This window comes from Phascolarctos cinereus, unplaced genomic scaffold, assembly GCF_003287225.1.
Source record: "Phascolarctos cinereus isolate Bilbo 61053 unplaced genomic scaffold, phaCin_HiC Scaffold_4;HRSCAF=312, whole genome shotgun sequence".
Classification (NCBI taxonomy): domain Eukaryota; kingdom Metazoa; phylum Chordata; class Mammalia; order Diprotodontia; family Phascolarctidae; genus Phascolarctos; species Phascolarctos cinereus.
The window spans coordinates 420,696,024-420,768,112 of record NW_027555847.1 but is presented as its reverse complement, the minus strand read 5'-3'; positions in this window follow the sequence as shown (position 1 = coordinate 420,768,112).

Here is a 72,089-nt window from a genome sequence, read left to right as displayed (position 1 = left end):
AACTGCTCATTTATTTTAGCATATAAAGGAGAGTTGCATGCAGCTCTTTGTTATTTTGCTTTTGGGTTTTCTCCTATTCAAAGGACAGTGCAAAAGCAATTGAACAAATCTGTTCTTGAGGTTTGGAGGCAGCATGCAGTTCCTTTCCCCTTAGGAGGAGAAGCACCTAGGAGTTAAATGTGCTCACCAGTAAATCTATTGTTTTTGTCTAAACTATACACCCGGTGTTTTGTTTTTAGAAAATGTTTTGTTGATGCTTTTTTTAAACCATCATATTCAGTTCTAAATATGTCCCTCTTCCCTCCACTATTAACCAAGTCCTTACCTGTAAAATGGTTTTAAACATACTATTCAACGAAAGCATCCCGTGGACTACATTTGATAGTATACTCATCATTCTCTCCATAGACACCCAGCTATCCATAAAAACAAAAACAAAAAACAAAACAAAACAACAGTAACAACAACAACAAAAACCACTAAAGTTGACCATAGTTTCCTGAGTAAAAAATATGGACATAAGCTTGATAATGGACATTCCTACCCAAAAGACTATAGCAGCTGGAGTATTGATAGAGTTGTCAAAGAAGCACAGGGCAGAAGGAGATATGTGCTTTCCTGTATGTTCTGGGATGGTGGTTCATGGACAGTGTTCCTTTACTTCAACTTTTTGTGAAGATGAGGAGAAAAGTCAATCTTCTAGGCATGAACCCAGATGCTAGACTTCTAGCTAGAGAGAGACATTTTCTAGGAATCACCAACCTTGGGAAACAACTTGTAGGTGATCCTGAGTCCTAGAGTTTCCAAATTCCAGCATCAGAAACCTGGACTTTTAAAGAAAGATTTTCTCCTTTTCCTGAACAGCATGGAGTAAGAAGGCAATCACTCATGTGACCCTGGGACCAGAGGAGTCCCAAAGGTGACCCATGACTTGGGGGAGCAATGGAACTGTGCTTTGTCATCCGCTCTCTTCTAGTAAATAATTCAGGTAGTGTAAATCTAATGTGAAGGAATTTTGCTTATTCAGCAATATAATTTCAGTTCAGGAGGAGTTTATGAGTCATTTTGAGTGCTTTATTTGTTTTCAACACCCATTTATAGGATTCTGTGATTTCTTTTCATCTTCTGCATTTTCTTTCTCAGGCATTTGTTACCTTGAGTTCTTGTGTAGGATCTGGGAATTCTTCTTTTTGAAGAAATTTTGAAAGACTTTGTGGGGCATGGGGTCATATTTTACATATTAGAACAGGGAAAGACAAAGAGGAATATTAAAAGGAATTGGGAGTGATTTGTAACTCTTCTTTATATGCTTACCAAAAAGGATGGCTCCTGTCTTGACTCCTATAATTTTCCTTGACAAATATTTCAAGGGTTCTCCTAGTCATTAGAAACCACCAGGTTTTGTCAGTTTTCCTTAAAGCCAGTGTGAAAGTTCATACTCTATAGAATGAAACATTCTTCTGATTACATACTAAGGCTCTAGTTCTGTATGTTCATAGCAGTTATCAGGTGCTCATCAAATTGATTCCCTAATCAAGTTCTTCTCTTATAATTCCCCTGATCACCTCTTCCATTATACTGTTATACGTGCACAAAATGTTAGAGGTTGAATGAAATTTAAGAGTTCAGTAATCCAAACCTCTCATTGTCTAAATAAATAAATATGGAACTACAGAGATGAAAGCTTTGCTCAGGATTACAGAGCTAGTTAGAAGCAGACTCAGGACTAGAACTCAGATCTCCTGGCTGCCTGTTAACTGTTTTTTCCACTAAACTGTAATGATCCATTCTTTCTTCTGAAAATACAATTACAATGCAAAGACTTTTTAAAAATGTGTTTACACCTGGGTAGAGGAGCACATTAACAAATTATTCATTCAACACTCTCTCATCAAAGGGAAATTAAGTGTCTGTTATGAGCAATCTGATAACAGATGGGCAACCTGATTGATAATAGTTTTCCCCTAGGTTCACAAAGAAATTACTAAAGGAAGGCCTCCAGCAGGCTAAGAAGAACCTCTATGGGGGGTTTGTCTAGCTCAAGGTTCAGAATTAGAAAGTATCAATTCATATTTCACCTCTGTTGCTACTTATCTTTGTTCTTAGTCAAGGCAAATCACCTCATTTATAAAAAGAAGGGATGAGGAAAAATATTATCCAATGTCTTTTCCATCTCTAAGAAAAAGTTCCTGATTTGGGGGAAAACATGGACAAAAATTAGATTACCTCTGGGGGAAAATGTTACCCATCTGGCCCAGGATCAAACTTCTGAATTTATATGGACCATGTTTAATGTTGGGCCTTCTCATAGATTATTCTTCTCTGGGTCATATGCTGACCCAGAGTTTTCTCTGGGAGCATCATAATATAGTTTTGTCTAGGCCTCTAGAGAAAAGATAAAATGGCTCTTGGCTTCTGTGTAAACACTCAGGCTAACAGTACATCAAATTCAGTATGGGATTTATTTTACCTGACAGATAATAAAAACATAGGACTTTCAGCCTATAAACAGAGAAGACAATTCTCCTTCTCTCTCCAGGAAGCCTCATTTCCCCCAAGGACCTATATAGTCCTCCAGACTAAGAACACTGCCCTGAGGTTAAAAACCTCCTCCTTCCTCCTCCCTAAAGGTGGAAGAACTGATGGTCTGCAGGGAAGGCACATCCCAGGGAGGCTCTAATCTGACCCCAAAGGTGCATGTGATCAACAATCTAGGGTGCTCAAATCAGGTCACATCAATGGCCAGTCATGGGGCTTATCTCCAATACAACCACATCTAACTCTCATTCCCCAATACTCCCCCATCCCTATCTGCTGAGCAAACTCCCAACGTTTCCCATTCTGAGACAAGTATTGGTTCCTTAGGGTACTTATAATCTAAACTAGTCGCTATGCATAGCAGCTGGGCAGGTGGCATTAGGAAAATTCCAACACATCCTTTACCCCCTTGATCACCACATGACTTTGTGTATAAGAGCCCCACCATTCTCTTTTCATTTTGAGTGGAATAAAAAGAATCACATGAGAGCAGCAGGTTTGGATGGATTATGACCTAGATTACAGATATCATTGCATCATTATATTTCATTCAAAACCCACTCATTTTCCAAATTTCCCCATTACTATTAAGAGCACTCCCCAATCCTTCCAGTTCCCCTGATTCTCATGATTATCTCTGACTCTTCATTTTACCTCATCACAGATCTATATATCTAATTATCTGTCATTTTTTTTTTGTTCTACCCCCTCATCTTTCATCTGCCTTCATCTCTTTTCTCACACTGTCACCGCCCTAGGTCAAAACCTCATCACTTGCCTGGAGAATACCCTGTCAACTGGTCTCACTGCTTTAGGTCTGTCCCAATTCCAACTAATCTTCCATGCAAGTGCCAAATTGAATTTCCTAATGTGTAAAACTAACCATGTTACTCCTATACTCATAAAACACTAATAGCCCTCTGTTTGCTCTAGCATCAATCCTACATCACCTTTATATCATTCTTTTTAAATTTTTTTTGTGTTTTATAATATGCATGTGAATATAATTATTACAGTTGCACATATATAATTTATGAATATATAAATGTACAGTAGAAAGTAAAGGCTCCTTAGTAATAAAACTCATTTTTGCAGACATCTATATACAAAGGCACAGTATATAGTAACAAATAAGCTGAATTAGAAGTTCATAATGTAATGATGCAAATCTGCTCTCACACATATCACTGAGACTTGAAAAAATAAGACCCAAGCCAGATAATATAGCTCTGGAGAGTGTATCTTATTCTTTAAAAGGAATAGAATAGGGGCGGCTAGGTTGCACAGTGGATAGAGCACCGGCCCTGAAGTCAAGAGTACCCGAGTTCAAATGCAGCCTCAGACCAAACACTTGACACTTACTAGCTGTGTGACCCTGGGAAAGTCACTTAACCCCAACTGCCTAAAAAAACAAACAAACAAACAAAAAGGAATAGAATAGATAAATGGGAAGGTTTCTGGTAGTACTGCTTATTAAGAAGATGTTTTCATATGAAAAAATTAAAGAATTAGCAGAAGCACATTTGAGTTAAAATCTGTGGAGGCTGAATCAGAAGAAATGTTGTCATTGGAATGACAACTCCAGTTATAGACTGGGGTATGCTAGAACCAGCTGGAATAGGCTGTTAAGAGTTGTTAAATTTTCAGAGTATGCATTTTCACCTTGGAAATCAGCAAATGCTACAAATCAGTATTTGGTTTATGTTTAGTTATCACCTAGATTTAGGAAAGTTCAATTCAATTCAATAAACATTTATTAAGCACTAACTATATTCCACTGTGCTAAATACTGAGGATACAACTAAGGATAAAAGCTATAGTCCCTGCCCTTAAGGAGTCTACAAACTAATAAGGGAAGACAACACACAAGAGGAAGCTATGAAGAGGGCACAAGAAAGAGTATCAGGGGGCTTATTCCATGAAGTTGAGAGTAAGCAGAGCTACAGATGGAAAGTAGAGTGAGCAAGGGTAGAAAGCAAAGGGGAATGTCAATAGTATAGATTAAACTCAAGTGTTTTGTGCATGTTCCGCGCCCCCCCCCACAGAGAGCTGGTTGTTAAACATTTTTAAAAATTCAATTTTATTGTATTTTCAGTTTCAGATTCTGCCATTTCTCCCACCCCTTTTCCAATTGACTAACAAGGCAAGAAATACAAAACCCATTACAAATATCAAGTCATGATTTCTGCATTAATCATGTTCTGAAAAAGAAAGAAAAAAAGCATATGCTTCAATATGCACTCTGAGTCCATTTGTTTTCTCTCTGGAGGTGGATAACATGTTTCATCATTTGTCTTTTTAAACCGTGTTTGATGATGAGGTTATCAGAGTTATTAAGTCTTTTACAATTGATTATCTTTAAAATATTCCTTACTATATAAATTGTTCTCCTGATTCTGGTCACTTCACTTTGCATCAGTTAATGCAAGTCTAACTAGATTTCTCTAAAATTACAAACTTTGGCATTTCTTATAGCATAATACTATTCATATTCACATATAGTAACTTGCTCATCATTTCCCAATTGATGGGCAGTCCCTTAATTTCCAATTCTTTTCTGCCATAAAAAAGAGTTGTTATGAAGGTTTTTGTACATAGGAGATCTTTTCTTTTTTATTTGATTTCTTTGTGGTATAGACCTAGTAGCAGCATAGCTGGATCAAAGGGTATGTACAGTTTTAGTACCTTCTGAGGCACAGTTCCAAATTGTTTTCCAGAATGGTAAGATTAGTTCACAGCCCTACTGATAATTCATTAGTGTGACAATTTTTTCCCATATCCCCTACAGTTTTTGTCATTTTCCTTTTATGTCATCTTAGCCAATCTGATGGGTGTGAGGTGGTGCCTTGGAGCTATTTCAATTTACATTTGCCTATTTATTAGTGATTTAAAGCATTATTATAAGATGATTGATAGATTTGATTTCCTCTTCTGAAAACTGCCTGTATATAAACCATCACCATCATTTGGGGAATGGTTCTTATCCTTATAAAGTTTGCTCAGTTCCTAATATATTTAAGAAATGAGACTTTTACTAGAGAAATTTGCAGCAAAAACTTTTCCCCAGTTTCCTGCCTTTCTGTTAAGTTTAGCTTCATTGATTTTATTTGACAAAAATTTAAAGTTTATGTAATCAAAATTATCCATTTTCCTCCTTGAATCTTTCTATGTTTAATTTGATCATGAACTCTTCACCTATCTATAGATTTGATAAGTAATTTCTTCTGTGCTTCCATCATTGGATACTGACCTTAATGTCAAAATTGTGTGATATGAGATGATGATCTATGCCTAGTCTCTGCCAGACTATTTTACAGTTTTCCCAGTAGTTTTTTAAAAGTAGTTCTTGTCTCAATAGCTGGGATCTTTGGTTTTATCAAATACTAGGTTTTTGTGCTCATTTGCTTCTGAATCTTGTGTACCTAATCTATCCTGATTCAATTATTCTGAATTAATTATTCTATTTCTTATCCAGTACCAAATGTTTTTGATGATTATAGCTTTGGATTATAGTTTATTTGTTTCTGTTAAGCCCCGATCTTTCCCACTTTCAAAACAAACAAAAAATACATTCTCTTAATATTGTTAATCTTTTGTTCCTCCAGAGGAATTTTATTATTATTGTTTTAGGCAATTAGGGTTAAGTAACTTGCCCAGGGTCACACAGTTAATGTCACGTGTTTGGTCCGAGGCTGGATTTGAGCTCAGGTCTGCCTGATTTCAGGGCCAGTGCTCTATCCACTGTGCCACCTAGCTGCCCCTATTTTTTTTCTAGCTCTATAAAACAATTCTTTGATAGTTTGATTGTTTTGACATTGAATAAATAAATAAATTTTGAAAGTATTGTGATTTTTGTTACATTGACTGTGTCTACCCCATGAGCAATTAATATTCCTCCAATTATTTAGATTTCTATTTCATATTGAATGTTTTGTGATTGTGTTCATATAGTGCCTGTAAGTTTCCTGTCAGGTAGATTCACAAGTATTTTGTACTATCTTTCATTATTTCAAATAGAATTTTTCTTTCTATATCTTGCTATTAGGTTTTGTTGATAATATATAGAAATGCTGATGATTTAAGTATCTATTTAACATACTGCAACTTTCCTGAATTTGTTAATTGATTTTGACTATTTTTTAGTTTGACTCTCTAAGGTTCTCACTCTAGTACAACATTTAATAATATTGTTGTTAATGGACATCCTTGTTTCACACTTGATTTTATTGGAAAGACTTCTAGTTTATCTTCATCACAGATCATTTTATTCTTGGTTTTTAATAAATAGTTCTTTACGAAAAGTTCCATTTATTCCTCTGCTTTTTAGTGTTTTTTTTTAAATAGGAATAGGTGCTGTATTTTCTCAAAAGCATTGTCTGCATCTATTGAAAGGACTGTCATTGTTTTTTGTCATTGATATGGTAAATTAGGCTTCTTGTTTTCCTGATATTGAATGAGTTTTTCATCCCTGGCAAAAATATAGCCTGGTCATAATGTCTGATCTTTGTTAAATCTTCATAGTATTTCATCTAAAATGTTTGCATTAATATTCATTAGTAAAATTGGTCTAATTTTTTATTTCCCTTTTTTGACTCCTCCTGGTTTAGATAGTGAGGCAATATTTGTGTCAAAGAAGAAATCGAATAGTCTTACTCTTTTTGTTGCTGTTTAGTCATTTCAGTCATGTTTGACTGTGACTCTATGATTCTGCTAGGAAATAGAGTTAAGTGATTTGCCCACAGTCATACAACTAGTAATTATCTGAGATCAAATTTGAATTCAGGTCTTCCTGTCTTCAGGCCTGGTATTCTATCCACTGTGCCATCTAGCTACCCCACTTCTTCTTTATCTATTTTAAAAATAATTTATGTAGTAAAGAAAATAATTGTTCTTTAAATGTTTGATAGGCTTTGCTTCTAAATTCATTTGGTCATTTTTTAGTATGAGTTCATTTGTAGCTTTTTCAGTTTCTTTTACTAAAATTAGATTAAGTTTTTTCTACTTTTTTTGTTAATCTGGACAATTTACATATTTATAAGTACCAATTTCATTTAGATTGTCAGTTTTATATGCACATAGTTGGCCAAAATAGCTCCTGATAATTGATTTTATTTCATCTTTAATTGTGGTGAAGTTATGCTTTTTTAAAAATTATTGATATGAGTATTTTGGTTTTCTTCTTTCTTTTTTAAAATCAGATTATCAACTGCTTCATGTATTTTTTTGTTTTTCCATGTCTCCTAGTTTTATGTATTATTTTAATGATTATTTTACTTCCAATTTTGTTACTCTCTCATTTGATTTTTAGGATTTCTATTTTTGGGGTTTAAACGAGGGTTTTCAATTTGTTTTCTAGATTTTTTGGAAGTGCATGCACAATTCATTGATGTATTCATCTGATATGATAAGTAGTGAGATATAAAAATTTTTTCCTAAGTAATATTTTGTCTGCATCTCACAAATTTTGGCATATTGCCCTTTTGTTATCATTATATTTAATTAAATTATTGTTTCTTTGTTTTTTTCTTTGATCTACAGATTTTTAAGGATTAGACTGGTCTCTAATTTCTAATCAATACTTCAAATATTTTTTGAATTTAAATTTTATTACACTATAGTGAGAAGAAATACATTTTACATTTCTGTTTTTTTCCGTTTTTGAGAGGATTTTTTTTAATACCCTAAAACATGGTCATATTTGTGAAGGCACCATACACCACTGAGATATAGGTATATTCCTTTCTATTGTCAGTCAATATTCTCTAGAGGCCTATTCTAACTTTTCTAAAATTCTATTCATTTCCTTAAATTTTTTCTTGCTTATTTTATTGTTATATTTGTCTAGATTTGAAAGGAGTAAATTGAGATTTCTCCTACTATTATAGTTTTATTCTCTATTTCCTCTTGTAAATCATTTAATTTTTTCCTTCATGAACCTAGGTGCTATGCTATTTGCTGCATATACATTTAGTATTGATATTAGTTCATTGTTCTCTTTTAGCAGAATAATTTCCCTGGTTATTAACTTGAACTAGATTCTTTCTTTCTTTCTTTCTTTCTTTCTTGCTTGCTTGCTTGCTTGCTTGCTTGCTTGCTTGCTTGCTTTATCTTTCTCTAAGATCATGATTGCTTTCACTGACTTTTTTTTTTACTACAGCTGAAGCATGAAAAATTCTTTTCCAGCCCCTTATTTTAACTTTTTGTGCGTCTTTTTGCTTTAAGTATGTTGGTTTCTAATTCTCATTTCTAATTTATTTTACTATCCTCTTGCATTGTGTAGGTGAGTTCATATCATTCACATTCATACTTATTACTAACTGTATCTTTCCCTTCACCCTATTTTCTAATATTTGTCCTTTATTTTTACTCTGTGCCACCCTCAAGAGTTTCTTTTGCTTCTGGCTACTGTCTCACAATTTCTCTTCCCTCCTACCTCTTCTTCTCTTTCTCTTGACTGCTTTCCCTTCTACATCTCTGTTGAGTAAGGTGAATTTTTCTACTCAAACGTGTGTATGCATATTCTTTCCTCCTTGAACCTGTTCAGATAAAAGTGAAATTCAAAACTTTCCCCCATTGTCCCCTCCCTTGTAAAAGTTCTTCCTTGCATGCCTCATGTACATGAGACTATTTTCCCTATTCTTTACCTCCCTTCCCCTTTCTCCCAAAATATCTCACTTGCCATTGTTCTTTTGAGAACATTCTAACATGATAGAATCACATCCATCCCCTCTGGCTAAATATACTCCTTCTAACAGCCTTAGTGGTAATGTTTGGGAGGGTTACATGTAACATCTTTCCATATAGGAATGTGAATGGTTTAATCTCGTTTACTCTCTTGTAATTTCTCACGTTTACCTTTTATTCTTTTCTTGGGTCTTGTGTTTGAATGACAAATTTTCTATTCAGGACTCTTTTTTTCCTTAACAGGAATATTTGAAGGTCCTCTAATTAATTATCCTCTTTTCCATCTCTATTTTTGTTGAACAAATGTTTCTTGGTTCTAATTCTAGCTCCTTTGCTTTTGGAATATCATATTCCAATACCTCTGTTCCTTTGTGCACCTAAATCTTGCTTGATCTGGATTATAGCTTCACAATGTTTGAATCATTTCTTTCTAGCTTATTACAGTATTTTCTCCTTCATCTGGGAATTCTGGATTTTGGCTATAATAATCCTGTGATGATTAAATCACATAAAGAACACTAAAATAAAACAAAATACTATATAATTGTGCTGAGCTATCTTTGGCCTAGAAATGAGGAAATGTACCACCTTCCTTTCATTGGAGAATTGGGTTATTCCATATGATGGATATGGAATAGTACATACATTGTCAGATGTGGTTGCTATGTTGTAAGTTTTTACTTAACTGTTTGTTACAAGTGAAAGGTCATTGGTGGTAGTGTGAAGTTGGGCAGTGTATCTGCAAACAACTGAGGTATAACTAAAATTCAGGAAAGAAAATCAACATGTATTAAACAATTAGAGAAATAGTGGCCTTGCAGAATCAGGACTATTAGATATAGAGTAAGAAGGAATTGGACCTTTTAGATTATCTAGTTGAATCCTCCTACTTTTTATGACAGAAAGAATCATCCAAGCAGTTTTCTGATCAACTTGAAGGGCTTACTGGGAGGTCATTTTTTCTTTAGAAATTTGATTGTCCATACCTCTTTCCCAAAGAGTATGTAGACATTCCATTTTGGTACTTTGTTAAGATTACAAAAGAAAACTCTTCAGTAAACTTTAGCGATTGGGGCTGTACCATAGTGCACTGCTTGGTTAGCAGACATCTTTTGGTGTTTCCTAAAGAAAGAGGTTCAGTGATTTGAACTGCCCTGCTTGAAAGATGAATGAGTTAGCTTAGAATCTTGGGAGAACTGACCCTTTCGGGAGCAAGCAACATTTCTGATGTCCTATAAAAATGAGTTTACAGCCCTTTTGATTTCCTTTCAACTTTTCTCTCTGGTCCTTCTTTCTGAGTACATCAGGAGTCATTAATGGCTCAACTGGGGGCAGAAGCACTACTTGTACATTACTGTGTAATTGGAGTGGAGGGTTTCCGTCTTTTATCTTCTTTCTTTTCTAAGCACAGAGGTCTGAGAATGGACTGAAGAGAATCTCAGAATGCCCAACAGAGCTGAGTCAATAGTGAAGAATCCCACAGAAGTATCACATAGCCCCTCAGAGGAGGGGATTAATATCCTGTGTTAATCCTGAACCCTTGTTTCCTATTTAAGGGAGATGATTGCAGTACGATCCTAGAATCTAGCATTCTAGCAAGAGAAGGGAAAATTTCTGATCATCAGAATTAGGGGATGCCTTATGAGTGAGCTGCAGTTTGACAGTTCAGAATCTGTGCTTCTAATGAGAAAAGAGCAGTTTTTAAGCAGTGTGCATCTGGAGAGAAAAGAGGCTTCCCCAAAAGACCTTTGCAGTTGAAGAATAAAGATGAAACAAAAGACCTTCTCTTCTTCATTTACTTTCTCTATATCTTGGATGATTGTTATTAACATGTTATCTTCCCAATTAGACTTGTGATCTTCTTGAGGGCAGAGACATGTTTTTGCCTTTCTTTGTATGCTTAGTACTTAGCATAGTCCCTGGTACTTAGTAAATACTTAATGAAAGTTGGTTGACTGATTGACTAACTTTACTCCCCACTATTATTGGGAGTTATACATACAGGATATACATCAGCAGGAGTGAATAAAGGGGTTACCTTTTGTGGAGGTTGTCTTAGGACCAGTGACCTGCTCAGATTTAATTTGGGGATGAAGTGAGACACTCACAAGTCACTGAAACCACCAAAAGGAGGTTTCATTTGTCCTAATGTATCAAGGATAAGCAATAAAAATACAGTGGCACTTAGCTTCTTAGTCCTTGGTTTCCATGTGAAACTCACTCAGAAAAGCAAAATGTGTTAGCTCAAGCGGTCTTTAGACATTCACCTATTTCAAGGTGCACTGACACTATGCAAATAGGACTTTTTGTGCTCCAGGTGACCAGGGAACTAAGTCAAGGGAAGCAAAAGCCTATCATGTCGCAGGGTCATGTTTTATGGAAAACTAATGCCTATTGCATCTCTATTGCCATAGAAGGGGGAGAGCTTGGTAGATTTTGGTCCTATCATACTTGCTGTTGGAGCACCGAAGGATATGTACTTTCTGGAGGGTTCCAAACCAGAGTGTCTCCCTTTCATCTTGAGGGGATTTGGAATGATCTGGTAAGAAAGAAAAATTCTCTGGAATATCAGGCAATTTCCCTACAACCAAGACCAGGTCCATACAATTGAATGGTGCCATCATAAAAATTTTAGCATCATTTCAGGGGGAAAATAGTTTCACTGGAGAGGGAGATTTGTTTGTGGACTATTGTAAATCCCCTTACTTTTTCCCCTACATTTGCTTATGGGCTCCTTTGAATTGTTTTTTATCTTCTGTTGGACAAAATAAATGCTATCTTGTCCTTAGCATGAATCTCTTACCTTGTGCTTTTTTGTTTGTTTGTTTGTTTATGGAAGTTACGGACCTTATTACTGACATTTGTACAAAACTAGACATGAGTTTTACATAAACTTTATCCAGCAGAATCCTGGATAAATTCTGCTGGGGGTATAATGAGCCAAAGACTGATACTGATCTTTTGGGGAAGCCCCCAGGATTGAATCTACTTTGTGTGAGTGTAGGGATTATGGGATCCTGGACATTGGGTTACATAAAGATATTGGTAGAATAGATGGAGGAAAGAACAGCATTAACTGCAACCAACTGAAGAGAGATAATGAGTATTCTATATGCACAAGTTTGGGTCTGAATAGGGTCACATGAATTCATATAATATTTCTCTTTCCCCTGAAAGGAGGCAAAATGAGGTTTAAGCAGGGAATCAGAGGTAAAAGCAAAAAAAAAAAAAATCTGTCTCAGGCCAGGCTTTAGACTGTCCAGCCTTTAGGGCAGGGGGAAAACTGTAACCTGCAAAATGGTAACCTTCCCATTAGTCTGGGGGCTGTATGTCTATATTTTGTAACTGTGAATATACCAGGGTGAATTACTACTTAACCGAATGCCAAGAAACAAGAATTACAGTGATCCAACAGAAATGATTCACAGAATCTGACTATGAAAAGAATAAAAATTCAGGTCATTATATTTTGGAACTATTAATCATTTCTAGCTCAGCCACTGGCATTGGGGTGAGATCAGAGCTCACAAATCTCTCAGCTGTTAATGCTATTACTTCAGCACATGGATAGGCCAAATGTCCCTTTAATGGGGTGCTTAGCCACATGGCACAATCTGTATTTAAATGTACAGAGCAACTAACTACCTTGAAAATTCTAAGGAGGTCACGAAAGAGGGTATTGGCAGGAGGATAAAGAAGTCAGAAGTATGTAGTCAGTGATTTATTATGTGATCAGGGAGTAGCCATTTTAAAGATCTTTTTTTAAATTTTTTTTGCAGCTTTTTAAAATTTAAGCTTCAACTTGCCAACACTATGTACCATTTATTCACACAACAAAACTCTTACTTCATTTATGTATTTTTCACCATTAGCAAGAGGTCATGCAAATAGCAGCTGCAACTGTCTACTATAAAATCATCTTCTTAAGTGTGTAATGTGCACACAGTTTGGTTCTATGTGTCTTATTATTTATACCTTCATTCCCAAGTTGGCTTCTGGATCCCAATTTCTTTTTTTTTTTTGTCTCTAACTCAAGACCCCTGGCTTCCCAGGTCTTCTTGTTCTACTTCCATGGAGCTTCCTTCCAATTAAGGATTTCAGTCACAGATTAAGCATCTTCTACATACAAAAAATTGTTCCCAGCACTGGGGATAGTCAACAAACATTTGTTTAGTGCCTACTATGTGGCAGACACTGTGCTTAGTGCTGGGGATAGAAAAAGAGACAAAAGATAGTTCTTGCCCTCAAAAAAATTCACAATCTAAGCCAAAAAGGATGCAACAAGGAAAAAAAGTATGTACAAACAAGCTATAAAAAGGATAAATAGGAAATAATTAAGAGAGGGACAGTACTAGAATTAGAGATACTGAAAAATGCTTCTTGTAGAAGATTGGATTTTAGTGGAGACTTAAAGGAGGCCAGAGACAACATCAGACAGAGATGAGGAAAGAGAACATTTCAAGAATGGGGAACAGTGAGAGAAAATGCTTGTTCTAAGAGATAAAACGAAGTAAGAAGTGACACAACCCATGACCTGTAGGAGAGAGGAATAGTGGTAAGAAATGTATAAAAATACAAGGATCCTTCAGACCTTTCCCCTAAGGGGAGCTTGACTTGGCATTGTCTTTCCATTGTATAGCCAGAAAGGTGTGTGCAAACAGAAGTGATAAAAAGCAGAAGTCAAAGGAAGGGGCTGAGGACAAGGTCAAGAACAGAGTGTGATGTAATCATTTCCTACCAGAAGACTGTATGAAAGGACAAATGGTCAGAGATACCAGGGTAGAATGATGGCGATAGATCTCTCCTGGCCAGGAGGGTGTTCTTGAGTCCCCCATATCTCATACATAATTAGGTATAGTAAGAAGCCATCCAGGGTCCCAGCCAGTGACAGGAGACCAAACTTACAGCAGTATTTGTAAGAAAGAGAAGTTGAAATTTAGAACAAGAACTCCTGAGTCTTTGTCTAATGATTGGCTCCACTAAGAACTTGAGTGAAACATCAATGTGGAATTGCATTAGATTTTCTTCACTTCTTTGCTTTCTTGCAGGAGGAGTGACCCTAGGACTGGCTATTGCTAAAAAAAGAAACCTTGCTTCTCCTAGCATCCCAAGGTTAGGGGAGGCTTATGTACTCTCTGAGGCTGCCTGAAGCTATAAAAAATACTGGGGTGACACAGGCTGATAGTGAACATTTTACTATATACTTTGTTGTTGTGGCTTTTATTTTTCCTATGCTAAGAGTAAAGCACTGTTATAGTTAAAAAATATTTTTTCTGTTCTTATGAAAAGTTAATCCCACTATACCAAGGGGATGCTCCCATGGGTCAGTGAAATATAGTAAATATAGGGAATAGGTAGAACAAGGAAAGTAGAATGGGCCTCAGAAATGATCAAATTTAGTCATATATGATTAAGCCACACACCAAAGATTGAAGGGATGATTGAAGGGATAGATATGCAAAGACAGTTAGGTCCTCTGAGAACCATGAGAGCTTGACACTTTCTACTATACTTCCATTCAGAAGGTGAGAGCATACAAATGTAGAACCAAAAATGTGAGCATTAGACTGGTTAGTTACTGAGTTTTCTTGTTGAAGAGGATCAGGCTAATGGGTAGCAACACCACCTGGTGGTCAGACAAGGTAGGGTATGAAAGGAGTGAAGGAAAGATTGCTCTACAGGTAAAAAAAAGGAGAGAGACAACATTTTCACCAAATGGATCAAAGAAGGTAGCAGACAAGAGGAGACAAGACTTTAAGGAAGACATGGAGTTATAGATTTGAAAAGCACAGATAAGGAAGGAGTATATTCTGGGCAAAGATGAATTCATTGATATGGGAGATAGGACATCCAATTCAGAGAATGAGTAGTAGTCCTATTTGGTTAGAAGCTTGGGCTGTGGGATATGCAGGCAGGGGATCAATGAGAAATAGATAGGAATGTTAAATTAGAAATCATGGTTATTATTAAATGCCAGACAAAATAATTTGAATTTTGTGCTAGAGGTAATTGGTAGCCACTGAAGGTTTTTTATGAGCGGAGTAACATGATTAGAAGTATTCTATTGGAAAATTCTTTTGACAGCTAGGTGAATAATGGATTGGAAAAGGAAGAAAAGAGTTAAATTAGTAGGCTATTGCAATAGGAAAGGGGAGATGTAATAGGGACTTACCCTAGGTGGTGCCAGAGTGACTGGTGAAAGGTGTTGTGTTAGTAGAACTTGGCAATGATGTTATCTCAGCAATGAAACTGCTGTTAGGATGATGGAGATGGAAAAGTCAAAGATCTTTGTGAAAATGAAAGCAGGTTTCTACTCCTTCACTGCTGCCACTAAAACAAAAATAGCCTTTTTTTCCCTAAGAGTTTTATCTTTTGAATAGGTCCTTTGGAAGAAGTACAGGGTTATAATCTTGACCTTAGAGGCTAAGTCCGCACTGGTAATGTCATAGATCCATTGAAGCATTCAAGTGTTTATACAGGAAAATGGACAAAGATGCGAAAGAGGAGAGTCACAAGGTTATAAGAAGTTTTAAAAGACTTACTAGGTATGCCTAGTTTTCCTTGAAAGCCTCCCCTCCTTCACTTTCTCGTCTCTTACTTCTGGCTTTGGCATTAAGATAATAGTTTCTATTCCTTCTTTATTCTGGGAACTAGTGTTCCTGGATTCCTCCAATCCTTTTGGACAAGAACCAGAAGGAAGTCTCCTTGGTTTACTTACTTACCCTTTAATAAGGTCACCAAGTGTGCTTACAAAGAATCAAACAAGACTCATTTATATCTCTGAGGAAACTGGATTTATGTCTCTATCTTAGGGTCTCCCTGTTTTAGGCAGGAAGGTCAGAGATCACTTTCTCACATTCCTGTACAAACATCATAAAAAACCATTTATATTATTATCCACTGTCAGAAACAATACTGCTCATGTGAATGACAGTAAAGTTATGTTATGATTGAACATTAAAGTTTTCTAACATATTCAATTAGTAGGTGCTTACTTATTTCCAATGTGCTATATGGTTGGATAATCAGTCATGGAGAAAGTTTAGAACTGTCTTCTTAGACAAAGAGTCAAACTAATCCAATCCTCAACTGATGCCCATTTTCTGGTTACCTCATTAAACTCAAAGGTGGCAGATAGTCAAATAGATTCTTGACCTAAGATCTTTCATTTTCAGAGACATGTAGATATAATATATTGTTCCTGGAAGCCAAACTTCAATGGGTGTGTTTTGTGACCACACTGATACACATGAATAGACAGGAAGTAACAGATCTGTAACATGGGTACAGAGATCCCTGGTATTTATGGTCTCTAATGCTTTCATATTAGAAAACCCATAGTGCCCTAATATTTTTAAACACTTCACTAAAATGGAAACATCATATGAATGAGCTATTGTTACTGTTGTTGTCACCATCCTAACCATCATCATAACTATCATCATCATTTCCACCATCATCAATAACACAATAAAATGTAAATGAGACTCATGAGAAGCAGTATGGTATAGAATTTAGAGTCAGGAAGACCTTGGTTCAGAGCCTTCCTCTGATAGCTGCCAACTGTATGATCATAAAGTAGTCATTTAACCTTTTTAAGGCTCACTCTCCTCATACACTAAACTGAGATAGAATGCCTCACAGGATCTTTTTGAGAATCAAAAGATATCGTATATGTAAAGTGCTTGGCAACTGTTATAGTACTATATAAATGTCAATTATTATTTGACTATTAGTATAATTATAAGAACTGTGCTGTATGACCAAATCAGATCATTATGCATAAGCCTCAGCTGAGAGCATGCTTTTTATGTAGTCTGAGAACTGAGGAAAGGATCCCTAGCTGCATACCTCTTATTATTTCTTTTATTTCTAATTATACCTTTAAATATTCAATGTTCCCTCAGTAATGGAAGTATACATGTAGGTGCAAGTTCCTCTTACAAATAAAAATATGATCATCAGAGAAGAACAAAGAATGAATCCATGAATTAAACTATTTATTTGTCCAGAGGCATTGTGTTATATTGGATAGAGAGTCAGTCTCAGCCTTATGAATATGTGTATTCAAATACGCCCTCTGATACATACTGTCTTTGTGCTCCTGAACAAATAGCTTAACCTTTGAATGCCTGAAACAAGAGAAGTTCTTGGTTTGGATTAGGGGAGGGATGGGGGGGGGACTTCCTCCATTATTGCTTTCTGCACCAATACTATTAAATCATTCCAAAGAATGAATCTAGCTCTCCAGCTCTCTATCCATCCAACTTTCCATCAAATCTCCTTCTCTAGCTAACATACTGGGCATTGATGAAAGGCCTGCTGTGAACAGTATCAAATGTATTCATACCACATCTAGAACACCATATTTTAGGAAGGACATTGGCAGTCCTGAACATGTCCAAAGAAGGGGGACAGGGATAGTAAGTGAAGGAGAGTATCCTATAGGAGGAGAAAATGGAGAAATCCAGGTGATTTCACCTGGAAAGGAGTAGATTTAGAAGGAATATAATTGCTACCTTTAAGGATCTGAAGGATTGTGCTATACAATAATATGCTTTATAATATATAATATACAATACAATAATGTGTTGTACAACAATAGCTAGTTTATATAAGCTTTATAAGTGGCTTTAAAGTTTGCAAAGCATTTTACATATATTAAATCATTTGATCATCATAACAACCCTACAGGGTAAGTTCTATTAATATCTCTTTTTTCTAGATGAGGAAACAGAGATACAGTGAGCTAAATGGCTTACCCAGGTCCATAGCTAGCAAGTATCTGAGGCCAAATTCAAACCCAGTCCTCCTGACTCCAAGTCTAGGAAGAAATGCACTGTGCCACCTTGCTAAGCTGTTCAGATAAAGGTTGTACTAGGGATTGTTTCTAGTCCTGAGATTCTAGGAAATTATTCTTGAATCAGAAGTAGGTTAAGGATTCATGTATTGTATTGCATACTGAGGAGCCAGTTGATAACATTTGAGGAAGTGTACTCACTGCTGATATAAGGAAGGCTGTCCTCAAATGCACTGCAGCAAGAGTTCAAAATGAATAGCCAGTTTCACTAATACCTGAGAACATGATGATGGGCACTCAATAAGATACTGATTATTAGAAGTGGATAGGATTATATTCTCTAAAATATCACTTAGCTCAACTCACTTATGTCTCAGTTAAATTAAGATCCACAGAAATTTTACCTATTCTTACCTTACCTAGCTTACTACAGCTATGTACTGACCAATGTGGGACCATACCTTCTTTCCACTATACCACAAACTCTTCATCAGATCCCATGACTATTTCCCTAAAGCAGTGTAGATACTTGGTTTCAAAGTAGGAGACCTTGACTTGTCTTTCACCTCAGGTTATGATGCACCAGGTATGGGAAACCCTTTGTTGAGGGTTGATGCATAGACTAATTATGCCCAGTGATTATGTGCAGGGATGGATCAGTCTTGCCTCATGAGAGATAAAATAGGAAGACATTTCTTTAATTAATCCATTAGTCAGAAAACATTTATTGAGTAGCTATTATGAGCCAAGAAGTGCTAGATGCATCAGGAAAGGTCAATTGATCTGACTGGCAGGAATGAAAAAAAAAATATTGGCCATAAACTTGGGCACCAAAATCTCCCCTCCTCTGTGGGTACCTATAGCCAACCTCCAAAAGGAAGATTATTAGGATTCTGGGGCAATGCTTATCAATTTGCCTTCACACTGTATATTTGTTTATCTTGTGAGAAGGGAGAACCAGAGAACTAGGTGAGAGCTCTTTGTGGTAGAGCTCTCTTCAAAGTATCCATCACTTACCTGAAAGAATAATCTTTTTAAGGAATATGTATAACCCTACCACTACCCTTCCCACAATTTTCAATGGCTATCTATTGTCCTTAAGAAAAATAATGCATTTACTTCAGTTTAGTATTTGAAGTCCTCTACAATTTGTCTCATTTAGCTATATTTCCAGATCTATTCCCCATCACTCTGACTCATACACTGATTTCTGTCTGTTTCATTCCAAAGTCTCCAGATATTTGGGATGCCTGGAGTAGAGGACAGCAAATGAATGGATATTTTACATTTTGAAAGGAGCAAGCTTTTCTTGGTGAATTCCACTGTCTTCCCCTCTGTCCTTGCTCATGCACCAACTGAATACAGAGTACTAATGAAAATGAGAACTGAGATTTCTATAGCATTTTGCACTTGGCAAAGCATTATACATACACCCTTATTTGATTCTTGCTATAACTCTGTGAGACAAATAGTACACATACTGATGTGCCCATTTTTAAAGAGACTGGGGTGCAAAGAGATGAAGTGACTTGCCCAGGGGTCACATAGTAGTGATAAAAATGAAACTCAAACTCAGGCCTCCTGATTTTAGATGTAGGATCCCTTTCATGCTACCACAAATGTCAATCAGTAATGACAGAAATAGAAATAGGTTGCATGATGTACATTTTATGACAATAAGGATAACTTGTCTCAGGGTCTTAACATTTTTTTTAGTTGAAAAAAGCAGAGATGGAACAAAATCATATCAAATATTTAAAAAATCGTGGGAGGAAGAAAATAAGATTTTTTAAATTAACTACTATTTGCCAGGTACTGCAAACATAATCTATTTAATCCTCACAAAAAGCCTGAGAGATGGGTGCTATTATTATTCCCATTTTGTTGTTGTTATTTTTCAGTCATTTCAGTTGTGTTCTTATCTTTTTGATCCCATTTGGGGTTTTCTTGGCAAAGATATTAGATGTTTTGCAATTCCTTCTCCAGCTCATATTACAGATGAAGAAACTGAGGCAAACAGTTAAGTGACTTCCCCACGGTCACACAGCTAGGAAGTATGAAGCCATATTTGAACTCAGGAAGGTCTTTTCCTGACTCAAGCTGGACATTCTACCCACTGAGTCTTCTAGATGCCTACATTTTACAGTTGAGGAAACTGAGGCAAAAAGATGAAAAGTGATTTGCCCAGGTATTTGAATGCAGGTATATAGAATGCCACCTAGGGCAAATATGTACAAATAATTGACATTGAACTTGGGAAGGACATTAGAGTGCAGTGCTTGGAAAATCTAAAGCCTTAATGTTAAAGTGAGCTGATCTCTTTTTCTACCAAGTTAAATTGATTAAACAAGAGCTAGGGGAAGGTGGGGAGAGGGAGGTAGCGAAGGAGAAAGAGTAGGGAAGGAAGCAGAGACAGACAGAACTATGAATGGTAGGGTGTAGGGGGGTAGTGTTCATGTGTGGATTCCTGGACAAGTTAAAGATGTGTCATGCAGCTCTCTAGCAGTTTATGGATAACTCTGTATACAAATTTCTAAAGACTGTATTTCTTTCTTGAGTGAAACTGAAACTTTATATAAATAACATAGTGAGAATAAGAATTAATACAATTAATATATACAGCCTGTATATATAGCCATTGAATGAATACTGATCCTAGTGGATCAATTTTAACACCTGGGGAATGTGATGAAAGGCCTTGTTATATATGATACTTTGCCTCAGTCCAAGAAAAAAGAGAAATAGTAGTGGTTCCAGAGGCAGAGATGAATGATTCAAACTAGGCAGATAGGTGGCATAGTGGTTGCTGCACAACACATACCCTTAACTTTCCCAGGAAGCTATGGCTCTAGTGTGATGGAAATAGAATTTCATTCAAGATTTCTGGATTCTAATCCCATTTCTGTCACTAATTATTTGTGTAATCTTTGTGTCATATCGCCTTTCTGGGCCTAACATTGTTCGTTCTTCTTCTTTAGTCGTTTTTAATCATGTCTGACTCTTCATGACCCCATTTAGGGTTTTCTTGGCAAAGATACAGGATTGGTTGCTATTTCTTTCTCCTCATTTTACAAATGAGGAAACTGAGGCAAATAGGGCTAAGTGATTTACCCAAGGCCACACAGATAGAAATGTCTGAGGCTGGATTTGAAGTCAGGTCTTCCTGACTCCAGGTCCAACATTTTATCTCCTGTGCTATCTAGCTGCCCCATATGTATAAAATGAAGGAGTTTGGACTACATGTCCTGGTGGGTCCCTTCTATGTCTAAGATCAAGTTTCAAAGACTGTGAGGATGCTAGCAAGAATGTAAAAAACAATTCCAGAAAATAATGAACTGTACATCAGCTTATCTCTATTAAACTTAGCTCTCATTTTCATATAGTAGCTTTCCTAATTGTCTTCCTAATTGTATATAAATTTGATGTGACTGAGGATGTATGTCCCTTTGCTCTTTGTTTTATATCTAGGGCAAGTCTGTGTGAGAATTACAGAGACATCCCTAACATCTGGACATAGCAAACAGACACAAAACCTCTGAGAGCAATTAACTTCCCCATTCATGGATGATGGGAACTTAACCTCTGGGCTCCCAAGCATAAATGTCTGAAAGTTCTATCTTGCCCTTTGTTAACTGCAACATAATTGACTGTCTCCTGTAGAAAAGAGAAAGACGAACCCTTTTTCTGCTCTCTCTTCTTTTCTTGCCTCCACAAGGTATAATATCTTTGGGCTGGATTTTATTTGTTTAGTGATTTTCTTTTTTTGTTTGTTTGCTTGTTTTTTCTTTCACTGTGGAACATTTGAAGGGGAATTTTTGTAACTAAGAACCAAACAGCCAGCAGTGCTGGTTACCTGCCTACTAGAGTATGAGGACAAGTTTGATATGTCAAGCATTTTTATCACTTCTTTAGATCTATTGTAAAGAGGAAGGAGAGATGGAACACTGCTCCAATCAAAAGCTATCCTCTAGATTTCATAACTTTTCTTAGAGTAGTTAAACATAAAAAAAAAACTGAGCCCAGGAAGTTATTCTTTAATTGCTATTATCTTTCACCATCAATAGTCTTAAACTCACAAAGAACTCTACATTTAATGACCACAATCAATTTATTGTTGCCTATCACTTTTTGCAATATGTTTTTTATCTCTCTATACAGAAACTTTTGTCTCTGAGGCCATCAATGATCTCTTTATTGTTAGATCTAAAGATCCTGGATCCTCTTTACATCTCTTTCTTTCCACTTTTCTCGTTTCATGATTTCCTCAGTTCACATCAATTCAACTATAATCTCTCTGCCAAAAAAATTCAGCTGTACACATCTAGCCTTAAGCTCTCTCCTGTCCTCCAGTTCCACATCTCCAGCTGTCTTTTGGACAGCTCTACCTGGATGTTCCATAAGTATCTCCATCTCAACCTATTTAAACTCGAAACTTGTTATCCTTTCCCCTAAATACACTTAACACAGTGCCTGGCACATAATAGGTATTTAATACACATTTATTGATTGACTGATCAAACTCACCCTCCTCTAAACTTCATTTCTATAAATAATATCACTACCCTACTAGTGACCAGCATTTGCAATCTAGGAGACACCCTTGACTCACTTTTATTCACAAAGACTTTTCCCTTCCCCCATCTAATTAGTTGCCAAGTCTTGTCAATTCCATTTCCTCATTAAACCTCAGATTTTTCGCCACTTTTCTTCACTCATACCACAATCTCAGGCCTTAGTCACTTCTCACTTGAACTTTTGCAAAAGTTCTCTAAAAGAGCTCCCTGAATCCATTCTCTTCTTTCTACAATATATCTCACAGCTGTTGAGATTATGATTCTAAAATCCAAGTCTGATTATGCCATTTCCCTGCTGAAAAAGCTTCAGTGATTCCCTGCTGTCTATAGGACAAAACATGAATTCCTCTGTTTATATTTAAAGTCTTTCACAATTTGGCTTCAGCCAATATTTTCAGGGTGTTTTTAATGCATTAGTCCCTTCACACCGTCCTACTTGCTGTTCCCCTTATGCTATAATCCATATAGCTTGATTGTACATTTACACAGGCCGTCTACTATATGTGGAATACTCTTTCTCGTCATGTCCACTTCTTTGCCCTCTTTGTTCACTTTAAGATTCGGCACAAATTACACCTTCTTCAATAAGCCTCTCCTGATTCTTCCATTTGTTAGTTACCTGTAATCAATGTTTATTTCTTAAATCTGCATATATTACATATTGATTTATCTGTGCATATATTATACCTCCTCAGCAAAAAAAAAAAAATGAAGTCTTTTAAGTCAGAGACTGTCTTACCTAAGCTCCTAGCACAGTGTATGATATATGATAGGAGATAAATAAATACATACCAGCTAATTGATTGATATAAGTGTACATAAAATTATCATGAGTTTTAAAAATTAGTAATGACATACTCCTGGACAGTGACAGAATGTACCTGACAAGGGCTGGTAAGAAGGTTTGCATATTAAAAATAATGTATTTACCTGTCATCCTACAAATATAATCAGAAAAGTTTTAAACTGAAATGGAAGACTAGAGGGGTCATGGGAAGGGCTGGGGTGGAGTTACATTACATAACTAGAAACTGTAGGCTTGTATTCTACTAGGACACAGAGAGAAGAGCAGAAAGGACACTCAGAAATGCACAGAAGACAAAAATTCAAGAGCAGAGCCAATAACAAAACCCATGGCTTTAGATGTCTTTTTAATGCATCATTTTCTGCTTCCCCTGGCCCCTCCCCCCAACATGGAAACTTAACTACCAGGAGATAGGCCTAAACTACAGGCCTGACTCAGAACAACTACATAAAAAAAAGACACGTACCCCAAAGAAATAAAAGAAAGAGGGGAAAAACATAGGGACAAAATATTCATAGTACTTTTTTGTGATAGCAAATAAATAGAAACAAAAAAGATAGCTGTCAACCAGGGAATGGCTGAATAAATTTTGATATATAAATATTATTCCTCCATAAGAAATGATGAAAAGGACTGTTTCAGAGGAACCTCAATGGAATTACATAAGCTGAGGGAGAGTGAAGTGAAGAAAACCAAGAAAACAAGATACACAATAAAAACCACATTGTAAAGAAAAACAATTTCGAAAGTCTTAAGAACTAGAACAATGACATAATCAGCCATGACTCCTAGAGGAATAATGTTGAAGCATGCTACCCATCACTTGACAGAGAAGTGACAGATCTAGAGGACAAAGTGAAACACATTTTTTGATATGACAAATGTATGGGTTTGTTTAGCTTGCTAAGCTCATTTGTTACAAGGATTGCAAAGAAATTGGGGATGTTTAGGCTCTTTAGCCTGGAAAAGAGAAAACAAGAGAGACTGATAGCCCTCCTTAAATATGTGAAGAGGAATTAGACTTCTCCTGCTCAACCCTGAGGTCAGAAATAAGCAATGAAAGGTGCAAAGAGGTGAATTTATTAGTGTAAAGAAACACTTCCTAATAATTTGAGTTATTCACAGATGGAATAGGGGTCCAAGTCATTAGTGTTTTGCCCCTTAAGAGTTCTTCATATAATAGTTTTCTGGCCATTTGTTTGCTATGTTGTAAAGCAGATTGTTGTTCATAAATGGATTCATCACAATAGACCCTGAGGTCTGTTTCAATTCTCAGATTCTGTGATACATCAAATGAAGGCCTGAATGAGGTAGCATATATGGTTGCTTCCATATGCAGAAGTCTTTGGTTCTCTTGTATCTGTAATTCCTTATTTTTCAGTGTACATTTGAATATAGATTTTGGTGAAGAAGCCACAGTTGAGTTAAATCAAATAAATTAAAGAAATAATTTCTCTTAGGAGAAATTGCATATTGCCTTCTCTGTAGTCAAGCTATTTTAGTAAGTAGATAGGGTGGGTGTTATTATCCTAATTTTTAAAATAAAGAAATTGAGTCAGAGAAATGAAGTGGCTTATCAGTCATCACACATTATTCTGGGCTGGGCCATATTCAGGCCAGTTCTCTAGTAGTTTAGATTCAATCGTTGAACAAAATGAGACATTTGCATATCATTTAAGTTAAACAATTTACTAAGCTATAGCAAAAGAAGTATATTCAACAAGGATAGGCAATAAGAATTCTTTGAGTAGAATCAGCTGAACAATGCTTCTCTAGCCAAAAATCATGGAGATCTTTGTGGCGAATTTGTACTTAAGCACTGAGAAGGTGATGTCAACTATCTGAGTCTTGGAGCCAATCAAGTCTCAAATAATGTCCTAATAATTTAAATGGAAAAAAAATAGTCTAAAATGGATGGGAAGAGGAATTAAAATATTGCTTCTACCACAAACAGCTACATAGTCACAAAGCCAGGTCTAGATCTTAGAGATAGTGACCCCCAGCACCATGTCATTAAAATGCGCCAAGTGACATATGACAAGAGACACTTTCAATAAGATATATACAATGACCATCCTTTGCATTACTGGTACCGCTATTTTCAGTAGTTTAGATTTTGCCCTTTCCACTCATAGTATATTTAGGCTTTATTAATGATAACTACAGGAGAGGGTGGTCTGTTGATACTTTTCCCAAATAGTCTTCCTACTTCATTTTATTTATGTCATTTTATTTGGTTATTATTATTATTATTCGGTGAACTGAGCTCACCAAAAATAGCAGTTTCTTGATTTTTTTTGTGTAGCTATTCATTTTCACAGATAACCAGCTGTGGAGTTGACTTACTATCAGAAGAAACATTTTACCAATGCTGTTTGCCTCGCAATCATCCAGGGACCCATTGTTGGTGATTCCATCATGTCACTAAATAGCCTAGTTTTCCCTCCCAGCTCTGCAGGAATCAACAACATACATCTCTCCAGAGTGAGGAAAATAACTTTTGCTAAGTCCTGTTCCTACTCTTTATTTTCCCTGGGTGGCTCTACATCAACTTGAATTTTGGGAGAGAACCACTGGAATATAGTTACAACTTGTCCAATTGTTCAGTGAAGGAAAAAAAAAGACTAGTATTAAAAAAAGGAAAGCTAGTGTACAGGATAATCCCAGTAAGAGTGTCACCCTGGCAATTCTCTCTTTGCCTCTAAGCCTTCTAGAGCCTCTGCAATGACAGAGTTTTTCCCTACCCCTGAAAAAGGCCACAATTAACACAAACTATTTCAATAGCCTACTGAGTGATCTCTTTGCCTTGGCTGACCTCACTCCTAACACATCACAATTCACACTATCTCCATTCCACAGAGCCATCAAAGTGATTTTCTTAAAGTACATGCCTGACCACGTGGATTTCCTGCTCAATAAACTCCAGCTGCTCCTTACCATCTTTGGGATCAAATATAAAATACTGTCTTTGACCCTTAAAGCTTTTTATAATCAAGCCCCTGTCTTCCCTTCTAATCGTATTACATTACATTGCCACAGTCCAGCCAGACTGGCCTTCCTACTGTGCCTCCTAAACTCCCCTTCAGTTTTTACGGTTCTCCCTCACTAAGTACCTTATATCTAACTACCTTGAATTCGTTCTGTATTGTTCTCCATATACTTACATATTTATACATTGTTTTCTCTAATAGAGCATAGTCTTCTTGAGAGTAGAGATTTTTTTTTCATTTTTTTTGCATCTGTGTCCTAAAGAGCCTAACATAGTGAGTGACACATAATAAATACCTTTATTTTATTGTTTATTTGCTTCAATAATTTCTTATACAGCATACCCATGCTATTATTCTAGCTGTCCCCCACAAGATTTATTTTTCAATGGGAAAGTAGGTAAATAAATAGATAGAAAGATAAAATATTTATTAAGCATTTACTATGTCTTCAAGAGAACATTCATTATATAATATTTAGAATCCCTAATTTCCTTTAGAACTAAAGTAGCAACTTCTACATGAAGCCTTTTCTGATCCCCAATTACTTTGTATCTATTTTGAACATATTTTGTGTCTATCTCTCTATATATACATACATACACATGTACATGTACATGTGATCACTTTGAGGGTGGGGATTATTTAAATTTTTGTCTTTGTACCCCTATTGTCTAGCTCAGAGCCTGGCACAATTAGACGCTTAATAAATGATTGTTGATTGATTAGTTGTGTTTCTTGCAATAAAACTTGTTTCCTTCTGGCGTAAGGCAACTCATTCTTTGAGCCTCACTGTGAAGCATGTTAATTGTGATTTAGATGTAATGCTGATGAAACTCTTCTAGGTGAATATGAGGTTTGGTAGTGGTCTGAGCTCAAACCAGTAGGTCTTGATTTAGATTCATTGTTGAAAAAGTTTTTCAGTCCACCAAAAGACATAGAATCATAAAATTTTAGAATTGTAAGGAATCCTGCTGGTTATCCACATTATAGCTGAAGAAAACTGAAGCATACAGAGATTATTTGACTTGTCCAAAATCACACAGTGACCAGGATGCAGAGCAAGGCCTAAAGTCTAGGTCTGCTCACTCACAATTCAGTGAACTTTTCACTACACGGCATGTGTGAATTAGTATACTGCTGGCTGTTGTGGTAGGAGCAGCTTCTATTTTACGCAGTCTGGGCAGGCCCTTTAAGAAAGCAGGGTTGTCATTATGCTTCCTTAGGGCCCAGGGTATAAAAGGTCAATCAAGGAGAAGTTAAATTATTACCTTCACCTGGTTTCTTGACTGTTGTGTGAGGAGTCCTTTTCTAGCTACGCTGATCCTCCAGGAGGAGCTGACTATTGTTATAAATCTTATGACTTTTTAATTGGTTCCTTTAGTCTTTGAATGAGTAAAGTGGTTTTTGACAGTTTTTTTCTTCTATATACATTATAATTTGCATCTTTTATCTTTATCATATATAGTACTTTATATATATTTTCTTTAATTACATCTTCTCATCTTTTGTATGTGTTCCTTGCATTTTTAAGGCTTTGAACCTAGTGTTAGGTTTATTATACAAATTTGTTGGCAGCTACATGTCACAGAAGATTGGTCCTAGAGTTAGGGATACCTGAGTTCAAATACAGCCTCAGACACTTGCAGTATACGACATGAGGTAAGTCATTTAAACTCTATATGCTTCAGTTTCTTTGTCTGTAAAGTGATAATAATATCATCTGTCTCCTATGGTTGTCTTGAGGATAGTTATAGTGAGTATATGTAAATGGTTTTGAGAATCTTGAGCCACTAGATAAATGTTGATGATGATGATGATGATGATATTCAAACATAGTAAATGCATTCACAGATTTGCTTGTTCTCCCTTGCCCGGTATAACACCTAAGCATATTGAAATGACTTGAAGCTTGAATATTTCAAATCTTCTGAATAGCCTCTTACAGGATTTAGGCAGAGGTAGAGGCAGCAAATCCAGAATTATTTCAGCAGCAAAATCTGATTAGAGGAGCAGTGCAACTAGAAGTGACCAGTGAAGAGATTATAAAAGCAGGATATGCAATATATTAAATAGATGCATGTATGGAATTAATCTCCAGATGAGGGAGATTGTTCTCCTCAGGAGAAACATTTTTGCCCCCTAATCTAATACTTCTTAAAATAAAGACAACTTTAATATATATGAATTAAATGTTAATTTTCCCTTGGGTATTATATAAGATGTTCACAAGATCATAGGTTTTGAGGAGGAACTGACTAGAGGTAATATAGCCCATTTTACCCCTGAGAACACCTGCCCAGAGAGTTACTTTCCAAAGTCAAACACATTTTAAGTGGAAGAACCAGGATTTGAGCTAGGTTCAAGTTCTGAACCCTGGTTCTCCAAATCAAGTATCCAAGTATCCTTCCCATCAGATACCGTGGTTCCACTGGCGCTTAATTGCTTCTAGTAACAATTAATACTTTTATAGGATTAAACTATACCCAAAATAGTAATTTATGTTATTTAGAAGTCAAGGGCCAATCCACATTTTGGGTAAGTTTCATTGTTAATACATACCAATGATTGAACTCCAACAAATTCACTTCAACTGTTGTTTATGAAGATGAGGCACCTACTACTTGCCTGGCAATATGTTCTATTGGCTTGAGTTTGGAGTGAAGAGACCAATTTACTAACAGCTGAAATAAGCTACTTAACCCCTCTAGACTTCACCCTGAGGACCAGCAGGATATGAACTTTGGGATCATCTATCAAAGAACAATGGGGAAAATGCTATGAAATCTCAAAAGTATTCTAGGAATGAGAATTTTAGAATCACTTAATTTATAGTGCTGTATGATGAGTTCAACAGAATGATTCCTAGGATCAGTTTGTATAGAGGACCCTACATCTTACAGGGTGGACTTATGTGAAGACAGAGTCAGTGTTGCAACTTCTTACATTTGTAAGCATGGTCACCAGTATAAAAGATTTTGGGGTTCTACACTGTAAGAACCAGGAAGGGTATCTTTGGGGAGGATGAAAATCCATTTTAAGCCTACATTATGTGGCATATTCCCACATGATCATAGCAAACTCTAGATTGGGAGTTGCTCCTTAAGGAAGCTCTGGACTTCTATGTAATTTCAATTGAGACTTTAGTAAGAACATTACAATTGGAGTCTTACAGGAATTGGAAGGAGTCACAAGCTATATATACATTGAGGAGGCCTATCAGGGCCACTGACAAGCAAGTAGTGGTTGTAGAATACTGTAGAAGGGAGAGAATTAACATCATATCCACAAATGAGGTGAAATTTGAATTCACCACTGGTCAAATGTCAAGCTCAGGACACAGGTGAATAGTGTCAGAATAATGCTTGTACTTTGAAACCTGGTGTGTAAAGTAGAAATCAAATAATCTTTTGTCTGGAGGTAAAAAGCACTGTAATAACTTATATTTCTCAATGGTATTCAAAATGGTAAGCACAATAAAATAAATAGGTTTATGAAAAAAACTAAAATACACTTTAAAAACGGAAATAACTCAAGAATGGTTACAAATAATTACTTTTAAATTTCAGTAATTAAATGTAAATTTAATTGTCCTAAAACTTGTCTCTAATTATTTTGAAGAAAAATGGATGGATAAGCACTTAACTGATTTAAAGAGAAAATAAGTTTAAAGTTAATGTTTACTTTTTAAAACAATACTATTTCTTCATGATGAGTAATACATAACTAGTTTTTAATTAGTCAATAAATATCTTTGTGTAGGCTATGCTATTTTATTGGATTTTTTTATTTGTTGGTTATAAAACAAATGGAATAATTTTATTTTAATAAAACACAAGATAAAATTATTTCTGTCTATTTATAAAATTATATTTGGGGCACAGCAATTTTAAGTTAAAAAGGAGGGACATTGTTATATACAATTTGGAAACCCTTGCTATAAGGGGGGATGAGGTATATTTACCTTGCTTGTTTCTTTATCTCTGTTAAAAAGAAAAAAGGTAGAGGTCTCTGTTTTGTTTTTCCTAGAAAAGTTTCACTGGGTAGAAAGCAAAATTATTACAATCAAGTGACCTAGTTGTCTCCTTGGAATGTAAGGATGGTGGAAAAGATGCTTGGGGGAATGGTATTCTGGGAAGGGTATAATAATATAAGTAACATTGTAAATGTTATGATTTTTGCGGGGGAGACATATATGAAGGTTCTGATCGCAGCAGGAAAAAAACATTTTATTTTGCAAACAGCTGAAAAATAAAGATGCTGCTTGGGTGTTTTCAGCCTATCTAAAAGAACATAAATACATCTGTGGTTAGAATGAAGACTGGAAAATAAATTACAATTCCTGCATTGTTTTTGCAGTTGACAACAGGATAGAAAGCAAAGAAATTGATGACACGTAATGAGACAGGCAATTTTTGCATAGCAACATCCAGGCAAATGAAAAATTTTGTCAATCTTTCAGATATTTTGTTTACAAGATGGATTCCTCCACAATATTTATTGTTTTATGCAGAAACATCTGCACAATTGTCTCATTTTTTCATCTTTCATCAGATGCCTGACATGTATTCAGTTTCATGTTTTTTTTTAATTGCTTTTCTTCATATGTGTCTATGATACATACATAAAGAATATATGAGGGGATGTTACAACAAAAGAAAGAGAAGACCCTATGCATGGTCTTAAGGAATATGAACATACTTATCAGGACAAATGATTGAAGAGTGAACTTTTACTCAACAAGTTGATTTTTTGTCTATGTATTGCCAAGCTACTAGTTTGACAAATTTCACTCTTAAGTAGACCCAAAAAACAAAACTTTACCAATGAATTGGTTGGTTTAGCATAAGATCAAACAATTTGAGAGACAGAAGGGATTGTAGAGACACTTTAGTTGAAACCACACATTGTAGAAATGAGGAAATTGAGACAGAATGGAGAACTGAGTTGCCCAGTGTCACACAACTTGCAAGAACAATGATTCTAGATTGAGGAAGAAAATCTGCAGTCATTACTAACTGAGGCACTCAAAAGGGTGTTGGCCTCAAGTTTCATATACCTAGAATAAATCTCTTCAATCCAACTAAGGAGGGGATGATTTATGGAATAAGAAAAAATAACAACAAAATTAATTTGAAGTAACAACATGTTTAGAAATAATAAAAAAAAATTGGGGTTGGAGCAGAGCAAAAATGGCAGATTAGAGGCAACCCAGCTGAATTCTCTCAACATTACTCATTAAACAATTTTAAAATAATGCCTCAAATCAAATTTTAGAGTGGCAGAGCCAACAAAAAGTAAGAGCAACACATTTTCTAACCTAATAAAACTTAGGAGAACAGTAGAACTTTGTGACAAAGAACTGAAAGATTGTCCAGAGCCCACATATGTAGTGGCAACAGCAGTGAGTATAGCAGCAGCTTTGTAAGCTCTCAGCCCAGAGAGGGTAAGTGGGTTGGACAGCTTCTAAGAAAGAGATTATAGGGGACCATTTGTTGGCACTGTGTAGAGCTGACACTGATTGGCAACTCCATTATGCATACATAGTTCCATTGCAGTTCCAGTGAGGAGAAGAGCTCTGGTAGTTGGTCACAAGGGAACAGGGGTCTTGGTCTGAGTTCCAAGGTAAAGAGAGTGCTAGTACTTTTGGCTAGTACTTTCCTGGGTAAAGACCGGAGTGCAGACCAGGAGAACATTGACCACACCTCTTCTCTCATCACAATACCTTTGAAACAAAAACTTGTGTCCCCTAGAACTAACTGTGAAAACAACAGCATAAAAAATCCTAAAGTTTGTACAGTATTTCCCTGCTTACAGGTGATCAGAGCCCAATTTTACCATAAAATTCAGTCAGTATTTTTCTTGCTTCTTTTTCCAAGCTGTTAACTCTCTTTTCATAATTTTCTTAACTGTAAAAAGCTACTACAGTGGCAGGGAAAACCAAGACATAAATTCAGAAAAAGACAATGTGAAAATAGGTACAGACAAAGCTTAAAAGAAAAATGCTAATTTGACCCACCCAAAATAATTCCTGGAAGAATTAAAGAAGGAAAAAAACCTGTCCGTTCTAAAATGTATTTATAGTACCTGTCTTGTGGTGGCAAAGAATTAGAAATTGCAGGGATGCCCATCAATTGGGGAATGGCTGAACAATTTGTGGTATATGATTGTGATGGAATACTGACATACTATAAGAAATGATGAGCTCAATCATTTTAGGGGAAAAAAAAACAATGAAAGGACCTGCACGAAATAATGAAGAGTGAAATGAGCAGAAATGAAAGATCGTATACAGTCTTAGCAAAATTGTTTTAAGAATGACTCTGGGCAAATAAGTTATTTTGTCCCTTATAAATACCCAAATTAACTAGAAACATATGAAGAAAGACACTATCTACGTCCAGAGAAAGAACTGATAAATAGAAGTATGTATAGGATAAATTTACAAAAAATGTATATGTGTATTTATATATGTGTATGTGTGTGTATATACATGCATACACACACCTATTTGTGTCTAATACTAGCCATCTCTAGGGTGAGGGGGTGGGGAAAGGAAGAAAAAAAATTTAAAAAATTACATGATAATTTTGTTGTATATTTAAAAGGAATAGCAAGTTGTGCATAGAAGATTTGCAGTTTCATGTGTAATCATCTTTTTATTATATTATTTCATGGAAATGCTTGTTTTAATCATAAATTAAAAATTGAAGAAAAAGATAAAAATGATAGAAGACAAAAAGGGAAAAGAAATGAGAGTGATGCAAGAAATTTATGAAAAGAGAATTTTTAATAACTTGTTAAAAGAGGCAAAAAAATTACTAAAGAAAATAACATATTAAAAACAGTAATTAGTCTAATGGTAAATGAGACACAAAAAATTGCCAAAGAAAAGAACTTCTTAAAAAGCAGAATGGGCCAAATCAAAAAGAGGTACAAAATATCACTGAAGAAAATCATTCCTTAAAAATTAGAATTGGCAAAATAAGAGTGAATGACTCCATGAGATAGCAAGAAATAATAAAACAAAGTCAAAAGACTGAAAAAATGGAAGAAAATGTCAAATATCAAATTGGGAAAACAAGTGACCTGGAAAATAGATTTAGGAGAGAGAATTTTAGAATTATTGGACAACCTGAAAGCCATGCTAAAAAAAAAAAAAGCTGCCCCTCAGTATCTTAGATCCAGAAAGTGAAATAGAAATTGAAAGAATCCACCAATCATCTCCTGTAAGAGGTCCCAAAATGAATATTTGCAGCAATATTACAGCCAAATCCCAGAGGGGAAGACAAAGAAGAAAGACAAAGAAACTAGGATTAAAACCAAGAATAACTTACCCATAAAATAGAATATAATTCTTCAGAGGAAAAATTGATATTTAATGAAATAGAGGACTTTAATGTATTCCAAATGAAAAGACCAGAGCTGAAAAGAAAATTTGACATTCAAACAGAAGTCAAGAGAAGTATAAAAAGGTAAGCATGAAAGAATAATCACAAGGATCTTAATAAAGGTTTACATTCCTATATGGGAAGATAATACATGTAGCTCCTAAGAACTTTATCATTATTAAGGCTTAGACAGAGGGCATGAATATGAGCCAATTAATGTTAGAATAATCTCCTCCCCCCCAAAAAAAATTGAGGGATGAGAGAGAGGGATGCACTAGGAGAAGGAGGAATGGAGAGGTAGAATGGGAAAATTTCACAAATAAAAAATATGTGCAAAGAAGAGTTTTTATAGTGAAAGGAGAAATGGGGGGCATGAAGGGCATTGCTTGAACCTCATTCTCATTGGTGTTAGTTCAAAGAGGGAAGACTATGTACACAAACTCAGCTATATATAGAAACATAACTTACCAAATAGAGAAATATAAAGGATAAGAGAAAGTGGGGGAGGTGATAAAAAGGAGGAGAAGTTAAGGGAAAAAGTGGTTAGAAGCAAAATAAACTTTTGAGGAAGATCAAGATAAAACAGAGAAGTAGGAGGAAGAGGAGGAATAGAAGAAAATGGGATGGAGAGGAAAATACAGTTAGTATCATAACTGTTAAGGTGAATGGGATAAGCTCATCCATAAAACAGAAGCAAATAGCAGAATGGATTACAAACCAGAAACCAACAAATATGTTCTTTAGAAGAGACGTGTTTTAAACAAAGACACACATGAAGTTAAAACAAAGGGCTGCAGCAAAATCTAACATACTTCTTAAAAACAAAAGACAAAATTAAAAAAAGTTTAAAAAATGAGTAGCAATCATGATCTCAGAAAAAGCAAAAACAAAAATAGACCCAATTGAAAGAGGTAATAGGGAAAATACATTTTTCTGAAAGGTACCATAGACAGTGTAATATTTTAAAAATGCATCGTTTCCTAAAGACCTCATTTCTCAAATATTTACTGACTGTAGAACTGAGTCAAAGTATAAAAACAGCCATTCTCCAAATGATAAATCATCAAAGGATATAGACAGGCATTTTTCAGGAGAAGAAGTCAAAGGTATCTATGGTCATATAAAAATATTCTATACCACTATAGATTAGAGAAAAGCAAATTGAAACAACTCTGAGGTACTACCTCATACCTATTGGAAATGACACTTGCTGGAGTGGATGAGGGAAATAGTAATGAACTATTGGTGGAATAATGAACTGGTCCAACCATTCTGGAGAACAATTTGGAAGTAGCCGAAAGGGCTATAAAAGTGCTCATACCCTTTGATCCAGCAATACTGTTGCTAGATCTGTCTCCCCAAGAGATCCAAGAAAAAGTAGAAGGACCTATATGTACAAAGATATTTATAATAACTCTTTTGTGGTGGCAAAAAATTGAAAATTGAGAGGATTATTATCCACTTGGGAAGGGCTGAACAAGTTGTGGCATGTAATTGTGATGGAGTACTATTGAGCTATGGGAAATGAGCAAGGCGATGGTTTCAGAAAAAGAAAAAAAAACATGGCAAGGTCAATATGAATTGATACTAAGTAAAGCGTAAAGAACCAGGAGTAAATTGTGCACAGTAACGACAATATTGTAATGATGATTAACTGTGGAAGACATAGATATTCTAATCAATACAATGATCTAGGACAATTCCAAAGGACTCATGATGACAATGGCTATCCACCTTCAGAGAGAGAGCTAATTAATTCTGAGTGTAAACTGAGATGATTTTCTTACTTTTTCTTGCTTTTGGGGAGAAATGTGCCTAATATGGAAATGTTTTGCACTCGTTCACATTTGTGAATGGTATATTGCATGCCTCTCAGTGGGTGGGGGAGATGTGGGAGGGACAGAGAGACTTTGGAAATTAAAATTTAAAAAGAATGTTAAAAATAAATAAAAAATCTCTTTTTTTGAATTTAGGAAAAAAACATAAATAAAAAATAATTCTTCTAGACCTCTTACTCAAAGCATTGGTAATAATTAAACAAACCCAGGACAACAAATTACTAGGAGAAGGACTACCTATTCAATAAAGATTGAGCAGAGAAGTAGAAAGTAATTTAGAAAAAAACCCCACAGATTTATACTTGTCTGCTTCCCCATCAGATACAATCATTTATGCATTGATACTTAAATATGAAAAGTCATATCATAACATATGTGGAGGAGAATGAATAGAGGTATCTTCTACAGCTTTGGTTCAGGGAACTATTCTTAACTAAACGAGGGACAGAGATTGAGAAAATTGGAATAGATAAATTTGAAATTATATGAAATTAAAAATCTTTTGTCTAAAGGATACTGTACTGGGGACAATATTTGCATCAAACATTTCTGATGAAAATCTAATAACCAAGATGATTTTTTATCAGATCTGTAATTTCTTTGGTAAAAGACGCTCCTACATTGGAATTTCTTCTTCCAATGCAGATGAGTATTGGCTCTTCAATTACAGGCTTAAAAAGTTTACTAGCATGTTGTGTGTGTGTGTGTGTGTGTGTGTGTGTGTGTGTGTGTATGAAGATGAGTTTTTGTGTATGCTCTATGTGCTTCAAGGGCTATTCCCAGATAGGTAAGGTGTCAAGGGACAGAAACAAAGAGTTTTCAAAGGAATAATTTTAAACTTTTAAAAACCATTTGAGACTTATCTCTGAAAAAGAAAATAATAAGAGAAGAGCAAATCCAAATAAATCTGAGGTTTAACTTGTTACAATAAAATAGCATTAGTGACTCATGAGTCACATCCAACCAGCTGCCTATTTGTTTCCATTCTACTACCACACTGCTTTTCACATTAATTCCCTCTTTAACATTTCTACTGCCTCTACATTTGTTTGTCATCTCATAACTTCTAGGCTAGGTAATCAGGCTATAGTAGCTTCCTAATAGGTCTGTCTATCTATTGGGATGAATTGGTTTGATAGAATTATATGCTAGATGAACTGTATAGCTTACTCAGTATGCATGATAGTTCCTAGTTTTTAATCTGGTTGTTATAGGATATGATAGGACTAATTTCTACCAAGGTTTCCCCACAACATGGGTTAGGCCCTTACTACCTCCTTCAGATGACAGAGATTAGTTTTCCTTAAAAGGAGAAGAAACAGTCTTGATTAACTCTTTTTTCTCTGACATAGCTTTCTGGTTACTTAAGGGTATAAAAAAATCCATCAGTTTGTAGTTGGGGCCCTTCTGACTTGGTGGATTTGTGAAGATTATGGGAGTTATGTATTTCACTATATCCTGTCCTGTTGCCCAGATGGTTTCCCATATGGAAAGGGGGGAGGCATATCCAGAGAAGTAAAGTACCACTCTATCCTTGTATATCCTTGCATATCCTTGCTGTATTAGGGGAAAGTATACTTCCTTTTGTTAACTGTTCAATGACTCACGAGTTCCTCGTTTCATTCCAATATCACACCTGAACTAAAAGAACAATGGCATTAGAGGTAAGGGAAGAGGTAAAGGAAAATAAGAAAACAATAGAGGCCATGGCAAACTGAAAGTAATCTGAAATACAGCCAACAATTGTATAATATTTCCCTCTCTTGGGGGCTAGAGGTGGGAAGGGAACAACACACCTGTGTACATTTAAAAGTAAACATACCCCAACCTCCTCCCCCTACTTAGCTGTAACTACATGGACGTACATGACTTTAGGCATTTTCCTCCAGTCTCAGCCTGATAATATGTTAAGAGTGGGGGTGAGGGGGCATGATCTTCCTGCCTATTGCATACAAGAAAGCAGTTGACAATTCCATTGTGGGTTTCAAAGGAATAACTGCTTTTGTAGAATTAAAATCCCAACATCAAAGTTTGAGTGGCTGGGACCAAGGGATTTATGTATTGTCAAGTACTGATATGAAGAAGTTTCAAGTTTTTGTCAGTGAGTGTGTTTATTCTTCATTCCTGGCTATGTATATGTATGATAAGAAAAGAGCTAGAAACAGTGAAAGGGCAGCTAGGTGGCACAGTGAATAGAGTGTTGGCCCTGGAGTCAGGAGGATCTGAGTTAAATCCAGCCTCAGGATCTAGCTGTGTGACCCTGAGCAAGTCACTTAACCCTGTTTACCTTAGTTTCCTCATCTGTAAAATGAACTAGAAGAGGAAATGGCAAACCTCTCCAGTATCTCTGCCAAAACAAACAAAACACAAATGGTGTCACAAAGAGTTGGACATGACTAAAATGACCTAACAACAAAAGTAACAATGATATTTGAACTGTTTGACTGAACCCATCACAGAGCATGACGAGGTCACCCGCTGCAAATTCATAAATTTCAAGCCCTGTGATGAAATGGTAGAACATTCATAGATAGTACTCTGAGTTTGAAATCAAGAAGAGGATTGGACTTCAAGTCCCACCTCCAACATTTCCTAGTTGTATGTTTCTTAGTGAGTCATGACTTCTCCAAGCCCATTTCCTTGTATGCAAAATGGCAATAATGATATATGTTCTGGTAGGCTAATCTTGACTGATTCCTAACAAAATTCTAGATTACATGTTTAAAGTGATGGCTACTAATCAGCTCAAAAAGGAAGCAGTAGTTGTAGAGAATCAACATAGTTTCATTGAGAAAAAATGCCACACATACACAAACATGTCTGTATATACGCATAAACACCCATATATACATATATGTGTACATATACACACACACAAGCACATACATACTTATGCATATACATACACAATCACACGTATACATACACATACATAGATTTGAGAGAGATGGTTCCATTGTCACCTGTAGACTTTTGATTTTCAAAGCCTCACAAGGTCATATGGTAAGGGAAAGAAAAATCAAATGGAAGGTGGCCTCCTTGAAGGCATGGGCTTTCTTGTTGTGGAAGGACAGTCTCCCATTGTCCTCACTGCCTGAAAAAAGAAAGACAAAGTCTGAGGGTCAGGTTGTTTATCAAGCATGAACATGGAGTTCTGTCTCAATAGGCAATCAGGAGATTCAATTACTCAATGAATCATATGTGACTGAAGATAGACCCTAGAACTCCCATATGGTAAAATGGAAAGCTTCCTATGAATTTTAGTTGGTGATTATTCTTTTGTGAGAGGATAATTTAACTGAGGAATGCTGTAAATATAATTTATCTAAATTTGATAAAAACCTTTAACAAAGATTCTAAGACTTTTTTGTTGTGGACAAGAAGGAGACATGGGCTAGATAATACAATAGTTAGGTGGATTCAGATCTGGTTAAATAGCCAGACCCAAAGAGCCATCATTAATGGTTTGATGTCTTCTGTAAAAAGTTCCCTTATAATCTACACCATTGTTTAATTTACTCTGCTATTTAATACCTTCAGTGACTTGGATAAAGTCATAAATGGCATATTTTCTTAAATTTGTGGATTAAACAAAGCTAGGAAGGATAGCAAATAAATTGTTTTTGTCATTGTTCAGTTATGTCCAACTTCATGACCCCATTTGGGGTTTTCTTGGCAATTTACTGGAGTAGTCTGCCATTTCCTTTTCCAGCTCATTTTACAGATGAGGAAACTGAGGCAAATGGATTAAATGACTTGCACAGGGTCCTACAGAAGTAAGTGTCTGAGGTTGAATTTCAACTAAGGTCTTCCTGACTTCAGACCTGGTGCTCCATTCACTGTATCTAGTAAAGTTCTTGGCAGGCCAGAACTTTGGGCTGAATCAGAAATGAGGTTGAATGTGGACAACTTTCCTATATTTTAACTTCGCAAGAACAAGATGGAGGAGGCACAGCTAGACAACAGTTTACTTGCAAAAAAGATATGACAGTTTTAATGAACTACAAGCTCACTTGACAGACAATATATCGCAACAGAATGACTTGGCAGTCAAGAGAGTTAATGTGATCTTTGACCATATTAAAAAAGGCTTAAGAATTGGACATAGGAGATGACAACTCTGCTGTTTGTCAGAGCACATCTAGAATACTGTGCTTAGTGCTCAATGTCATATTTTGGGAAAGATATTGCTAATTTTGAGGGTGTCCATTCCAACATCTCACTTGAAGTAAGAAGGCTGGGATTTGAACCACCTCCAACAAAGAAAATAAGAAGAGTGTAGAAGCCAGGGTGAGCTGAAATTAAACAAACACTTATTAATAATTTACTAGATACTAGAAACTATGGTAGGCAAAGATGAAAACTAAGTAATTCTCTTCCACCTGTGTCTTTGCACAGGCTGGTCCTCAAGTCTGCAATGCTGTCTTTCCTCACATCTTCCTTGAGCCTTGAAGAAGGCTGAAGTTTTCAAGAGGAAGATGTGAGGAAAGTGAGCACTGCAGACTTGAGGGCCAGCCTGTGCAAAGATACAGGTGGAAGAGATAAAATGTCACAGATAAGGATCAGCAAGTAAGTGACTTTTGCTGGAATAAAAATTGTTTTTGAGAAATAATTGGAAATTAATCTGGAAAGATAGGTTGGAGACAGATTGTGAAGGATTTTAAATGCCAAATAAAGGATTTTATATTTTATCTCAGAGATAATAAGGAACTTTTTTTTTTAGGCAATTGGGGTTAAGTGACTTGCCCAGGCTCACACAGCTAGTAAGTGTCAAGTTTTTGGTTTGAGGTTGGACTTGAATGCAGGTCCTCCTGACTTCAGGGCCAGTGCTCTATCCACTCTGCCACCTAGCTGCCGCAATAGAGAACTTTTGAAAGCTGATCCTAGGCTATCAGATCTTGTCAAAAGAATGGCTGAAGAAGGAAAAAATTTGTAGTGATCATTGTTGTTCAGTCGTATCCAACTCTTCATGACCCCATTTGAGGTTTTCTTGGCAAAGATACTGGAGTGGTTCACTGTTTCCTCTTCCAATTCATTTTACAGATGAGGAAACTGAAGCAAACAGATTAGAACTCAGGTCTTTCTGTGTACAGGCCAGGAGATCTATCCACTGTGCCACCTAGCTGTCACGTGTAATGATTAGAACTATCCAAAAGTAGAATGGGCTGCCACAGAAAGTACTGAGTTTTCCCACCATGGAGGTCTTCATGGAGAGTCAAGTTTACCACTTTTAAGGATATGGTAGAAGGGGCTTCTTATTCAGGTGTATGTTAGACTACATGGCTTTTGAGGTCCCTTCCCACAATGGAATTTGGGGATCCTATATCAGTGTGCGAAACTATGTGGTTGATGGGTCCAACACATTGCCAGGTCATTGTACCCACAAATGTAATCACAAAATGTGTTCTACTTCAAAAGTTTTCCTGAAAATGGTCCAGTGATTTAATTTTTATGTTTTCCTGTGAGTCTTTTTTTTCCCTTGACAGAGATTAGATATCAGCAAATAAATCTTATAACAATTTCAAATGTAGCCTCATTTTTTCTTTTCTTGGTGACATTACAACTCCCATGTGCCATGCTGGCTAAGTACCCATGCATTCATATAGCACATCTGAGGCATGAAAAAGGCATTTTTTCCTTCTTTGGGAAACTCATAATTTTTTATTAGCGACTCTGCAGAAAATACAACTTATTGCACCAGAGTAAACATCTATTTGAACACAGTGCAATCAAGGCTCAGTGATGTGTAGAAAACTGCCTCCAAAATGATCAAAATAACACTAGCTCTGTTTTTAGCTATTTCTCTCTCTCCTCTCTCTCTCTCTCTCTCTCTCTCTCTCTCTCTCTCTTTCTTTTGCTCTCTCTCTCTCTCTCTCTCTCTCTCTCTCTCTCTCTCTCTCTCTCTCTCTCCCTCTCTCTCTCTCTCTCTCTCTCCCTCTCCCTCTCTTCTTCATTTATCTCTCCTTTTCTCTCCCTCTCTCCCTTATTTCTCATCATCTGACTCTGGGTCTGCTTATGCTGACCTGTGAGTAGACTTTTCTTGTGTAGGACTATTGTGGCTTAGAATTCCACCAATCAGATTTGCCAGGGATACATCATTATAATCCTCAGTACACTGACTTAGTCTATGGAAGATCAACATCAGGACCAAATTTCCCCTTAATCTTGTTGGCCAGGTGCAGGCTAGAGACATCTGCCTCCATACACTGCCTATCCTCTCATTTACCCACATACTCTCTAAATGGATTTTCACCTCAAAAGAGGCAACTGGAACTCTATAGGGATAAAAACTCAATACGCACCTTCAAATTTCCCGGTAATCCACACATGAACAATACCTTCCCAGAGCACAGTCTCACACTAATCAATCTCCTGTCACGCACTCAAAATCTGTTGTACTGTATTCCATCATACATACTCAGGATTTGATTTTTACATTATGTACTCCAGTGATTATCAGTGGCAAGAGAATATCTTGATGCCCTCTTTTAGAGTAAGGAATAATTGATCACAAATATGGACAGCTGTGAGCTGTCATTGCTTGACTTTCAAATTATCTTTCCCCGTTGTAGAACATTTATATCATTCTACTTTTATTTTGAAAACCTGCCTATAATTTCATCCTTGTTTATTTTTTCTAATATCTAGGAAAACCTCCCCCAAATCCTACTCCAATGGTTCTTTACTGATTTCTGCCAAATACAGAGTTGTGCACTACTAGTAGTTTATCTAATAGGTACTTAAACAAGGCATTGATCTTGGAAAAAAGGTAAACGTATTAAAAATTTATTCTGACTACTACTAATCAGGTTTACATTTTGGTCAAGGCAATCCATTAACAAGATGGAATACAAAATGGCCTGTTTATATTTCTACAGAGATGATAGAGTAATAAAAATAAATAAAAAATAAAACTAAGGGTCATGATGCTAAAAGGTCAAGGAGATAAGGAAGCACATAGATTTGAGATGACCTATCAATATGCAATTATTGTCATTTAAATGTGGGATCTTTTGAGACAATACTAAAGGAAATAAACATGTGTCTATCTAGACATTCCTGCTATAAAGGAAACAGAAAAAGACAAACTAATTGCAGTTTAAATGGAAGCCCAGGTTACAGTTTCTTCTTAGAAAAGTGAATACAGCATCTAATGGCAGAAAATATGAAAAGGATGGGAAACTCCTGGAATAGAAACTGCCTTCTTTAATACAGAATGCCACTCATTTAGTACTAAGTCCTAGGAGGCTGCCTGAGACAAAAAGAAGTCAAGCAGTTGGCCTGGGGTTACACAAGAGTCAGATAACAAGAGTCAGACACAAGATTTGAACTCTAGTCTTTTAGCTCTAAGCTGGAAATGCATCCACTATGCCATGCAGCTTTCAGTCAAGAGGAAAAATAAATAATAATGTGTTGCATCTTGATCATTTAACCTGGAAAGACAAAAACAACAACATAAAGATTATTATTGTTTATCTAATATTATCTGTAACAAAAAAAGGAAAAAAGGGAGATTCCATTAGCCAAGAAAACACACCTTGATACATGGAAGGGGAGAAGAGGAAGTTGTCCTTGGTGCTAAACAGGGAATAGGAGATAGTGAAAAACAAGTTGGAAAGTATGGTTCAGGATATAGAATTAAAAACCCAAGAACTAATAATTACTCAGAAGTTTCACACACATGCACACACACACACACATACACATTTATCAATCCTTAAAGATGATTCTGGGGATACTGGATGTGGTAACAACCAAACTATATCAGGAATGAAAATTGTATCTTCACAAAGTAGGGGAAGGATTTATACACAGGCATGGCACAGAACTCCAAAGGAGTTTGACTGTTTCCTGACATGAGAGTTAGTTCTTAATTTGTTATATTTATGTGATCATGTCTGCATACATGGTATCAGTTGGTTAAATTGAATGTCAAAAAGAACATAAAATCAGAAATTTTGGAGCTAAAGAGATATGTACAAATACAACAGAACTATTTAACAAGATACTGAAATGAAAAAAAAGGGAAATATAAATGTATATATAATATATATAATATATATATGTGTGTATATATATGTATGTATGTATGTATGTATGTATGTATAGGTTCTAATATCTTTCTTGCATTTCTTTTATTTAGTATTCAAAGTAATTACAATGTTATACTCACCTCCCCTGCTCGCTCCATCAACTATGGGAACAAGCTGGTTTATAAAAATGGCACCCATTGACTTTCTTGAATTTGCCCATCAGGATTCAATCTGGTCTGTTTCCAATACATGCTTGGAGGAGGGTTTTTTTTTTTGAGGGGATAGACTAGGGGGAAGTCACTGTAGTGCTTCCTGCTATTCCACCGTCTTAGCTCTGCCTCTCAAAGAGTCCTTTTCAATCAATCAACAAGCATTCCTGAAGTGACAGGAACTCTATTCAACTCTGGAGATTTTCTACAAAGAGAAAGGGAAAGCAGTCACTGCCCTCAAGGACCCTACATTCTAATGAGAGAGATGACATGTTTAAATGCATACATACATACATACATACATACATGCATATAAATGTATACAAAAGATATAAACAAAGTATGTCTAAATATAAGGTAACTTTAAAAGGGAAAGTACCAGAAGCTAGGGTGGTAGCAGAGAAGTCCTCCGTCCTACAGAAAGTGACAGCAGAACTGAGTCTTTAAGGAATCCAGGAATTTTAATTAGTAGAGAGCTGGAAAAATTATTTCAGACATTGGAGAAATCTCTATTACAAAAGCATAGAGATGGGATACAGAGTGTTTCTTTATTATCATTGTTATCATTCTTTAATTATTTATGTATTTGTTAAGTGACTTGTCCAGAGTCACACTGATAGTAAATGTCAAGTGTCTGAGGTCGGATTTAAACTCAGGTCCTCTTGACTACAGGGTCAGTGTTCTATCCACTGAGCCACCTGGCTGCCCCACAGAACGTTTCATATGAGGAACACCAAGTAGTAGGCCAGTATGGCTGTAACAGATCTTATGGAGGAGAATGAAGTATAAAAAGATTGAAAATATAGAAAGAGGCAAGGCTGTAAAGAGTCTCAAATGCCAGATGGAAGAGGTTTTTGTTTGTTCATTTATTTTAATCTTAGACTTGTTAGGAAGACACTGGAATTTATTAAGCAGGTGTAGTCTAATCTCAGCTATAGGAAAATTACTTTGGAATCTATGTGGAGAATGAATTAGAGTGAATAGAATATTGTGACAAAGACACTGATTTGTTGTAGCTGTCTAGCCAAGAGATGTTGAGGGCCTGAAATAAAGCGGTGACTATGTGGAAAGGGGACATACACAAAGTTTATGACATCATCAAGTGAAATTATGTAGAAAAAAAGAGAAGAGGACCTAGGGTAGGTTAGTGGGTATAACGTGAATAAAGCTTTAATAAGAAGGACTGTGAAGTGGTAGACAGGAAGAAAACCAAGAGACAGAGAAAGAGCAGTGTCACAAAAACTCAGTAAGGACAGAGTATGCAGGAGAAGAAGGTGGTCATGGCAAATGCTTCCAAGAGGTGGATCAAGAAGGATAAGGACTGAGAAAAAGCTATTAGATTTGGCAACTATTAAATTATTGGTAACTTCAGAGAAAGAAGTTTCAGGTGAAGGATGAGTTTGAGAACAAGAATGCTGAAGATTTAGAAGAGAGTGAGATATGAGGAAGTGGAGGCCTTGTGCCTAGAGAACATTTTCAAGTTGTTTGGCTAAGAATGCAAACATGTACACACACACGTCTGTGTGTATGTGTGTGTGTGTGTGTGTGTGTGTGTGTGTGTGTGTGTGTGTGTAAAATGGCTAGGGGATGGTAGGATTTGGTGAGTGATTTTGTCAAGTTTTTCAAATATTATAAGAGAGAAAACTAATGGCAACTAGTCCACCTGTCTCCTGCATATGGAAACCTTCTCTTCTGTACTGCCACAATCCTCATCTCCCCCTGCCCACAATTATCATGACCTTCTTATCACCCTCTGTCTCTTTCGTTCATATGGCTGGGCAGAACCTCTTACAGGGTGGGATGTTTTCAGACTAACACACTGCCAGGTAGGAACAAAATAAGAGTTACTATAATTGAAACACAAGCTTGTGAGTTTGTTCGTGCTTTCTGAATGAGAAGTGGCTGAACAGTGAGGAGGCTAAATGATAGTTTGAAATGCTTTTGTTTTTTGCTATTTTCCCATAAAGTTTTTTTTTAAATCTTGGGCACTATTTTTGTCTTCTTTTTTTTACTAAGTTTTAATTATTATATGTTTGGAGCATAGTTTCCTGTTTTTGAAATTGCTAGGTTGGAGAATTGCTAAGAACAATTATTCTACCAATTTGATCATCTGGTCTTTCCTTAGCTATAATTTCTTCATATATATATATATATATATATATATATATATATATATATATATATTTGAATAGAGAGAACGACATTATACCTGGATCACTGGGTCACTGATTTAGAGTTGAAAGGGAACTTAGAATTCATCCAGTGAAACTCCTTTTTGCAGTTGAGGAAACTGATATTTAGAGAGGTAACTTGCCCAAAGTCACAGAAACAGTAAATAAGAGAGACAGGATTTGAACCCGAATTTGAACTCCTAATTTATTACCCTTTCAAGTAAGTGACATAGTTTTCCTTAAAAGTCAGGAGGAATACAATTCTGTTTCTGCAATAGTGGGCCAATTCATTATTTCTCGGACTAAGGTTCAAGAAGAAGAAGAGTACCAGTGGTTAAATTGGTCTTTGTAAGTGTTCTAAAAACTTCAACTCTTAGCAACCTTTCCCTCATCTTACTCTCCTCCTCCACCATCATCATGGGATCAGGAAGCAGCTAAACAGGACTGAGGAGTATTTTAATATTTTTGCATTTTCATGGGTTGTCGCAACCAAAGAACTGATTTCTAAGTAATCTCATACTAATTCTGAGTTTTTATTGTGATGAATAGCAGTTGGGCCAATTACCAGACAGTAGATACAGAACCATTTTCCATGCCCTTCTAGCTGGATAGAACTTGTTAGGGATTCACTGACTTCCTTGTTCATACCCACAGTTGCCTGCCATGTCATGATGATTCATCAGACCAAGAGTATTTGGAGGTGAATGTGACATTTATATTGATAAGTAAATTCCTGATCCCAACATTCAAGCCTTTCATTGTCATGAGTCCAAAATATGTTCTCTCTCTCTCTTTTTTTTTGTACTGTTCTTTTCTCTGTACCTGCTATGTGTTCCAGTCAATCTGGGCTGTTTTCTTTCCGGTCATACCCTTTCTTATCACTTTTCCTTTATTCGTACTATCCCCCAATTCAAGAAACCCTTTCAATCCTATTTCAGCTTATTGAAAGTCTTCCATTCTTTTGAATCTCACATATTTCTTTGTCATCACTACTTACTCCTCCAAACTTATGATTTAGTATCAGTGTCAAAGGATATACACAGTTTAATAGCACTGGAGGCATAGTTCCAAACTATGAAGTTCATAAATTTGTAGTTCTTTTTATCTCTTTCATTCACTCATTCACATAAGATTAGGGGGAAAAAAACCAAGCAAAACAGGCACTATGCACTCTGAGACGTGGCTGCAGAGTAGAAACATAAGGCAGCCCTAACTCTTCCTCTCACCCTGCCATGCCCCCCTACCCCAGAAGACCAAAGCAGTTTTTTTTTCCTTACACGAATTTCTAGAGTAGAAAAAAAACACTAATATATTTGTATATTTTTAAAAGACCAAGGGAGGAGATTATTGATCCTTTTGTATGTGAAATCTAGTCTAGCACTATCATCTGTTGTTCTGGCTCTAATGCCAAAATAAAAGCAAAATAAAACAAAACAAAACAGAAAAAAAATTATTATCACACAGCATGAACCCCTTGGTCATTCATGGTCAGAAGAAAGGTCGCCAAAGTTTAAAGTGTTAGATTAATACTAGATAGGGAAGATTGCTTGTGCTTTAATGACTGGGCCCTTGTTGGCCATTTCCTTGTTACATGAACAAAGGTATGAAAGAATGGGGCAATTTTTCCTGGAACATGTACTATGTGAAAAGGAACAGTGAAAAATAAGACTAGAAAGTTTAAGAGACTGCCTTATAAGAAATGACATATATAGGGAATTCAAAGACTTCTTGGAAATATTGCACGAATGGATATAGATTGAAATAAGCAGAATCAGGATAATGATTTTCAAGATGTAGTTCCAATGTTTCTATAGTATATGAGTGTGCTCCGCCTAGCAACTCTTTGAGTATTCCTTTTCCCACTATTCTGACTTCAGCTGTTGGCCCCTAGACACTTAGTATTCAAAGTAGTTTAAAAAGCATAACATAAAATGTACTCTTGTAATTATGAAATTAGGAAAAAATCTCTTGTGTTTGATTCTGAGTCACCACCCCTCATTTGATAAATTTGATCTTATTGAACAACCTCATTTACAATTTATATGATTGACTTTTATTTTTTGTCTTAAGTTAATGAATACAAAAAACCCAGACATATCCATATATGTGTATGTAGTAGAAGAGAAAAACGATCATATGGGAAGTACAAATTTCCATTTAATTTTAGATTAAGTTAAGTACACAATAAATTCAACATATTATTAAAACTGTCTTTCTTATCTGTTTCCTATTGAAATTCTTCCTGTTCTGTTCTGCAAATTAAAAAGAAAAAACCTCCTTTTTCTTTTCCTTTATTTCTTTCTCTTTTTTTTTTTTCAGAGCTGTTGTTAACTGCCTTATTCCCTCTCATATCTCAAACACTAAATGGGAAAAAAACAGAAAACATAATCCTTGTCACAAATAATCATACTCAAGCAAAACTGTTCTCAGATTGACTATGTCCAAAAATGTCTCATTTTGAAACTTCAATCCATCACCCCCGAAGTTCTGAAGACCAGAAAAAGAGTTTCTTGTATGAATTGTAGTAAGACCAGTTTGACTAGACTTAAGTTACATAGAAGGGGAGAAATGTGTAATAATAAGGTTGGAAATAGAGGAGTTTGAATTTGATCCTAGAGACAATTGGAAATCACTGGAATTTATTCAGTATGAAGTTATCCTGTCAAAATTGTGCTTTAGGAACATCACTTTGATAGCTGTATGAATGATAAATAATAGTAAGGAGAAACTTGAGGCAGAGAGACCAGTTAGGAGGCTACTGGAATAGCACAAGCCAGGGAGAATATAATACAGTAAACGTACCATGTGTCAAGCACTGTGATAAGACCGGGCTATACAAATAAGAAAAAAAAAAAAGAAATTCTGTCCCTGTTCTCAAGAAGCCTACAATCTAATGGGAAAAGACAATGCACAAAAGGAAGCTAAAAAGTAGAAGTGGAGCATGGAGAGTGCTGAGGTTACCTGGTGTGCAGGCATGATGATGGTGAAGCCAAAACCAAGCAGTACAGCTGATAGGAAATGAAGAGCTGGCTGGATTTCCAAGCCCTCTTAAAAGGAATCTTTGAGAGAAGTTTGAAACTCTCCCATTCAGGCCTGCAATTTTAGGGGCAGAGGCAAATGAGGACACTGGTAAGGTAGGGTTTAACAAAGCTGAAGCTATCTGCATTGACAATGAGTTTCCTGGTGATCTTTTTCTGGGGTGCGGGGGTGGTAAGAGTGGCAATGAAAGCAAGCAGTACAGCTAGTGGGATAATGGAGCCTGAAGTAGACTCATGTCTACATGGATGGATAGAAGGGAACACATGCCAGAGATATTTTTGAGGTAGAAATAAGATTTTATTACTGATTGTATACGTAAAGTCAATGAGAGTGAGTATGTGAGGATGACCCTGAGGTTGTGAATCTGAGTAACTGGAAAGATGGTAGTGTCCTTGACAGAAATATGTATTTTCAATAGAGGGATGGATTGACAGGAAAGATAATTAGTTCAATCTCACATATATTGTGTTTGAGATGTCCCTAGAACATATGGTTTAAACACAAAATGATGTGGGTCTGGCATCTAGGAGAGAGACTGGAACTGTATATGTTGGTGTAGGAATCATTTACATAGGATACAGGTCCCTAGTGTTTCTGCTCCAAGGTATTAATCAAAAAGTCCTATAGTATATATGTGTTGAACTAGGAGACTGAGAGAGAAATACTTGTTCACTGAGGGAATTAAGGGAATTGTGGGAATTAAGTGAGCCATACTGACTCCATCTTGTGACTCAGTTCTGGAGCTAGTACAGTTCTGTTTCTATTTAATTATTGGTCTAATCTATTTCCCTCTTGTGAAGAAACCTAGCCCTGCATGGCTGGGAAGCTGGATGACCTCTAACTGTTGCTTAGAGATATTTAAGCACTTATGTTATGCTGACCAGAAAACCAATCAGATCTGAAGATTGATACAAGGAGTTTTCTTGCAATTAAATATCTCAAGAAAACCACATCTCATCTGAAATCTGGCCTTGTACTGGTCAATCAATTAATGTTTCCATGCTCCTTTTATTGAATACAGATATTTGGAAGGAGTGGAACACCTCTTTTTCTGATTTCAGGCGATTATATTTGTTCACTTTCCCCCTTCAAACTTGGGAAGTCCTTAATTTTTCCTCCACTTAGAAATCAGACTACTTAATTTTGTATATTGTTTTGTACCCTGTTAATTTTTTTTCTTTTAATTATTTATCTTATTTGAGTAATTTGTTTTTGAAGTTTAAAAATCTATATCCAACTGTATTTGGAGTCCAGTGCAAAAGCTGAGGAGACCTGGTTCCTATTTGTTATGCAATTGGCATGCATTGTTTAATAAATCAGTATGCTCAGAAGCTTGAATCTTTGTTTCCTCAGTCGTTTCATCCCTCACCTACCACACCACCACCAAACACACGCATCTGTGTTCTCTTTAGAAGAGATGGTGAGAATAAAAACTGATAAGCTTTCTTTGGGTTGACCCAGTTGAGTAAAGTAACTCCTCCTAATAGAATTCAATCTCCCAAGAGTTCAGGATAACCCATTCACCTTGGAGGCAGCCCTAGTCAATGAAACTTTATCAGGAGTCACCTTTTAGAGCTATAAAATTCTAGAAAAATATTTCCGTGAACTTGACATTCTATCTCCCATTTTAGTACGTTTGCAAATTCTATCTCCTATGTAGGGAAAGGACCCCATTATCATATTTGTATTTTTAGAAACCCTAGCTTCTTTCAAGACTGAATTTGAGTTTATTTCCTATGGGATAATCTTTTTGATGCCCCCTAGATGCCCCCTTGCTCCTGAGATTACCTTGTCTGTTTTACTATTATATATAGCTTTTCTCCCATACAACCTCACCTCCTAGTAGCTGTAAACTTACTGATGGCAAGTACATTGCATATAGTAAGCGCTTGAAAAATAGTTGTTGAACTAAATAACATATGTAAAGTCCTTTGAGGCCTTTTAAGCTATGTAGCTATTGACTATTATTATTAGTAATCCAGGTGGTAACCATACTAAATAGAGTGGAATGGAAATTCTACACAGGGGGGAAAATAGGTACAATAAGAAGGAGAGAAATTTCTTCATTCCCCATATTAGCTGCTTAAAAAGGATAAGATTCACATTCATCTTTAGCTTTTTCCCCAACTCCGTTGACAATTCCTAACATTTTTCACTGTTATTTGGTTTTAATTTTTTATATTTAGTTCTATTTATTTAGATTTTATTTATCTTTATTTAATGTATTATTGGATTAAAATTATTTTTTTTCCAAGAATAGGGAGATACAGTTTTCTTTAAATTCACTTGTGGCCCAGAAGTCCTCAGGCTTCATAGATGTCCTCTTAAGAGTGATTGATATTCCAACAGTATTTCTTAGCCAACACAGATTCTGCTGGAACTTAGTCTGTCCCTAAACATCTGTATGGCTTCCCGATTCAGGGTCCTCATCTATAAAAAGAATAGAACAAGATGATATCTAAATGTTATTCTATGACTTTATGCCATTCAAATGCAAATTAATTCCATGAATATTTATTAAACTCCTGCTGTATTCAGAGCATTGTGCTACTGTGGTGCTAAGGGAAATACAGTTTAGACAAGGTACCTATCCTTATAAAGCTGAATAGAAAGATTAAAAAAAAAGAACCCACAGGAAACAGTGATAACACAATATTCCTTGATACTATAAGTACATTAGAGAAGTGCAAAAAATGCAATTTGAAATTCTAGAAGTAAGATTTTCATGGGGTGGGAGAATCTGGGAAAACTTCATGGAGTGCAAAGAAAAGTAATTAGTCTTTTAAAAAAAATTGACAGGTGAACACGGGGAGGGTAGTCTTAGAGCTAGCCAAGATATGGGGTCAGATGACATAAGCCGTGATTTAGAGACAAAGAAGCCTAGTCTAGATGCATCTCAGAGTGTGTAAAGGTGATGAAAACAAAAATATAGTGTGGTAACAGATTTTAGATGATGTTGAAAGTCATGCAAAGAAGTTACAGCTCATCTAGGCAGGAAATAGGGAACCTCTGAAGGTGATCCGTGAAATCCAAAGTCACTATTTTCCCCTAGCTCCTCTTATGTAAATCTTTCCTTTCATGGAAGGCCTACTGCTACTGTTGTAATAGATCCTACATGTAATAAAAGTCTTTAATAATAATAATACTTAGCACTTTACAATTTTCAAATCTTTTTCACCTACATTATCTCATTTGAAACTGTCCCTAGCTCTAGTTGGTAGACAAGGCCAGTGGTGTAATTCTAATTTTATAGATGAGGAGAGTAAGACACAGAGAAGCTAAGGGCCTTGGGAAAGTAAAGGCCAAAATGGGCAGGAACCCCAGGTCCTCTAGGCTTTAGTTAAATATTTCTTTATTGTTTAATGATCTCTAATTTTATCATATTATTACTCAGTAGAACATGATATAATGAGTCGAAGCAGCAAAATAGCATGAAAATTACATCTCTGTCTCATATTACATATTCTCACACACACATATATCTTATGTGCCCCCTCATATTTGTACCCACAGAAAATTATCCTAGGTTAAATTCATTTGTCAGAGCCTAGTCAAAATCATACCTTATGAGCCCTGACCAATTTACATATTTTTCCTAAGCCAACCACATAAAATACATTATTTCAAGACAAGATGCATTTAATTAAACAGCACTGAAAATTAAATTGAGTTCTCTCATATATACAGTGTATACTCTTCCTGCAGTCATGATACTACCAGGATGGTTTGCCATTTCCTTTTCCAGCTCATTTTACAGATGAGGAAATCAAGGCAAATAGGGTTAAGTGACACAGCTAGGAAGTGTCTAAGGCCAAAGCTGGACCTCAGGAAGATGAATCTTCCTTCCTCCAGGTTCAGCACTCTATCCACAGCACCACCTAGCTGCCTGTTTTGCCTTGTATGAGGTTCTCTCCTGATCTCTGTGTTTTTGCAATGGTTGTTGCCCATAACTAAAACATATACTCTTCTCACCTCTGCCTCTTAGAATTCCTTCTTTCTTTCAAGATTTAGCTCAAATACCACTTTCTGCACAAATCCATTCCTGATTCCCTCCCTCCATGGTAGTGTTTTTTTTTCCCCTTAAGATTAGCTTACATCTCTTTTATATATATTGTATGAATACCTATCTGTGTATGTATGTACCCAAGCCACTTATACTCCCTCTACATGTGACCCTTTGCAGTGTTTGCCTTGCCTTATAAAATATAAGCTTCACTTTTATCTTTCTATCTATATGGTCTAACATTATGTTTGGCATAGAGTAAGCACTCTAAAAATGTTTGTTGATTCATTGTGGTGTTTGCCACACCATTTCACAGGAATGCAATGTCAAGTAAACCTCTCCCTTACTAAATAAGCTTTAAGATCTTTTTGTCTTCACAAGCCAGAGTCATGACAGTGACAATGAGTCAGGTAACCAGAAAAAGTCCACAGAATTGCTCAGTTTGCAATTATCTATTATTTTGACCACTCTTCTCCAACTCCAGCTTGTAGTACTTGGCCTCACTCCACTCTCTGAGTGGGGGTTACAAAACTCTTTTTAACTTCTGTCAAATCCTAATTGTCAGTCTTCACACATTCATTTTTTTTTTTTGCAACACAACTGCTAAGGAGTTAAATACAACTTCTTCAGTCCTCTGTAATGTGTATTGTTGGCATGCAAAACAAACCAGAGACAAGAATTAAGATGTAAGGTCAAAGGACTATTGGTCCAAGCCTTCAATTTTTATTGTAAATTCCCAACTTTATTTTATATAGCGATCAGATACAAAATCACTCATATTTATCTTTATTTTTAAGTATTCTTGCCAATGACATGACTTTTTGTTATCTCAATCAGTCAATTACAATGTGCCAGGTACTGTACTAGACATTGAGAGTTTAAGGAATGAAGTATTTCCTACTTATAATGAGCTTATATTCTAGTGGGAAATGTAAGCACTTATAATATGCACACACACACACACACATAACATATATATAAATAATATATGTATGTATATGTAATATAACATATGTGTATATTAGATGTGCATACACATAGGTACATATGATACATACACATACAACATAAAATGAATTTCGTAAGTGAAAATACAATTTATCCTCATTATTCACAGATCCCACATTTTTAAATTCACTTACTTGCTAAAATTTATTTGTAATCCCCAAGATAAATACTTGAAGCACTTTCATAGTCATTTATGGACATGTGCAGTGGGGAAAAATTTGAGTCATCTGATGTGCACTTCCTGAGCTTAAGTCAAACATGGCAATGCTCTGCCTTCTTGTTTCAGATCTCATAGTACAACCAAATGTTCTTTTTTCATTCTATTTAGCACTTTTTTTTTACATTTTTGTACTTTTGTTGATGGTTTTGTTGTTTAAAATGGCCCCCACACATAGTACTGAAGTGTTGTCTATTGCTTCTAAGCACAAGAAATCTGGGATATGCCTTATGGAAAAAAATATGTGTGGTAGATAAGCTTTGTCCAGGCATGAGTTATAGTGCTATTGGCCATGAATTCAATGTCAATGAGTCACCAACATCGTATGTTGAGAAAAAGGAAGAGAAAACTTGCTGATCTGTATGTGTGGAGGCTTCAGAAAGGGCTAAAGTAAATGTGTCCAGAGGCTTGCAGGAATCTAACCCTGTATTTTCCTAGGAACAATTGTTCAGTAATCGCTAATTCAGTGTTCTCAGTGACCTTGTAGAACCTTGAATTATCGAATTATTACCTTGAATAAGAATTGACTGTGTATCAAATTTATTAAATAGATAATGCCTGAGATGCATCTTCTAGGAAGAGAGGAATTCTATGAAAGAGGTAAAAAGGGAATACATTCAAGAGATGGAGGATTGCCAATTAAAAAAAAAAGCAATGCTGGAGGGAGAAATGAAGTATCATGTATGAGGAACAGGGAGTAGACCAGAGTTTGGCAGGGTTGCAAAAGGCATGAAGAAGAGGTATAGAATTATGGAATCACAGAACTTTAGAATTAGAAATCACCTTTGAGGTAATTACTTTAAACCCTTCATTTTCAAGTGGGAAAAGTAGGTGGTCTGTCTCAGGTCACCAAGGTAGGCAGATGGCAGAGTAAGACCCAAATACATGTTTCTTTACTTCCAATTCAATGTATTATTTAACTGCTTTCAAACAAGATGAATAAGAGAAAGGAGAGATGGAAATCTTTTCCTAGGAGAGTGGGTTGCTACCTCTTTTCTGAACAGAAAAAGAAAAACTAAGGTGAATTTTTTTTTCAATTTCTTCATATATTTGCTTATTGAATACCATTAGACTTCACCCAGGCTCTTTAAATTATAATTTGGGAATAAAAATTTTGGCATTTATTTCTGTTTACCACTCAGAATACCTTCAGTATGTGCTTTAAAAAACCCTATGATGGAAGATGGCACTTGTTTATAATCCCCATAATGAAATGACATTCATCTTTGCTCCTCATTCTCTTCTGGCTATTCATTTTCAACTATAAATGGAATAAGAGGGTTAGGCTAGCTGACCTTTGAGGTCTTTTCTAGCCATAAATCCAGTTCAGTCTATGAAACAGAGATTGCATCTGGTGTGAATGATGCCTCTCAAATTTAGACTTCACCTCTCAAGAAACTTAATGAGATCCTCCCATCGACAGAATCTGAAAGTTGTTTTTTTTTAATGTTGAAAAGAACCAGTTTTCTTTGTGTGCATGTATATATATATATATATATATATATATGTTTAATTTTTACTCTTTTTTTCTGTATATGTAGTCCTTTGAATTGTCAGTGCCTTCAGAATGAATGGGAAAAAAAATAACATCACAGTTACAGCCCATGTTAAAACACTATCTGTGAGTAAGGAAACATATACATTTTATAGGTTTTGTTTTTATTCATTGATTTTTTTTCTTTTATTTCTTTTTTTTTTGGTAATTTTCATAAGGATTTCATAGAATTACAGTATTTAGTGTTACAATGGGCCTTAGAGATAATCTATTCCATTTAGACCCTTATTAAATAGAGGAGGGAACTGAGGCCCAGCAAAGTGACTTGTTCAAATGCATAGCAGTCGAGCAGAATCAGGATGTGAACCCAAGTCCTCTCACTACAAATTAATTACTCCTTACATCATACCACACAGTACTTATTCTTTAGTGTTATCATAACACATTCATCTCAATTATGAAGTCACTTATAATTAAGAAGAACACATTTTTTAGGTGGCACAAAGGCTAATGTAAAGACACGTGATTGTCATAAGCAGGCTGAAACATGATGGTTTGCATAAAAGATATTCTCAAATGCCATGTGTGCCTGGAAAATTCTGTGAGCTGTCTAGTGAGCAAGGGCAAAAAATAACTTATAGGCTGAGTGTTACCTGGGTGTCCACAATATTTCAAAAAGAACTAAGCCTTCAGCATAATCAAGATGCCCTTTGGAAGAGTATGGAAGAACATGGATAAGAATGGTATAAAGCAAAAAGATACATAGAGATGGATACCTATATTCATGGAGGGGGTGACCACATAGAGGGGATTAAAGATAATTATCTTTAATCTCCTCAATGTGGTCACCCCCTCCATGAAATTCCCTTTGGGTACATTGTAGCTACACTCTTATTATCAGGAGAACCAGGATCAGCCAGTCAGGTTCCACAGAGGCAAGGTTATCTCCAGTTACTGGATAGATGTTTGAACTTTGAAAAAAAAAAGGGTTACACTTCTCCAAGCTCATCAGGGACTTAACTGATGGCATTGCCTTATCAAGTTCCTTAAATTTGATTATTTGGACAATTGTACTTGCTGTGGGAGGTAGTGTGTTACAGGGGATAGACTGTTGAACTTAAAGTCTCAGGAGCTGATTTCAAATCTTGACCCTATTCCTTTTTGTCACCTTGGGTAAGTCATGTAAGTTCTTTGAAACTCAGTTGTTATTTGTTTGTTTTCATTTGTAAGAAAAGAGGATTGGACTAGACAGCCTCCAAGACCCTTTCATATTCTTAATTTCTGATTCTCTGGTAAGAAAGCAGTTCATGAATAGTTTGCTTTGTTTTGTAATTCTGTTATAATGTTCTTCAAGCTTCATCATGTTCCCAGTTAGAATATCAAGGAAGTGCCAACATAAGGGAACTATGGGAGATTCTAGCATGATGGTGTTGTAGATAGACGTCTGGGCTTGGAGTCAGGAAAATTGAAGTTCAAATCTGACCTTGGACACTTACTAGCTGAAAATCATGAGCAAATCATTTAACCTCTGTTTACTTCAGTTTCCTCAACTATAAAATAAGGACAATAATAGCCCCTACCTCACAGGGTCGTTGTGAAGATCAAATGAGATAATATTTCTAAAGCACTTAGCACAGAGACTGACATGTAGTAGGTACTCTCTAAGCACTTACTCTCTTCTCTCCCCCCTCCCCACCCCATCCTATCACTCAATGAATACCAAATCAGACAAATAAATAACTCATCTTTTTGGTGGATGTTGAATTAATGTTAATTTTAGACTAACTCCAAAAAAAAAATCTGACTGAGAAAATAAAAATTTTAATCAAGCAGTTGTGCCCATACTTAAAGAAGATAATTATTTCCTGGCTAATTGAGAGTAGCCTGAGATCCCAGCCATTACTCTTCTTCTCAGAACTCCTCAGTATCATCTCCAGAGTTATAACTTGGATTAGTAACTTTGTTTGACATAAGATTTAAAAGAGAGGGGATGTGCCAGGAGAGTCCAAGGAAATGACCTTTCCTGTGCCCTGTTGAGATAGATGAAATAAGCAATCATGGGAGTTGAGGAGGTTGAGAAAATGGGAGGCATGGTATTTGGACCAAAAGGTGCAGGGGTAGAGAAGACTGAATGTCAGCTCAGGAGCACCCATCCTCAGGATGAGGAACAATGACTTGTAGACCTAGACATGACAGCAGCAGTGATCTAGAGGGACTAAAATAAATCTGAGAGGAGGGGTGGAGGTCACTGACTTTTAGATCTTCAGGTCAAAGTGGGAAGAAAACAGCCCTTCCTCCTGTCCCATGTCTAGGGGCCTGAGACAAAAAGTAGACAGTCTTAAAGAGAATGAGATTGGATGTCCTCAGGAAAAAGTTCATGGTTAGTGAGTACTGGGGTATAGAAGGAATCTTAGAGGAACAGACCCAGAGGGCATTACTTGGCTTCAAACTGAGGTTGTTTGACTGAATCCAAAAATCACTTTACTGCACCACAACAGAGAAATATTCTGAGTGGGCATAGTAGAAAGGAAGGTTGGTGACTTGGGGAAGGATAAGACTGAGTTTATCATGGAGAGGGTGTGTAATAGGCAGAATTGAAGGCACAATCATGGTTATACACCTTTCCTTAATTCAGAGCTCTGAATTCTTGTTCAGTACTTTGTGTTCAGTTATTTTAGTTGGGCAAGACTCTTTGTGACCCCATTTGCAATTTCCTTGGCAAAGATACTGGACTTGTTTACCATTTCCTCCTACAGCTCATTTTCAGATGAGGAAATTGAGGCAAATAGTGTTAAATGACTTGACTAGGATTATGCAGCTAGTAAGTGCCTGGAGCCAGCTTTGAACTCAGGAATACCAATCTTCCTGACTGTCTGTCCGTCACTCTGTCCACTGTGCCACCTAGCTGCCCCCAGTACCTCATAATCCCTAGCAATACTTTCAAGAATCCTTCTGTTAATGTCTCCATACATCTTTTTGCATACTCAATCTGATCCCTCTAGTTTAGCCCTCATTGAGCCCCGGGATCCTCAAATTTCTAATCCTCACACCTTATAACTCTTCTGGAAACCAGGATAGCACTGTTCACACAGAGGCCCCAGTCTCCCAAGTCTTACTGAAACCTATGAGTTCCTATTATCTTCTCTGCAATAGGATCTCCAGTTCATCTTGTAACTGACCCATACTTTAATACATTTGTATAAAAATATCTAGGTGGCACAAAGGATAGAGTACTGGGCCTGGAATCAGGAAGACCTGAGTTCAAATCCGGTTTCAGAAAGTTAGTAGCTATGTGACCCTGGGCAACTCATTTGACCTCTGTTTGCCTTAATCCACTGAAGAAGGAGAGGGCAAATGACTTCAGTATCTTTGCCAAGAAAACTCACAAAAAGTCTGACATGACTGAATGACAACATAAAGATAATTGAGGTCGTGACTTTTTTTGCTGGCTCCTTTCTTGGATCTTATCTGTTGTGAATGTCTAAGTACTATTCTATCTACAATCTTATAACTCACACCCCACCCCTTCCACTATGTACCCTGCAATCCAGTGACAATGACCTTCTTGTTTTTCCTCATACAAAATACTACATCTCACACCTGAGCATTTTCACTGGTTCTCCCCGTGCTTGGAAATGTTCTTCTTCATCATTTCCTCCCCCTGGATTCCCTGGCTTCCTTCAAGTCTCAGCTAAATTTCTACTTTCTACAGGAAGCCTTTCCTGACACCACCACTCCTTAATTCTAGTGCCTTCTCTTTATTAAACGTTTCCAATTTGTCCTGTATATATATATATATATATATATATATATATATATATATATATATATGTCTTACTTGTACCCAATTATTTATAAGTAGTCTCCCCCATCAGACTGGAAGCTCCTTGAAAGTAGAGAGCATCTTTTACTTTTCTTTGTATCCCCAGCACTTAACACAGTGTCTGGAACATAATAGGGATTTAGTAAATATTTGGCTGATTGACATTACAGCTACTATCTACCTTAATAGATGAAAGGGAGGCATTTTCTCTCTGCCCATGTCCTTTCAGTCTAAAGCCCTTTTGAATAAATTCCTAATATTCCAGTAAAATACTTATTTACCAAGACTCATTAGGTACATTTAATCCTTGAGATAGAGGCAATAATTCCTGTCTTTTATACTATGGTCTGGAAATCAAAATCCTGTTCTCAGACATCATCCTTTTAACCACTGCTTGTCTCCTAAGTCTACTTCTCTCCTCCAAAGCTCTTACTCTCTTTTACAATTATTGGTAAAAACACCACGTTTGCACTGAACTCTTCAGTTTTATATTCAATACCTCACAGTTCTTGGATTACTTTCTAGATTCCTTCTGCTAATATTGTTCATAAGTCATATAAGTTACCATAGGTGGTTCTTAGTGTATGTATCAAGTATAAACAGGGAAGGGGAAGGAGAAAAAAGGAAGACTGAGAACAATGTCATATCAGTGTTTATTTTTACATTGGTTAGGAATATGATTTCATTGTGTTCCTCCCAAAGGGTATTTTCACTAGTTTATTTTTTTCTATTTCCATTCCCCACCTTTGCTTTATTAGAGAGCTCATTTTATTCAGTTTCTGTGAGAACATCAAAATTAAATTAGGAGTTTACATAACATTTTCAGTCATCCAGATCTTTATCTCCAAACCTATCTTTTTAATACCTATTTTCTCTCAGGGATGTCATGTGGTTGTATATCATGGCATGTCCTTATTTCAGAAAAGTCAACACTGCAGGTGAACAAAAGAGCATGAAATAATGATTGTAATTGGAGTGAATTATATTACCAATGAGAATTTGCATGTCGAAAGTGGGATAAAACACCTTATCAAGCACATATATGACCAGGAATGGAAGTAGAGCAGTTACATAGCAAGAATAAGATATTATGTAGATGGATAGTATGAATGTTGCAGTAGTACTCATAAAGTGTTAAAAGACTCAGAAGACATTCTTTCTGGAGTTATTTATTTGTTTATTTGGGATATAGACCTAGTAGTGGTATTGCTGGGTCAAAGCCCTTTGGACATAGCTGAAAATTGTTTTCCAGAAAGGATGTATCAGATCACAACTCCGCCAATTACTATTCCAATTTTTCCATATCCCCTCTAACATTTGTCATTTTCCTTTTCTGTCATATTAACCAATCTGATAGATGCTAAGTGGTATCTCAGTTATTTTAATTTGCATTTCATTAATCAATAGTGATTCAGAACATTCTTATATTACTATAGATAACTCTGTCAGTTGGGGAATGACTCATATTCTTATAAATTTGACTCCATTCTCTATGTATTTGAAAATGATACCTTTGTGAGAGAAACTTGTTTTAAAATTTTTCCCATTTACTAATTTTCTACTAATTTTAGCTGCATTGCTTTTGCTTCTGAAGACTTTTCTTTTTTATTCCACGTAATCAAAATTAGGGCAACTAGGTTGCACAGTGAATAGAGAACCAGGCTTGGAATCAGGAAGATCTGTGATCAAATACATCCTCAGACACTTTCTACCTGTGTGACCTTGGGCAAGTCACTTAACCTCATGTGCTTCAGGTTTCTCAACTGCAAAATGCACTGGAGAACAAATGCCAAGAAAACCCCAAAGGGGGTCTTGAAAAGTTGAACATGACTGAAACAATTAAGCAATAGCAAAACAACCAAAACCAAAATTATCCATTTTGTTTTCTGTTATCCCCTCTATCTCTGGTCAGAAATTCATCCCTTATCCTTTGATCTGACAGGTGATATTTTCCATGCTCCCTTAATTTGCTTATGATATTACACTTTATGTCTAAATCATGTAGCCATTGACCTTGGTAGCAGTGTGAGATGTTGGTCTACATGGTTTCTGCCAAACTGCCTTCCAGTTTTCCCAGTAATTTTTATCCAAGACTGAGTACTTGACCGAAGAGCTTGGATCTTTGGATTTATCAAACGCTAGATTACTATGGTCATTTACTACTGTGTATTATGTACCTAATAAATTCTCCTAATCCACCACTCTATTTCTCAGCCAGTACCAGATGGCTTTAATGATTGCCGTTTGTAAGACAATTTGAGATCTGGTACTGTTAACCCACCTTCCTTCACGTGTTGCTTTTTTTTTAAATTGTTTCCATTGACATTCTTGATGTTTCACTCTTCCAGATTACTTTTTTTTTCTTTCTATATATTTTTGGTCATTTGTTTGGTTTGTCACTGAATAAATAAATTAATTTAGGTAGATTGTCATTTTTATACCTATTAGCAATTAATATTTCTCCAATTGTTTATATCTGTCTTTATTTGTTTGAAAAGTGAGACAAGGGTACCTGCACCTTTGTAAGTGACCACAAGCACTCTTCTCTGCCTGGAACCATGACCAGTGCTCTTGCTCCCCTGCAGCCACAGGTGCTACTGTTCCTTTTTGCTCTGGAACTACAACCCAGAACAGTGAATGGGCAATGTAACAAGTTCCTGCATTCAGTGCTAGAAAAGGGTCCCCTGTAATCTTTCTGACCAATTGTCCGATGCTCTTACTTTCTCTGCACTGAAAACTCCTGAAGGTGCCCCTGTTACCGAGCTGTCACAGCCACCTCCAAGGTCAGCTGCAGATATTGCAGCAGCCTTAGCTAAGCTCCGGGGTTGACAGCCTGGTGTCACAGACCTTTCCTACTGACTTCTTAAGTTGTCTTGGGTTGGAAAAATATGTCTCAGCCTGACCTTTTGTTGTCTCTCCCACTCCAGAAATCAATTTCAGGCATTATTTTAAAGTTATTTAGAGGGGAATATTGGGCGAATTCAGCTGAGTTGCTGCCTATATTGCACCATCTTGACTCCCCTGTGTATTTTATGCATTAAAGAACATTATTCTGAGAGAGGATCTGGAAGCTTCACCAGACTTCCAAATGGGCCATGAAAATCAAAAGGTTACATACACCTGCTCTAAAGCAAGTGACACACCAACATCACCAACATGCATAACCAATCAGCTTTACTATTATATGACTAACATAGGGTCATCAACAACAGTGTCTCTTAACAAGATATTTGTAGTATAAACTCTTATACAATGAATAAAATAGAAGATATCTGTATGACTTTTGTATAGTTTACATATAGCAACTAAAAGCAAGACAGATGGATAAAAAAAATGACATATATGATCTGGAACACAGGTTTAAATAGTGTGCTATTAACAACCTGTCACCCATGTGACAGGCTTCCTCAATGACTCTAGGTTGACATAGACCTAGGACTAATTCTGGAGGCCTAACCTAAGAGGGCTTGGGTTTGTTACCCTTGACTCTGTTTCCAACCAAAAGTAAAATTCTTAATTTAGAAACCTCTAAACAAAAACCTAGGTGTGAGTTGGGTCTAGGGTTTCCCAATTTGTGGGTAATTAGGTTCTCTCCCCTACGGTACAATATTGGTATCCATAAATTACTAAGATATATATATATATATATATATATATATATATATATATATATATATATATATATAGAGAGAGAGAGAGAGAGAGAGAGAGAGAGAGAGAGAGAGAGAGAGAGAGAGAGAGAGAGAGAGAGATACTTATATTTCAGATGCTATACTAGGAAATGGGGTTATAAAAAGAAAAAATGAAAGTTTCTCTGCCCTCCCAATTTTCCTTATTGCAAATTTTGTTGATTTTCTATCATAACCCTGATAAACATATTTTTGAGTGGCATAAGTTTAACCATAAATATATATATTTTTAGAAATCATTCACTTACACTTTACTAATTGCAAAATAAATTTATTTCAAGAAGGTTTCAGCCTCTTTCTCCATGGCCTTCTTTTGTAATATATCAGTTTCTTAAGGAAAGCCTCTGGATGTATGAGAAAAGATTATGGGAAAAAAATCAGAGTTAATTTAATGGAACCTCTGCTTGGTTCTTTGGGTAATAATTTTAAATGGAGGTGAAAAGAGAAGTGAAAAAGCAGTTGTAAGTAACATGTATGTACATTCCTGAGCTTATGTCATGTAACCAAAGTCCAGTTCCTCAGACCTACACTAATCACAATAAGAGAATGGGGGGAAAAAATAAGAAATTCTGGCAACAATACTATTCTATTCCATGTTGGATCTTGCACTGATAATAGCAGCTGGAAAAGGCAGGGCATCTGTTCTTTATCAAAATAAAAGGATTTCCTTCCAGTTATTTCTATTTTCTGTCTCACCCAGAAAAATCCTATTTATAAAGCATGTATGTGGTCATCATTATTTATCATTGCCTATCTGCATTGGAAGTTCTCATAACCACTTCAATTGACTAAAGCATTTAAAATAAATACTCTGCTGATTATGGAGTCAGTGCTTATCATTGATGTTGATAGGAGAGGTTTATCTCAGTTTTTTTCTTGCTTTCATTAGTGGACCCCATGCTAATACTCCTGGCAGAGTGTATGACAAGAGATGCTGCTAGGAAGCTTTAGAAGCAGTTGGCATTCTCAAATCATTGGAACATCTGAAAACAACATGTGCTTTGCATTTGGCAGAGGATAACGTGCTATCTGTGTTTGCCAAATGTAATCAATAAACCCACAATTTTTGAAATCTCATCTAGATCAGAATTCTTCTATTTGAGTAAGTAGATCCCTCCCTTCGCATTAGAACTATTGTCCACTCTCCATTTGATGCTTCTAATTTTTGTAGATTCCATTCCTGTAAGATAAACAAAGCTTTAAAATGTTATAAAAATGATATGAAAGAATTTACCCCAGTCTTGCTACCAAGGTAATGGAAAGAGTCTAGATAGGGGTGGGGAACCTGCAGCCTCAAGGCCATATGTGGCCTTCTAGGTCCTCAAGTGCAGCCCTTTGAATCCAAACTTCACAGAACAAAACCCCTTAATAAAAGGATTTGTTCTGTAAAACTTGTACTCAATCAAAAGACTTCACCCAAGGACCTAGGAGGCCACATGTGGCCTCGCGGTCGCAGGTTCCTCACCCCTGATCTAAAAATAACTGGCATCTTTACCATGAGTAGGGAGTATCAAACATTGTGATATACAGAAACAAACAAAAGTCCCCTGTAATTAATTCCCAAGCACAAAGACATTAGAATTTTTTTAGAGTAGAAGAAACTTGAAAGATGAAGTGATAATGAAGAAAGCAAATATATCAATCCCTTTCTGCCTTAAAAATTCCTTAACAACTAAAAGCTAATTTTCTGAAAAATTCTGTATTCATTTTTATCTCTTTCTTTTGTTTTCAGACTCTGAATTAGATAATATTGCATTAATATATAGTTACCCAAATAATGTGATTCATTATAATATTTTTCATTCTGCTTAATATCTATATAAATACACATTCCATAACTTTCCATATCCTTATTTTCTAGTTTTGGGGGTTCATCAGGGTCCATTATGGACTGGGGCCTACCTCTGGAAGGAGAGTATAACATGGAAAGCAATAAAGTTAATCTTTTATCTCCTTATTGTTATATATTCTATCCTAGGGCTAAGATTTTCCTGTCATACCTCATTGCAATACATATAAATGTGGTACTAGGATGTTTGCCAATGACATACTTCCAAAGAGATGTGACATAACTCAGAAAGCGTACTGAGAAAATCATTCTCTCAAAGAAAATCATTCTCTCAAAGAAAAGCATAATATATTTTCTATCTTTGTCCTTTTCTTACCTTGCTTCATTCTGAGTCATATACCATGGAACTGCAGCTTTGGAGAAAACATAGGCAGGCAATGAATAACCAAACATGGCTGCTTTGCCAATGAATGGAAGTTATTTTCCTTCAATGCTAATAAACTTTGGTCTGCCTCTGTCTCTCTAGATAGATAGATAGATATAGACTAAGATATATACTCATAATATATAAACTGTCCTGTAGGCTTCGATGCCTTACCCACTGTTCTTTTATATATTTATGCCTTTACAAACCCTAAATGCTCCAACAGCTATCTTCAATCTCTATTATTCTGTTGAATGGTGCTAGAGGAAGTTCAATAATAGTACTAAATGTATGTACTACTAATTTATACTTTCTAATCTCAGATGAACCCTCACTACATCAAGGCAAACTTTTTATGCTTCATTAATAGACTCTCTCCATACAGATGTTTTCTTTTTTTCTCATGACTCACCTCACCTGCTGTGCCCCATCCCATAATTAGAGGACCTCATTTCATATTTTTGCTGAGGAAAAAAAAGTCATCATCTGCATTTTCTTTTCTCTATATTTTACATCTCAAATCCTTTGAAAGAATAAAGAATAAGTGGATGAGAGGATAGTACAAACCGGATAATGAGGATATTAATGTGAATTAGGAAACAATTTATTCTTTAAATGCTAAAAAATATAATAATGTAATTGAATTGTGAAAAACCTACTCCAACTAGAATTTATTTGATACACATTATATAGCTTTGTTTTCCTTCCTCTAATTCTGCTTAATACAAATAATTTCCTATAGCTCTGGGATTCAAATGAAGTCACGTCCATATCAAGATTAGTAATGGGAAATTCCTAATTATTTTGGAACTTGAAGCTTAGGCATACATTTACAAAGCATTTTGGTTTGCTGCTACCCTGATATCCCACACTACAAGGTCATATTCCCTTGCTTCATGAAAGTCTAACGATTCTTCAATTAGAGTTTTCAACACCTTCTTTATGAGCTATAGAAACCTGGCTTTGAGACAGTTCTAGGCAATTAAAGAAGATACAGATGAACATCAGAGTGCAGAAATAATGTCACCCTCTTGTACCATCAGCCACAATGTAACAGGCAGTTTAATATGTGTTGAAGACTATTTCACTTTGAAAAGTGTACTGACTCTTCTCAATCATATCACATTTAAAAATTATTTTTTAAATACAGAGTGGTTATTTTAAAACATTTTTTCCTGGTTAGAAACTTTAGATTGGATTCCTAGTGAGAATTTAAACTCTTAAAAAGAAATCCTAAAAATAGTAAAAAAAAAAATCTTGAACTTTTTCAAGAAAATTAACATTACAGGCTTAAACATTTGTCTGAACCTAATTCTTAAAAAAAAAAAACTTAAGCAAATAAGGGTTTTCTCCTCAGAAATATTCACATACCTAGAATTTCAGTCTTTAAATTCATTCTTGAGATTTCCTTTTTTTTTTAAATAACAAAGAAAGAATGCTTTTCTATGCAGCTAGCATTTGGTTTGGAGGTGGAAATGACTTCAGAATGAAAAAGGAGCAGAGTGTGATGTGTTAAATGTGTCCTACCTCAAAATTAGCTGCAAGCTATAAGAGTCTGAAATTTCCCTTTTAGCTAAATACTGTGTTTTATTTGTTGGTTATGAGAAACCTCACAATCTTTTCAATTTGTTTGGAGCCTAAGACACATTTGTCATGTAAAATGGGCATTTGTTTTTACATTCAAATTTTAAGAATATAGGGGAAAAAATTAATGTGATCCCATACTCCCAGTTTGGTATATAGAATACAATATTAAGTATTTGTTTAATTTTATTACCAGTTAGCTCAAAACTACCTCCAGGTGCTAAGAAATGCACATATCTTTAAAAGTTAGGAAAATATGTACATAATTTCTTACATTTATTATCTTTCAAATGGTCCCCAAAACAAGGCTTGCTCCTATTCCTTTTGTTTTTTTAGATATACAACATCACATTTCCCCTCAAAACAGCATGTAGTAGATTGTCCATTAACCATGATTTATTATGATTATTGTTTTCTATTTTATTGTGGATCAAGCTCTCATGGCTTCAAATGTGAGAAATGTGTGCTTCTATTTAGTGATGTGTACGATAATTGATTTGTGAGGGATTCTAGTAGTTAAGAGCTGGGCAGTCTCTATAACACTCTTTCTATCACATCCTTTCCTCTTATGTGCTGCATTTATTCATGTCCACCCAATGTTCTGGGGGCTTCCTAACTTTTGCCTGATGTCTGGAGGAGAAACTTAGGACACACAAGAGCAGTCCACAAGTTATTCCTTATTTCTGTTACTGGAGTAGTCTGTCTTATTTGTTTATCCATTACCCTGATAACCTCTATATTCTGGGTCTTCTTTGAAGTTCTTTATTTGTTACATAGCATAGTCTACTCACACTCACCATATGTTTTTTCATTGCCCTCTTTGCAACATTCATTTTTAATTTGTCTGAGGTTGTAGTGTTCCATTATTGGCAAACAATACCAGTTGAATACTTGTATTAAAATGATGAGTCCTTTTTTTTCAGAGAAGTTTTATAATTTCCTAAGATAGAAGGGAGAAGTATAAGGCAATAGCTTATGGAAATGGTTGTATCTAGTAAAGGTGTTTTTTGTTTGTTTTGTTTTTAAGAATGGGGGAGACCTGAGCATATCAGCAAGCATTTATTAAGTAATAGCTGTGCACCAAGAAAACTTCAAGAACTGTGTGGTCCACGGTATCACAAAGAGTCAGACGTGGCTAAACTCCAGGACAACAACAGTAACAACAACAGCAAACTATGTACCAGGCAATGTTTTAAATGCTAGGGATATAAATACAGTAAAAATAAATATGGTCCCTAATCTTAAGGAGCTTAATAAGGAAAGAGAATATGTGAAAAGGAAGCTGAAAAGCAGGCAGAAGAAGGTACGTGCATGCAGCCATGGTGACTGAGTGTAGAATGTCACAACTGAAGCCTAAAGAAGAATAAAATATGGCTGGTCTTGGTCCTTGCTCAAAATGGAAGCTCCAGAAAGAAGAAAAAAAAAATTTTCCAGTAGCAGAATGAGGCCACAGGGAGGAGATCTAGAGTGAGAAGTTTACAGGGATGGAGAGGACCTCCAAAATGAAAAGGTGGCTTAGGTCTGGTGGAAAATTTTAGAAAAACAGAAATAGAACCAGGAGAAAAATGAACTATTTAAAGGCTGAAGTTGAAGACTGGAGCATGACTGAAATGTCATTATTCTGGAAAAAGTATGAAAAATGGGATCAAGGACACATAGAGAGCTTTGCCTTGACAAAGACAATGACCACTTCATTGGAAGTAAAGAAGGGGAAAGAGGATAGAATTAGAAATGAGGATAAGGGATTTTGAGATGAAAATAAGGGGAGAAGAGGAAGTTCTTGTCTAATGTCCTCAATTTTCTCATTAAAATAAGCAGCATAAAACTGAAAATACCTAATGGTGAAAAATGGTAAGATGGTGAAAAGCTAATAAAGAAATATACTTCCATTCTACTCCATTTAGCATAAAGATATTGATTACAAAGATCTCAACAGGAAATTGATGATAGATTAAAAAAAAAGTCTGAGCACTGTAAAACTAATGTCAAGAAGACCAATATAGAAAAGAAGTGGGGAAGTTTTCAATTAATACTAAGGACAAAAAAAGGGATAGGTGCTTTTTTACAGCTAGATAGAGGACAAGAAGAAGATCAAAGGAGAGATATAATTGCTATTAGGTTATATGTGGTTATGATAACAGTTAACAGAGAGATTGAGCAGAATTCCTCTACTCATGTTTTACTTTGATTTTTTCTTAAAAGAATAACAATCTTCGGTCTGGTTATTGTATGTTAAAAATATTTAACAGGGAACTGATACACAATAAATAAGAAAAAGATGATAGAGCACCTACCTGGCTTCAGTGCGTTCAAGTCACTAAACCAGTCTAACCTACATCCTAGTGCATTTACCGAAAGCTTGAAAACTTGGTTGCTGAAATACTGTTCACCAGCACAAAAGACTACCATATCGGCAGTTCTGCTACAAAGCCACAAGGTTTTTCAGTAATATGAAATCTAATTCAATTGGGCCTTGTGACTTAAATAGAAAAAAAAATCCATTAGTGTATGGCTTTTAAAAACCTTCCAGGAGTGAAGATGGAGGAGTAAGAAGTAAGTCACTCTTACCCTCCCTTATTAACCTCTAAAAGCCCAGAAAATATCACCCCAGGAAAAACTCTGGAACAGTTGAAACAGAACAAAGACAAGGTACAGCAGTCCAGTAACCCAGGAAGCTTGAGGGAGGAGTAACCGGAAAGGCCCCTCTTGCCCTCGGGGAAGGGAAGCAGTATAGAATGGGAGGCATGCCAGCAAGCTACCAGAAAGTCCCACCTTAGCATACCAGGAGGAGATCCAGAAACTCAGGTGGTAGAACAGGAAAACACCAATACCTGGACCCCTGAGTGCCTCAGTGAGGATGGGGGAATCAGTGGAAACCCAGCATGGAAAACCACCAGGTACCTTGGCATTCTACAGCAACTGGGTCTCCCAATGCCTCAGCAAAACTAAGGAAAGCAGCCCTCTAAAGGGCCCTACATGGATAAACATCCTGCAACATCCATCTGAAAGGGGCTGAAGAAAGAGAAAAGATGGAAGGGCCCAGGTGAGCAGGAAATCTCTAGGAGCCACACTACCCAATCCTACCTCTAGAGTTTCAGTGTTACTGATTCCAGCCCAACATCAGGTAAGCTGCCAGAACCCTACTGCCTCCAGCTGCCATCATTGGAGGCACCAGCACACAAAGCCAGTGACCAGACCCCAGGCTCCCAAAACAAGAAGCTTGGGTCAGTGCCCTCTACTCCCCAGCAGGAGAGCTCAGTCTCTTTAAAGGCCAGGAAATAAGCAAACACCATGAGCAAAAAGAAAAGTATGATAGATTCATATTATGGGAATAGTGAAGATCAAGAGAGAAATTCTAAAGAGAACAACACTGTCAAGAAACCCACATGTGGAACCTCGAAAGGGAACATGAACTGCTCTGAAGCCCAAAAAGCCTTCTTAGAAGAGCTCAAAAAGGATTTTAAAAGTCAAATATGAGAGGTATGCAAGAGAGAGTCAATAGCTTGGAAAAGAAAGGACAAAAATTAACTGTAGAAAACAAGTTCTTAAAAAATACAATTGGCCAACTGGAAAAAAAAAAAACAGGACACTGAAGAAAACAAATCCCTAAAAACACAATTGGACAAATGGGGAAGGAGGTACAAAATCTAATAGAAGAAAACAGTTTGTTAAAAATTAGAATTGGGCAAATGGAAGCTAATGACTCTATGAGAGAGTAGGAATCAGCCGAACAAAAACAAAAGAATGAAAAAGTAGATGAAAACATAAAACACTTCATTGGTAAAACAACTGACACAGAAGAGACAATTTTAAAATTATTGTTCTACCTGAAAATCATGATGAAAAAAAGAGCCTAGACAGTATCTTTCAGGAAATCATAAAGGAAAACTCCCCTGAGGTCCTAGAACCAGAAGGTAAAATAGCCATAGAAAGAAACCATTGATCACCTCCTAAAAGAGATCTCAAATTGAAAACACCAAGGAATATAGTAGCCAAGTTCCAAAATTACCAGGTCAAAGAGAAAGTACTGCAAGCAGCAAGAAAGAAACAATTTAAATATCATGGAAGCCACAGTCAGGATTATACAGGACCTTGCAGCTTCTACATTAAAAGACCATAGGGCATGGAAATGATATTCCATAAAGCAAAGGAGATTGAATTATGACCAAGGATCAGCTATGCAGCAAAAATGAGCATGATCTTTCAGGGGAGGAGGTGGATATTCAATGAAACAGGGGACTCAAATAGGGGACTTCCTTATAAAAAGACCAGAGCTCAATAGAAAATTTGATCTTCAAATACATGACTCAAGCGAGATATGAAAAAGTGAACAGGACAGAAAGAAACAACATGTTATTAATAACAGCAAACTGTTTACATCCCTACAAGGGAAGATGACACTTGTAAATCTTGGGAACTATATTGTTATTACACCATTTTAAAGGGGTATACATAAAGGGGGTGGGTATAAATTGACTTTGATGTAATGATAAAAAAAAAATCTAATCAAGTAGGTTAAGTGGATCCAAGCAAGTAGATTAATCTGATCTAAATAAGAAAATGTACTGAGAGCAAATGAAAGCAGGAGAGAGACAAAGGCAAATTACATTGTAGGAAAAGGCACTAAAACCTATTACAGCAGAGGGAAAGAAGGGAAGAAGATGAACATTGTTTGAACCTTACTCTCATCAGATTTGGCTCAAGAAGGAAATAACATAATCAATTAGGTATAGAAATCTAATTTGCCCTATAGGCGGTAAGAGGGAAAAGGGGAAAGAAAAGGGAGGTGGGATAAAAGGGAGGGAAGATTTAGTAAGCGTAAAGAGAAAGAAAAAGGGGAAGCTAATCGAAGGAAGGTTGGACTGAGGGAGGCAGTGGTCAAAAGCAAAATACTAGTGAAGAGGTGAAAGGAGAGAGGAGAAAGAAAAGCATAAATGTGGGTGGGAAGGATGGAAAGAAAACACTCAGATGGTAATTATAACTGTGAA